The 72,089-nt window shown below is 38.3% G+C and overlaps 1 protein-coding gene across 1 annotated transcript; it reads left to right on the top strand.

The window, feature by feature from the left end:
* The first annotated feature begins 40,684 nt into the window (after positions 1-40,684).
* Positions 40,685-60,918, top strand: ZC3H15 (zinc finger CCCH-type containing 15). Its single transcript, XM_069577037.1, has 10 exons — positions 40,685-40,963; positions 49,192-49,293; positions 53,719-53,830; positions 54,478-54,630; positions 55,064-55,155; positions 56,233-56,415; positions 56,906-57,052; positions 57,367-57,468; positions 58,261-58,384; positions 60,101-60,918. The coding sequence occupies exons 1-10, from the start codon at positions 40,889-40,891 to the stop codon at positions 60,289-60,291; spliced, it is 1,281 nt and encodes a 426-aa protein (XP_069433138.1). The 5' UTR covers positions 40,685-40,888; the 3' UTR covers positions 60,292-60,918.
* The last annotated feature ends 11,171 nt before the right edge of the window (positions 60,919-72,089 follow it).

Below are 72,089 nucleotides of genomic sequence, written 5' to 3'. Positions count from 1 at the left end.
CATTGATAGGTGGGTTCTTTACCACCAGAACCACCTGGGAAGCCCCTAGTGGCTCAGATGGTAAAGAATCTGCCTGCAATGCAAGAGACCTGGGTTTGATCCCTGAGGTAGGAAAATCCCCTGGAAAATGGAATGGCTACTGACTACAGTATTCTTGCCTGGAGAATTCCATTGACAGAGGCGCCCGGCAGGCTACATACAGTCCATGTGGTCACAGAGTCAGACACAACTCAGCGATTAACACTTTAAGCATTAATGTCTAAAAATGGAGTGTTTCAGTTTAGTTTTAGTTTGCAAGATATCTTGATGAGATTGTGAGTAAGCTAGAAGAGAAGTTATCACCTATAAGAAATACTTAGTGTCTTCCCTTTTAGGGGAGATAGTGAGTATATTTTTATATACAAGGGATAGTTTCATTATGCTGCATGATGTAGTTGCTATTGTCTAAATGTGTATAGTTCAAATTTGAATTATGTGGACTGTGCTAGATAGTGTGTGGATATTCAATGGAATAATATATAAGCTCAAGTGTCACATGAATATAATGCATATTATATTTTGAACATAAATTCATAGCGTCATGAACATGTGATTAAAAGGTGTTCAACATCATACTTGCCTTCAATATTCTCCAGTACCACAAGGACTAAAAATCTAATAAAACATATTTCTCAGAAAACTTTGCAGGAATTTTCTGGTTTAAAGTCTTCAAAGAGAAGCACTTTCAGAGAATGTGGGGCCTCCCTGGTGGCACAGTGGATATGAATCTGCCTGCCAATGCAGGGGCATGGGTTTGACCCCTGGTGTAGGAAGAGCAGCTAAGCCTGTGGGCCATAACTACTGAGCCCTCGACCTAGATGCTGCCACCTGTAACTACTGAGCCTGAGTGCCAAAACTACTGAAGCCCACGCGCCCTAGAGCCTGTGCTCTGCAGCCAGAGGAGCCGCCGCAGTGAGAAGCCGGCACACTGCAACAGTAGGTAGCCCCACTTGCCACAACTAAAGAAAAGTCTGTGTAGCAACCAAGACACAACACAGCCAAAAATAAAAAATTAATTAATTTTGAAAAAAGAGAAAATGGGGAAGACTGAAGAGAAGAAAGGATTGTTCTCCTCTGGAAGCAGTGTAAAATATATGTCTTAGACCCTGAGAAAGACTTTCAAGGAAAATAGCCTGTTTTGGAGTTGCTCCAGAAGCAGAAAAGAGTGCAGAAGTAAAATAGGAAAGGGAAAAAAGGTGATTAAAGAACACTGACATGTGGATTACAGCTATGCAAACTAGGGCTCAGTCCTGCTGGAAAGTCTCTAACGGACTATGTAGAACATATTTCAAGGTTCTCCCACTTACAGCAAGGAAGCTGATGTCCCTTAGGGGCTGAGGGTTGCTCCTGAGGCATTCAATTCCCGGCACTTATGGCCTGTCCTTCATTCAGTATGCCCCCATAGCCACATAAACCCTCAGACAGAGAGACACAGCATCTAAATGCACAGAAATAGATCCCACAAAGTTTCAGGGGATGTTCAAGATGACCCAACGTCTGCAATGAGGGCAGAGCTCTCAGGAATTGCTTCAGCACTGCAGTCACACCTTCCCTGTGATTCCTGCGTTTTTGGATTTCCCAACTACCAGAAACACTTTCTTCTGATATTCCCCCTCTTAGCCTTTCAACAGTGTTGTGTCTAATTTTCTCTATCAAGTACCTTTAAGAGGTAGTTTGATAGATGTGTGAGTATACACTTAAGAAAAGGGGTTGGAACTGATGACATAGATTTAGTAATATGGGTTCCAGAAATATTTTAAGCTGGATGAGATTTTCCATGAAGACTATTTACACTAGAGTAGGAAAAACACAGAAGGTGTGAATGGAAAGAACCTGGAAAGAAAATTGAGGAGCAGCTAATAAAGTGTAGATGGAAAACTAGAAAGAAAAAAAAATGACATCAAAGAAGCCAAGGAAGAAGAAAAATTCAAGACTGACCAAAGTATTAGACTGAGCAGATTTGGCAAGAAAGATAATGTTCTAAAGTGTCCTGTGAAATGGACAATGATGAGATCATTGGTAATTAAAGCGAAAGCATTTTCAATGGTATAAATGGTACAAGGCATAACTGGAGCAGTTGAAATTTAGAAATTTAGCTGTGAAAGTGAGAAAAATTGTAAAGAAATGTAAATGTCTGTCTTATGAATTTCATAATAGATTCTTGTATTATTCATTTAACCAGGTGTAATCAGGTTCATAAAAGCGCTACAAATACAAATACTTTTAATATTTGTAAATATTTGTAAATCAGACATGACTAATAGTAAATATTTATTTACTGTTTCATCAGATTTTTTAAGATTTTGTTATTCATATTTTAAAAAGATAATTTTCTCTTCATTTATTACTTTATCTCTGGCTAGTCGTTTTAAATGTACAACCTTTCCTACATTTAAGCAATATTAAATAAAAATTTGAGCTCCCTTATATACTCCAATCATTTAGCTTTTATTGCTCTTTTCATGTTGAAAATGATAAAGTTTTAATACACTAGAGCTGCCTGCTAGAAACTCAGAAATGCTTGTATTAATTGAGAATTTGTCAGTATGTTACCCCTGGATGCACGTGGATAGGTCACACTGGTATTAGCAGAATCACAAAAATGCAGTGCAGTAAGGCTTTACAGCTTTTTATTTTGAACACAATTCATGGCTTGTGGCATGTGCTGTCTCCTAAAATGTGAATTTAGAAAATCCTATGCTGAGCACAGCAAAAGCAATATTTTTCCTACATTATTATAGAATTTACATAGCAGCACGATCTAAAATAATTCCGTGGGTTTACATTCAATCAATAGTGCCAGACCCCATGCTAAATACCAGAGATACAAGCATCAGGAAGACATGCCTTGGAATAATTGTTTTTCCAAACCACAGTTTGAGACCAATTAGAAACTTGTTAAATGAATGTATTGAGTTGTAGTAATGTTTTTAAAGAAATGGAAAGGAAAATATCAGAGTAGTTCCCATAGTAAATATATTATTTCATGAAATTTAATTTCAGTTTTATACATTACTCTCATAAAATGTATTTCTCACCACAGTCGAAAGCAAAAGGATTTGAAAGCTACTATTCTAGAATATCTCATAGTCCATGGTGGTGGTTAAGGTCAGAGGGGGATGTTTGGTGACAGACATGTAAAGAGAGCATTTCAATGCAATAATGTAAGTGCTATGATAAAATTATATTCTAGGTCGTATGGAATCTAAATGGCATTTATTTAAGCCAGCCTATAAAGAAACAGAATCTGTATAAAGGAAATAAATGCAAATATTTCCAGTTATACTATTCAACAATGTAAGCTCATTGGTTATGTAAAATTCTAATATATTATGTAAAAAATAAGTTGAAGTACTGTTCTTGGAAATAGCTTTACAATATGTATATTTTTATATACTTCTAAAATATTAAGACCACAAATTACACTAATGTCTTTTAATCAAATTAAGAAAATAAAGTTATATGATAACTGTTATCCACAAATTTTTTGTTTTGGAATTCATTTTTCAATATATAGTTTAAAAATATGTCTTAAAGCAATATTACTCATCTTTAGGTGGTCTTCCCGAATGGCTGAGTGGGTAAAGAATCCTCCTGCAATGCAGCAGACACAGGAGATATAAGCTCGATCCCTGTGTCAGGAAGATCTTCTAGAGAAGGAAATGGCAACACACTCCAATATTCTTGCCTGGGAAATCTCAGGGACAGAGGAACCTGATAGACTACAGTCCATGGGGTCGCAAAGAGCTGGACACAACCGAGCGACTAAGAACATACATATGTTTGGATATTTTTTTAAATTGACTTTCATACTACTTAACATAGGTAATTTCATATTAAAGAAAAAGAGACATATCCAAAATGCAATATACCTATTTTAAACATTTTAGACTTTAGAATATTATTACCAAACAAATGGACACACTCAGCTTGATTCTAGCTTGATTTTTATCCCATTCTACACCACCTCTATGGATTGATACGGTTATGATCTCCAAGACTATATTTGGCTCCAGACCTGCATTTTCCAGTATGAACAACTCCTTCTGAATTTTCCACAACTGCCTCACATTAAATATTTTTAAAATAAATTTCTTATTTTTTTCCAAAGATGGGATTCTCTTTTATGTACCCTACCTGCTTAGCATCACCATCTAACTAGTAACTTAATCCAAGAATCTAGTGGTTATATTAGACTCTTTCCTCTCCATCATATATAGTTTCCAGTTAGTTAATAAAACCAGTGGATTTTCCAAACTCTCTTTACCCCCTTCATCTTCACCTTACACTGTGTTAGTTTAACTCATCTTTATAAATATTCCATGGACTGTATAGCCCATGGGGTCGCAAAGAGTTGGGTACGACTGAGTGACTCCCACTTTCACTCCTACATTCCTTCTTCAGTTCAGTTCAGTCGCTCAGTCGTGTCCGACTCTTTGCGACCCCATGAATTGTAGCACCCCAGGCCTCCCTGTCCATCACCAACTCCCAGAGTTCACTCAGACTCAAGTCCATCGTGTCAGTGATGCCATCCAGCCATTTCATCCTCTGTCATCCCCTTCTCCTCCTGCCCCCAATCCCTCCCAGCATTAGAGTCTTCTCCAATGAGTCAACTCTTCGCATCAGGTGGCCAAAGTAGTGGAGTTTCAGTTTTAGGATCATTCCCTCCAAAGAAATCCTAGGGCTGATCTCCTTCAGAATGGACTGGTTGGATCTCCTTGCAGTCCAAGGGACTCTCAACAGTCTTCTCCAACACCATTCAAAAGCATCAATTCTTCGGCACTCAGTCTTCTTCACAGTCCAACTCTCACATCCATACATGACCACAGGAAAAACCATAGCCTTGACTAGACGGACGTTAGTTGGCAAAGTAATGTCTCTGCTTTTGAATATGCTATCTAGGTTGGTCATAACTTTTCTTCCAAGGAGTAAGCGTCTTTTAATTTCATGGCTGCAGTCACCATCTGCAGTGATTTTGGAGCCCAAAAAAATAAATTCTGACACTGTTTCCACTGTATCCCCATCTATTTCCCATGAAGTGATGGGACCAGATGCCATGATTCGTTTTCTGAATGTTGAGCTTTAGGCCAACTTTTTCACTCTCAACTTTCACTTTCATCAAAAGGCTTTTTAGTTCCTCTCCACTTTCTGCCATAAGGGTGGTGTCATCTGCATATCTGAGGTTACTGATATTTCTCTCAGCAATCTTGATTCCAGCTTGTGTTTCTTCCAGTCCAGCGTTTCTCATGATGTACTCTGTATGTAAGTTAAATAAGCAGGGTGACTATATACAGCCTTGATGTACTCCTTTTCCTATTTGGAACCAGTCTGTTGTTCCATGTCCAGTTCTAACTGCTGCTTCCTGACCTGCATACAGATTTCTCAAGAGGCAGGTCAGGTGGTCTGGTATTCCCATCTCTTTCAGAATCTTCCACAGTTTATTGTGATCCACATAGTCAAAGGCTTTGGCATAGTCAATAAAGCAGAAAGAGATGTTTTTCTGGAACTCTCTTGCTTTTTCCATGATCCAGCAGATGTTGGCAATTTGATCTCTGGTTCCTCTGCCTTTTCTAAAACCAGCTTGAACATCAGGAAGTTCACGGTTCACATATTGCTGAAGCCTGGCTTGGAGAATTTTGAGCATTACTTTACTAGCATGTGAGATGAGTGGAATTGTGCGGTAGTTTGAGCATTCTTTGGCATTGCCTTTCTTTGGGATTGGAATGAAAACTGACCTTTTCCAGTCCTGTGGCCACTGCTGAGTTTTCCAAATGTGCTGGCATATTGAGTGCAACACTTTCACAGCATCATCTTTCAGGATTTGAAACAGCTCCACTGGAATTTCATCACCTCCACTAGCTTTGTTCGTAGCGATGCTTTCCAAGGCCCACTTGATTTCACATTCCAAGATGTCTGGCTCTAGATGAGTGATCACACCATCATGATTATCTGGGTCGTGAAAATCTTTTTTGTACAGTTCTTCTGTGTATTCTTGCCACCTCTTCTTAATATCTTCTGCTTCTGTTAGGTCCAGACCATTTCTGTCCTTTATCGAGCCCATCTTTGCAGGAAACGTTCCCTTGGTATCTCTAATTTTCTTGAAGAGATCTCTAGTCTTTCCCATTCTGCTCTTTTCCTCTATTTCTTTGCATTGATCACTGAAGAAGGCTTTCTTATCTCTTCTTGCTATTCTTTGGAACTCTGCATTCAGATGCTTATATCTTTCCTTTTCTCCTTTGCTTTTCACCTCTCTTCATTTCACAGCTATTTGTAAGGCCTCCCCAGACAGCCATTTTGCTTTTCTGCATTTCTTTTCCATGGGGATGGTCTTGATCCCTGTCTCCTGTACAATGTCACAAACTTTATTCCATAGTTCATCAGGTACTCTATCTATCAGATCTAGGCCCTTAAATCTATTTCTCACTTCCACTGTATAATCATAAGGGATTTGATTTAGGTCATACCTGAATGGTCTAGCGGTTTTCCCTACTTTCTTCAATTTAAGTCTGAATTTGGTTCATGATCTAAGCCACAGTCAGCTCCTGGTCTTGTTTTTTTGTTGACTGTATAGAGCTTCTCCATCTTTGGCTGCAAAGAATATAATCAATCTGATTTCGGTGTTGACCATCTGGTGATGTCCATGTGTAGAGTCTTCTCTTGTGTTGTTGGAAGAGGGTGTTTGCTACGACCAGTGCATTTTCTTGGCAAAACTCTATTAGTCTTTGCCCTGCTTCATTCCGCATTCCAAGGCCAAATTTGCCTGTTACTCCAGGTATTTCTTGACTTCCTACTTTTGCATTCCAGTCCCTATAATGAAAAGGGCATCTTTTTTGGCAGTTAGTTCTGAAAGGTCTTGTAGGTCTTCATAGAACCGTTCAACTTCAGCTTCTTCAGCATTATTGGTTGGGGCATAGACTTGGATAATTGTGATATTGAATGGTTTGCCTTGGAGATGAACAGAGATCATTCTGTCATTTTTGAGACTGCATCCAAGTACTGCATTTTGGACTCTTTTGTTGACCACAATGGCTACTCCATTTCTTCTGAGGGATTCCTGCCCGCAGTAGTAGATATAATGGTCATCTGAGTTAAATTCACCCATTCCAGTCCGTTTTAGTTCGCTGATTCCTAGAATGTTGACATTCACTCTTGCCATCTCCTGTTTGACCACTTCCAATTTGCCTTGATTCATGGACCTGACATTCCAGGTTCCTATGCAATATTGCTCTTTACAGCATTGGACCTTGCTTCTATCACCAGTCACATCCACAGCTGGGTATTGTTTTTGCTTTGGCTTCATCCCTTCATTCTTTCTGGAGTTAGTTCTCCACTGATCTCCAGTAGCATATTGGGCACCTACTGACCTGGGGAGTCCCTCTATCAGTATCCTATCATTTTGCCTTTTCATACTGTTCATGGGATTCTCAAGGCAAGAATACTGAAGTGGCTTGCCATTCCCTTCTCCAGTGGACCATATTCTGTCAGACCTCTCCACCATGACCCGCCTGTCTTGTGTTGCCCCGCAGGCATGGCTTAGTTTCACTGAATTAGACAAGGGTGTGGTCCTAATGTGATTATATTGACTAGTTTTCTGTGAGTATGGTTTCCGTGTGTCTGCCCTCTGATGCCCTCTTGCAACACCTACCATCTTACTTGGGTTTCTCTTACCTTGGGCGTGGGGTATCTCTTCACGCCTGCTCCAGCAAAGCACAGCTTCTGCTCCTTACTTTGGACGAGGGGTATCTCCTTACCGCTGCCCTTCCTGACCTTTAACGTGGGATAGCTCCTCTAGGCCCTCCTGCACCCACGCAGCCACCACTCCCCCTCGCCACCGCCCCTGGCCTCGGGCACAGGGTGGCTCCTCAGGGCGACCGCCCCTGATCTCGGACGCGGGGTGTCTCCTCCCAGCTGCCACTGACCTCGGACTTGGGTAGCTCCTCTCAGACCTTCCTGCGCCGTCGCAGCCTGGCGCTCTCGGCCGCTGCCCCTGACCTCGGACGTGGGGTAACTCGGCCCGTCTGCGCTTAGTGCCCCAGGTCTCAGCCGCCCACGCTTAATGGGCTGGGTTGCAGCCGCCCGCGCCTCCTCTAATCCAACCTCTTCTCTGCAGTCAGAGTGATGTTTCTATAAAAGAAACCAAACAATGTGTTTTCTCTACTTAATATTCTTCAATATCTCCTTATTTCTTACAAAATAAGATCCTTAGTATGCAAGCGCTTTCTAGTAGCTTGCTTTCAAAAGCAGTAATCCTACCTTTCCATCATTACTTCTCCAGCCCAGCAACTTGTAAAAATGCTTAATGTCAGACATTCACTACTGGTTGGCACCAGCTTTCCTACCACAATTCCCATCACCTTTTCCTCTTCATAGTTCAGTTGTTCAGTCTCTTAGTTAGTTAGTTCAGTCCCTCAGTCATGTCCGACTCTTTGTGACCCCATGAATCGCAGCACCCCAGGCCTCCCTGTCCATCACCAACTCCGGGAGTTCGCTCAGACTCGCGTCCATTGAGTCAGTGATGCCATCCAGCCATCTCATCTTCTGTCGTCCCCTTCTTCTCCTGCCCCTAATCCCTCCCAGCATCGAAGTCTTTTCCAATGAGTCAACTCTTCGCATGAGGTGGCCAAAGTACTGGAGTTTCAGCTTTAGCATCATTCCTTCCAAAGAAATTTCAGGGTTGATCTCCTTCAGAATGGACTGGTTGGATCTCCTTGCAGTCCAAGGGACTCTCAAGAGTCTTTTCCAACACCACAGTTCAAAAGCATCAATTCTTCGGCACTCAGCCTTCTTCACAGTCCAACTCTCACATCCATACATGACTACTAGAAAAACCATAGCCCAACTCTGCTACCCCGTGGACTTCAGCACTTCACGCTTCTCTGTCTTTCACTATCTCCTGGGGTTTGCTCAAACTCATGTTCATTAAGTTGGTGATGACATCCAACCATCTCATCCTCTGTCACCCCCTTCTCCTCCTGCCCTCAGTCTTCACCAGAATCAGGGTCTCTTCCAATGAGTTGGCTCTTTGCATCAGGTGACCAAAGTATTGCCACTTCAGCCTCAACATCATTCCTTCCAATGAATATTCAGGTTTGATTTCCTTTAGGATTCACTGGTTTGATATTCTTGCTGTCCAAGGGACTCTCACGAGTCTTCTCCAGCACACAGTTCAAAAGCATCAATTCTTTGGTGCTCAGCCTTCTTAATGGTCCACCTCTCACGTCCATACATGACTACTGGAAAACCATAGCTTTAACAACACGGACCTTTGTCAGGAAAGTGATGTCTCTGTTTTTAATATTCTATTTAGGTTTTTCATAGCTTTTCTTCCAAATAGCAAGCATCTTTTAATTTCTTGACTGCAGTCACAGTCCACAGTGATTTTGGAGCCCGAGAAAATAAAACCTGTACTGTTTCCACTTTTTCCCCCATCTATCTGCCGTGAAGTGATGGGACCAGATGCCAAAATCTTAGTTCTTAGTTTTTTGAATGTTGAAACTTTTTTCTTTTTCTTATTGGAGAATAATTGTTTTACAATATTGTATTGGCCTCTGCCATACATCAACATAAATCAGCCACAGGTATACGTATGTCCTCTCTTTCCTCTCTTTCCCCACCCATTTCTCATCCCATCCCACCCCTCTATGTTTTTAGAGAGCACTAGGTTGAGCTCCCTGTGTTTGAGAGAATAGTATATGGAAACATATACATTACCATATGTAAAATAGATAGCAGGTGGGAAGTTGCTATGTGACAAAGATAATGTTGAGTTTTAAGTCAGCTTTTTCACTCCCCTCTTTCACTCTCATCAAAAGATTCCTTAGTTTCTCCTCACTTTCTGTCAGTAGAGTGACATCATCTGCATATCTGAGGTTGTTGATATTTTTCCCAGAAATCTTGATTGCAGCTTGTGATTCATCCAGCCCAGCATTTTGCTTTATGTACTCTGCATAGAAGTTAAATAAGCAGGGTGACAATACACAGTCTTGACGTACTCCTTTCCCAATTTGGAACCTGTCCATTGTTCCATGTCTGGTTCTAACTGTTGCTTCCTGACCTGCATACAGATTTCTCAGGAGACAGGTAAGGTGGTCTGGTATTCCCATCTCTTGAGGAATTTTCCACAGTTTGTTGTGATCCACACAGTCAAAGGCTTTATCATAGTCAATGAAGCAGAAGTAGATGATTTCCTGGAATTCCCTTACTTTTTCTATCATCCAACGAATGTTGGCAAGTTGATCCCTGGTTCCTCTGCCTTTTCTAAATCAGCTTGTACATCTGGAGTCTTCAGTTGAAGCCTAGCTTGAAGGGTTTTGAACATTGCCTTGATTTCCTTCCCCTTCACATGCACTTTGTAGGTGACTGATGACACAATTCTTTCTCAAGCTGTGGGTTTTCACAGCCTAGTCCTTTTTCTTACAATCATAATTTTCCTTTTGCAGTTCAAGACTCAATATAAATGTTCCTACTTGATTATATGGCTACATTTTATTATGAACTTTTTGAAATTTTCTTTTCTAAAATTGCCAGATTGTAATGCAAAATTAATTACTCCTTTTCTGTATTCTCATGGTCCCTTATAATGTTATTATACTTATTACATAAGTATTTGTTAACATAGTTTATTAATTATATTATTATACTTATTATAATATTTCCATAATTATGTTTTTATCCCCACCACTACTTATTGGACCATTGAGATTTATGGCTCCATTCATCTTTGTATTCTGAGCATGTAGCATAATCTGGCACCTAAGTGAATTTAATAAAGGTCTGTTGAGTAAATAAATCAACATAAGACAAAAACAGAAATATCATTAAAGTGATTGTTATTTTAAACACTTACTTCTGAAAAGACTCCATGGAAAGAATGTGTGATTGTAGGTTATATTCAAATTAAACTTGAAGATGATTATTGTTGTCATTTGTTTATGCACAATCAAAATCTTGCAGTTCTCATATTACCTCTGATTTTTCATTATTGGAGAGACTATATTCAATAATGTCAGGGTTCTCATTCTCCCACTCTTATCTCAAAATAAATTTTAATTCCATTAATTATTTTTAGCATATTTCAAAAGCTTCATGAACCTTTGTCATCCAATTTACCACCACTGTTGCTGGCCCATTCCATTCTTTCGGTACTTATTTTCTTCCCATCTTCTGTATGTTCACATTGGCTTCTTCCATTGTAGCTCTCTGCATATTATCAGTACAGTCCATGCTACATTCTGCATTTATTTTCAAACTTCCTCATCATCTAGAACCACACTTCCACTTTAATCTCCACCCACAGGTTCATGCCTATCTTTTTTTTTCTGAAGTTTTTTAATTTTTCTTTTCTTAAATCCACTGTGTATACTTGACTAAGTTCAGTGTCACACAGACTTTTCTCTCAAAATGCACATCAGTTCCACATCATCAATCAATACTTTGTTTGGAATTAATCAAAGACTAGCAATTCCCCTAGTCTCTTTGGTTCTTTTGAGAGATGAGATTGTAAGCAAAATGTGGCAAGATTTTGTCAGATCTGCTTTTACAGAATTTGATTTCTTATAGATGCAGAGATGGTTGTGATAAAGAATGATATATTCAAAATAACTCTGACGTTAGATTCAGGGGCTTTAGATAATGCTCTAACACTTATTACCTGTGTGACTTTAAGAAAGTTACTTATCATTTCTGATTCTGTCTCCTTATCTGTAAAATTAAGTTAAAAATATCTCTTACAGTTGTTATAAAGATCAAATGAAATTATTACATGAATTTGATTATTTTATGGCATGTAACATAATATAGATGATAAATACTTTTTAATTTTTTAACTAGATTATTAACAATATTACTTTCTAAAACCACTGATAAAGCACAATATGACACTTAAAAGTATAAAACTACTATTAAATGAGAAAAAAGGTGAAGGGAGGAGTGTTATGAGTTAAATCTTCTTTAAACTTTATTGACGTATAATTGATAAGCATAACAAAATTGCAATATACATTGTGAAAGAGGTCCCATCATTGAATTAATTAACAAATCTATCATTTCACTTTTTTGTTGTTGTTGAGAACACTTAAGTTCTATTTTCTTAGCAAATTTTTCAATTATGAAGTTTGTACATTTTCAGAAGCATCTCCATATTTTCCACTTCAGATCCAACCATCACTCACCTATTTCTATGAATCCAACTTTGGTTTTTTCGATTCCACAAACAAGTGATATCATGCAGTATTTGTCATGGTCCATTTGGCTTATTTCACTTAGCATAATGTCCTCTAGGTTCATCTATGTTGTTGCAATGGTAGTATTTCCTTCTTTAATAAAGCTGAATTTTATATGTAATATGTATTATATATATAAAATTATACCACATCTTTTTTCCATTCATCTATCAATGGGTAATTAGGTTGTTCCCATGTCTAAGCTGTTGAAAACAATGCTGCAATAAACGTTCAACATAGTAATTTTGTTTACTTTGGATATATACCCAGAAGTGGTGTTGCTGAATCATTTGGTGGTAGTGGTTTAGTCACTAAGTCGTGTTTGACTCTTGAGAACCCATGGACTGTAGCCCACTAGGCTCCTCTGTCCATGGGATTTGTTAGGCAAGAATACTAGAGTGGGTTGCCATTTCCTTCTTCAGGGGATCTCCTGACCCAAGGGTTGAACCCACTGCTTTACAGGCAGTCTTCTGCATTGTAGGTGAATTCTTTACAGCTGAGCCTCTAGGGAAGCCTGGATCATATGGTAGTTCTACTTTAAGTTTTTTAAGAAAACTCCACACTAAGTAAGAAAAACTCTACTCTAAGTTTTGTTTTCTTTTTAAGAAAACTAAGTTTTCCATAGTGGCTGTACCAGTTTACAGTTCCACTAGCAGTGTACATGCTGTGCTGTGCTAAATCGCTTCAGTCATGTGAGACTCTTTGCAACCCTATGGACTGTACAGCCCGCCAGTCTCCTCTGTCCATGGAATTTTCCATGGCAAGAATACTGGAGTGAGTTGCCATGCCTTTTCCAGGGGATCTTCCCAAACCGGGAATTGAACCTGCATCTCTTCATCTCCTGCATTGGCAGTTGGGTTCTTTACCACTAGTGCCACCTGGGAAGCCCCTCAGCAGTGTATAATTGTTACCTTTTCCCTACATCATTGTCAGGTTCTGTTATCCATTATTGTTTTGATGATAGTCACTCCAACAGGTGTGAGGTAATATCTCATTGTGGTTTGGATTTGCATTTGCCTGATAATTAGTGATGTTGAGCACATTTTCATACCAGCTGGCCATTTGGGAAAATGTTTATTTTGGTCCTCTGCCCATTTTTTAATTGGATTATTTGTTTTTTACTGTGGAGTTATATAAGTTCTTTATATATTTTGGATATTAATATCTTATCAGATGTATGGCATATTTTGTCTATTATATGAGAACAACTTAAATTCAAACACATACAAAAGCTCTACATTTTACACTCCTGCCCCATTTTATGTTTTTGATGTCACAATTTACATCATTTTATCCTGTGTATCCATTAACAAATTATGTAGATATAGTTATTTTTAATACTTTTGTCTTTTAAACTTTATAACTCATTCATAAGTGATTTACCCACTACTATTATATTACAGTATTCTGAATTTACCTTTACCAATGAGTTTTATACTTTCATGTTTTCATGTTACTAATTTGTATCCTTTCATTTCAGTTTGAAGAACTCTAATATTTCTGTAGGGCAAGTCCAGTGATAATGAAATTCTTCAGCTGTCTTTTGCCTAGAACCTCTTTATCCCTCCTTCAATTCTAAAGGACAGTTTTGCCCCTGGTAAAGAGTTCTTGGTTAGCAGCTTGCTATGAAACACAAAAGTGTGCCTGACACATGGTGAGACCAAACAGTACCAAAACACCAGAGTTTGGAGGACAGAAATGTTTCAGTTCAGTTCAGTCGCTCAGTTATATCCAACTCTTTGTGACCCCGTGGACTGCAGCATGCCAGGCCTCCCTGTGCATCACCAACTCCCAGAGTTTACCCAAACTCATGTCCATTGAGTTGGTGATGCCATCCAACCATCTCATCCTCTGTTGCCCCCAATCCCTCCCAGCATCAGAGTCTTTTCCAATGAGTCAACTCTTCACATGAGGTGGCCAAAGTATTGGAGTTTCAGCTTTAGCATCAGTCCTTCCAATGAACACCCAGGACTGATCTCCTTTAGGATGGACTGGTTGGATCTCCTTGCAGTCCGAGGGGCTCTCAAGAGTCTTCTCCAACACCACAGTTCAAAAGCATCAACTCTTCAGCACTCAGCTTCTTCACAGTCTAACTCTCACATCCATACATGACCACAGGAAAAACCATAGCCTTGACTAGATGGACCTTTGTTGGCAAAGTAATGTCTCTGCTTTTTAATATGCTGTCTAGGTTGGTCATAACTTTCCTTCCAAGGAGTAAGCATCTTTTAATTTCATGGCTGCAGTCACCATCTGCAGTGATTTTGGAGCCCAAAAAATAAAGTCTGACACGGTTTCCACTGTTTCCCCATCTATTTCCCATGAAGTGATGGGACCAGGTGCCATTATCTTAGTTTTCTGAATGTTGAGCTTTAAGCCAACATTTTCGCTCTCCTCTTTCACTTTCATCAAGAGGCTTTTTAGTTCCTCTTCACTTTCTGGCATAAGGGTGGTGTCATCTGCATATCTGAGGTTATTGATATTTCTCCCAGCAATCTTGATTCCAGCTTGTGCTTCTTCCAGCCCAGCATTTCTCAGGATGTACTCTGCATGTAAGTTAAATAAGCAGGGTGACAACATACAGCCTTGATGTACTCCTTTTCCTATTTGGAACCAGTCTGTTATTCCATGTCCAGTTCTAACTGTTGCTTCCTGTTCTGCATATAGGTTTCTCAAGAGGTAGATCAGGTGGTCTGGCATTCCCATCTCTTGAAGAATTTTCCACAGTTTATTGTGATCCACATAGCCAAAAGCTTTGGCATAGTCAATAAAGAAGAAATAGATTTTTTTTCTGGAACTCTCTTGCTTTTTCCATGATCCAGCATAGGTCTTCACAGAACCATTCAATTTCACCTTCTTCAGCATTACTGGTCGGTGCATAGATGTGGATTACTGTGATATTGAATTATTTGCCTTGGAAATAAATATAGATCTGTCATTTTTGACCAAGTACTTCATTTTGGACTCTTTTGTTAACTATGATGGCTACTCCATTTATTCTAAGGGATTTTTGCCCACAGTAGTAGATATAATGGTTCTGAGTTAAATTCACCCATCCCAGTCCATTTTAGTTCGCTGATTCCTAAAATGTCAACGTTCACTCTTTTCATCTCCTGTTTGACCACTTCCAATTTGCCTTGATTCATGGACCTAACATCCCAGGTTCCTATGCAATATTGCTCTTTACAGCATCAGACCTTGTTTTCATTACTAGTCATATCCACAACTGGATGTTCTTTTTTGCTTTGGCTCTCTTCATTTTTTTCTGGAGTTATTCCTCCACTGATTTCTAGCAGCATATTGGGCACCTACCAACCTAGGGATTTCATCTTTCAGTGTCCTATACTTTTGCCTTTTCATACTCTTTATGGGGTTCTCAAGGCAAGAATACTGAAGTGGTTTGCCATTCCCTTCTGTGGTGGACCACATTTTGTCAGAACTCTCCACCATGACCTGCCCATCTTGAGTGGCCCTACACGGCATGGCTTGTAGTTTCATTGAGTTAGACAAGGCTGTGGTCCATGTGATTAGGTTGGTTAGTTTTCTGTGATTGTGGCTTTCAGTCTGTCTGCCCTCTGATGGAGAAAGATAAGCGGCTTATGGAAGCCTCCTGATGGGAGAGACTGACTGAGGGGGAAACTGGGTCTGTCCTGATGGGCAGGGCTGTGCTCAGTAAATCTTTAATCCAATTTTCTGTTCATGGGTAGAGCTGTGTTCCCTCCCTGCTACTTACCTGGGGCGAAACTATGGTGGAAGTAATGAAAATAATGGTGACCTCTTACAAAATATCTCATGCACGTACTATTACACTCAGGGCCCCCAACCCTGCATCAGGCCACCACAAACCCACGCCTCTGCTGGAGACTCCTGGACACTCACAGCCAAATCTGGGTCAGTCTCTTACTGCAGAGCTATACAAGGGCTTCTCAGGTGGCACTAGTGGTAAAGAACCCGTCTGCCAATTTAAGAGACATAAGAGACAGTGGTTTGATCCCTGGGTTGGGAAAATCCCCTGGAGGAGGGCATGGCAACCCACTCTCCCCTGGAGAATCACATGGACAGAGGAATCTGGCAGGCGTTGGTCCATAGAGTCACAAAGAGTTGGACATGACTTAAGGGGCTTAGCACGCAGCATACATGTACAAGGAGACAGATGGTTTGTGCCTTAAAAACCCTAAATTGCCAGGAAGCTTTCAGCAAAGTGGAAAACTGAGGAAGGGGCATGATTAGCTGTTACAGACTTCTTGGGGTCAGAGCCTTTGGTCTTGAAGTCAGGCACAAAATAAATGTTATTTTTTGTTGTGAGAAGAAAGAACAAGATCTCAAAGCTCAACTTTTGCCCTCTGGGGTCGTCCAGGCCCTGGCTAAGAGGAGGGTGGTCCCTGCACAGGCTGTTTACCTTGTCCAGGAGCATTCATCCAGCACCTGATCCAGGTCCTCCCCCCAGGGTCCAGACCTATCTGAAGACACAGATCTTAGTGGGTAGTGTCCTCAGGGCAGGTCCCCAAACCCTGCCCAGTCATCAGAATTGAGGAACCAGGCATCCAGGACCCTGCCAGCCTTCAGGCTTTACATTTAACTGGAGAGAAACATTTATATAGGATCAATAAGAACATGTGTGTGCATTCATGCGAGCTAAGTAGCTTCAGTCGTGTTTGACTCTTTGGGACTCTATAGACTACAGCCCACAGAATTCTCCAGCTAGGAATACTGGAGTGGGTTGCCATGCCCTCCTCCACAGGACCTTCCCAATCCAGGGATTGGATCCACGTCTCTTACATATCCTGCTTTGGCAGATGGGTTCGTTACCACTAACACCACCTTGGAAGCCCCAGTAGGAATATATGTTGTAGCAAATACCAATCAGGTTAATTCCCAACTCACAACAACTGCCCTTATTTTTTTGTTTTCTTGAGAATAGCCCCAACCACAGAGGTGGGTCTGCAATAATGAAATGCAATGCCCTTGCCGCTTAACCCTGACCTCTGGCCACCTGATCTAGTCAACTGATCTAAGTATACCAATTTTTGAAACTTGAAAGGAGAGCGTGAAGTTGATTGAAACTGTTACGTTAATGGCAGTGTCAGTGCACTTCAGTTGCTAAGACCTCCAAGAACTGCACCCCATGGCAGAGGTGGGGATGAGGGACAGGTTCAGCGGTGCTTGAACGCCTGGGCCTGGCCAGTGGGCTGCCATCGCAAGTGCTCTGGAACCCTGCAGGATATAGCCCCCTAGCTCACCTACCATCCCCGTGGTCAGAGGGCCTGGAGGACCCTGAGGATAAGGCCACAGGTGGACTCTCACCATACTCGCTGTGCGATGACTTCTACAAGCGGACTGTTGGCTGAGCAGGACCTCTAACAGGATCCTGTTAGTACACAGGATCTCATGATAACAGTCGCAAGCTAACGGCTGCGTGCCCTGCTCCACCCCTATTACACTTTAACTACATTCCCTTCTGCCCTACTAGGTTTCTGCTAAGTAACCTGCTAACAGTCTTATGAGGGCTCCCTTGTGTATAACAAGCTGCTCTTCTCTTGCTGCTTTTAATTATACTGTGTCTCAGTGTGGGTCTTTTAGATTTATCTTTTTTGGAATTTTCCTGGCTTCCTGGATCAGTTCAGTTCAGTCGCTCAGTCGTGTCCGACTCTTTGTGACCCCATGAACCACAGCACGACAGGCCACCCTGTCCATCACCAACTCCCGGAGTCCACCCAAACTCATGTCCGTTGAGTCGGTGATGCCATCCAGCCATCTCATCCTCTGTCGTCCCCTTCTCCGCCTGCCCCCAATCCCTCCCAGCATCACGGTCCTTTACAATCAGTCAGCTCTTCGCATCAGGTGACCAAAGTACTGGAGTTTCAGCTTCAACATCAGTCCTTCCAATGAATACCCAGGACTGATCTCCTTTAAGATACACTGGTTGGATCTCCTTGCAGTCCAAGGGACTCTCAAGCATCTTCTCCAACACCACAGTTCAAAAGCATCAATTCTTTGGCACTCAGCTTTCTTCACAGTCCAGCTCTCACATCCATACATGACCACTGGAAAAACCATAGCCTTGACTAGACCTTTGTTGGCAAAATACTGTCTCTGCTTTTGAATATGCTGTCTAGGTTGGTCTTAACTTTCCTTCCAAGGAGTAAGCATCTTTTAATTTCATGGCTGCAATCACCATCTGCAGTGATTTTGGAGCCCCCCAAAATAAAGTCAGCTACTGTTTCCACTGTTTCCTCATCTATTTGCCATGAAGTGATGGGACTGGATGCCATAATCTTAGTTTTCTGAATGCTGAGCTTTAAGCCATCATTTTCGCTCTCCTCTTTCACTTTCATCAAGAGGCTCTTTAGTTCTTCTTCACTTTCTGCCATAAGGGTGGTGTCATCTGCATATCTGAGGTTATTGATATTTCTCCCAGCAATCGATTCCAGCTTGTACTTCCTCCAGCCCAGCGTTTCTCATGATGTACTCTGCATAGAAGTTAAATAAGCAGGGTGACAATATACAGCCTTGACGTACTCCTCTTCCTATTTGGAACCAGTCTGTTGTTCCATGTTCAGTTCTAACTGTTGCTTCCTGACCTGCATACAGATTTCTCAAGAGGCAGGTCAGGTGGTCTGGTATTCCAGTCTCCCTCCTGGATATGGATGTATATTTCTTTCCCCAAGTTAAGGAAATTTTCAGCCATTTTTTCTTTGAATAAGCTTTCTGCCCCTCTTTCTCTTTTCCTTCTTAGGCCCCATTAGGGTAGATATTGGCGCCCCTTAAGTCTCATAAGCTATCTTCACTCTTTTTTGTTTTTCTTTTTTGTTTGTCTGATAGAACGAATTCCACTTCTCTTATTCAAGTTTTCTGTTCCTTTCTTCTATTTTATCTATCCTTTTCTTGAACTCCTCTACTGGATTTTTCAGTTCAGTTATGAGTTCCTTCAACTTTATGATTTCAGGATAATACTTTTAATTTATTTACATATTTGTATTTTTATTTATCTACCTCCTTATTTTGTCTAGTACTTATATTTCTACTTATATATTCTACTTATATTTCTCTATATTGAAATTCTTGTTTTATTCATGCATTGTTGTCTTGACTTCAGTGAGGACATCTTTATGCCCATTATTTTGAACTACTAGGTAAATCATTCCTCTATTTTACTGATATTTGTTTCAGGATATTTATCTTGATCATTTGTTTGAGACATATTCCTTTGTTTCTTCATTTTCCATGACTCTCTGTGTTGGTTTCTGCATATTAGATAAAACAACCACCTCAAGTCTTGACTGACTTCTGTACTTCTATAGGGTTTGAATCTCATCAGTCAGCTTGATTGGAGCTCTGTTTTCCTCTCAGATCTTTGTAATTGTGCAAGTTGGCATCTTTGTTCTTAATAGTCCCTAATATTTAAGGATGTGCCGAGACTCAGCAGTGTCCTAAAGGGGAGAATGGCAGTCAGCACCTAGATGCAGGCTGCATAGAATCCAGACCCTCAAGCAACAGCTGGGGAAGTATGCAGTTAAACCCTTTCCAGGGAGAAACTGGGAGATGGGCATTTTGGCATGCTCCCCATAGGCCGAACCCAGGTATATAGCCAGGGTTGGAATAGAGTGCCTCTGCACCCACTTAAAAACTGTTTTTTTTGTTGCACTGTAGTCTTGTGGAACTTGTAAATACATACACTGTTGGCTATCAAAGCTATATGGTTTGGGGACTTATCCCTTAGGTAATGGCCATAAAATTTGGGATGCCGTATGTGTGGACAAGGGACAAAACTATGCCATTCCTTTTCCTATAGGCTCCCACAACAAAATAGCTTTAATATTATACAAGGTAATGTATTCAGAGATTAAAATAGCCCTTTAACACAAATGCAGCATCTTCACTGCGTTGGTCTTTTTTTCTAGCTTTGTGTATTATGAATTATGAATTTAACCAAAAACGTGTGGTATCCAAAAAACCTCAGTTATCAGTTCTGATATATTTCTTAAATAATATCATTAGTATTTTATGTGCTTAATTTTAACACTTCTGAAATATTCATTAATATTACAATTTATTCATTAATCCTACTGCTCTATAGGTAATTCTAGGTCAATATTCTGGCAGAAACCAATGCTCTGAAGGCAGGGAGAAAGAGGAGAGAGAAATGTATTGAGTTTGCTTTATAAAATACTCTGAAGAATCTCTTTAAAGCACACTTATACAATGAGATATCCATATTTAGAATTTCAACAGTTTTATGCTTTTAGTGATTGCTTCAATGCTGATGTTATTAAAATAGAGAAATCACATTAAAATTACCATAATAAAGCATCAACATAATTCATTTATTTCACAAAAGATGTTGGCTGCCATCTCCTGGACTATGTCAGTATTATACTTTCAAAAAGAGCAAACAAATTAGGTCTTCTGGCTTTTTTCATTGTTCAGTCACTCATTCAGGTCCAACTCTTTGTGACCCCCTGGACTGCAGCACACCAGGCTTTCCTGTCCTTCATCTCCTGGAGCTTGCTCTAACTTATATCCATTGAGTCAATGATACCATCCAACCATCTGTCATCCCCTTCTCCTGCTTTCAATCTTTCCCAGCATCAGGGTCTTTTCAGCTTCAGGCTTTACATGGCTAATATTTCTTCAAGAAGGAAATAAGAGGAATTCTCTGGTGGCACAGTGGATAAGAATCCACCTTGCAATACAGGGGACATGGGTTCGATCCCTGGTCCAGGAAGATTCCACATGCCTCAGAGCAACAAAGCCCATGCGCCACAACTATTAAGCCTGTACTCTAGAGCCCTGGAGCTGCAACTACTGAGCCCATGTTCTGCAGGTGCTAAAGCCAGCACACCTAAAGCCTGTGCGCCACAACAAGAGAAGCCACCAAATTGAGAAGCAGCACACCACAGCGAAGACTAGCCCCTGGTCACCACAACTAGAGAAAGCTGGTGCAAAGCAATGACGATCCAGTGCAGCTAAAAGCAAATTTTTAAAAAGAAGGAAATAACAAAAATTGTAAAGAGCTGAGCAGCAAAAAAATATTATTTGCATATACATATTTCATTAAAAATCTGGCTTCTAAAATATTTATATGTGGTTAAATTTTCCTAGTTGCATTCAAAGAGATTTATCCAAACAGAGGTGCACATGCGCACATGTGCACACACACAATACACACACACACACAAAGTATACATTATCCTAACTTTAAGCTTTATGGGGTTTTTTTTAAATAATACTAGTCACATATTTCCATTCAGTGATTCTTTTATATTCTCATATAGTTATAGCTACAACACTGGTCATTTCTCTCCTTAAAATATTGGTTATTAAGATGCCAAGGCTGATTAGTTTCCTCTGAAGCTAATTGACAATTGAATCCTCAAGAGATAATTATTGTTTCTCATTAGGATCAAGTTTATTTTTATGTACATCATATACCTGGAATTAATAGGACAAAGAGAAGGATTAATTATTGGTATAAAACTAGAGTACATCTAAATTATACTCACTTTATGGAAGTTGGTGATAAAAACACACACTTTAATCTTTTTGTTACTTAGTACTTCTGTATGATATCTGTATTTTTAATATTTTATAGATTAGTGATTTTCTAAAATTTAAGGAGAAAATATTTGAGATGCTTCAATCTCTAAATATGTATATTTAGTTATACTTAGGAAATACTTAAAAGTACAAGACTGAAAATTAAAACCATAGAATATTAAAACAAAAGGAATTTATCCTTAATTTTAAAAGAAATCCTAAAACAACCTGCAAATAAGTAAATGAACATTTTAAAATGATTCTGTCTTTCAAAGTAAAAATGTTAATGAGCTCAAATATAATCTATTTAGTCTTACTGTGTGTGAGAAAAGTAAAAATGATGGCAATAAGTAAATTGCAGTAATAGGTATGAAAATTAAAGAACATTTTGTCACTTAAAAAATTTGGTTTTCTATTTTTAATGTGTTCCACTAAACAATTTGAAAAGGTAAAAAGAACACCATTTAATTGTGCCTGAGGTAGTAAAAATTGCCCAAGTATTTAAAATTATCTAACATTAAAATAATTTTTATTATGTTGTTGAGTATTGCAAGTGCATGTAATTATGAATTATTCACCCTCTCACTAGGCAGATCATCTCAGGATTACAGAAAAAGTAAGGAATAATGTGTCTCACATGCACATCATTTTGAATTCTGACTCATTTGTTTAGATAGTAAAATCTACTTTGCTTGATTTCTTAATTAGGCAACAAATTAAAGGGAAATTCTGAATACATGGAAGGTCAAAAACACATCAATAGAAATAGAATCCTAACAACTTATATCAAGAGAAGTTGTTGATGTCACTGTCTTAAAGTAATAAGCTCATTGTGACACCTGGTGGATGTTGTTGAAAAGGCAATTAACAGCAGTTTGGTTCCAACACTTGAAATGTTGCTAGCCCAACTTGAAATGTTGCAGCCCTTGAATGTAGCAGCACTTGAAATGTTGCTAGCCCAAACTGAGATGTGGTGTTGAAAGACAATGTTTTTAAAAGGCATGATATCTCCCCCATAATGTTCCATATTGATTACATGCTGAAATGATAATATTCTGGGCATAGTGATTAAATAAAACATATCATTAAAATTTATTTTGAAAGTTAAAATGTTAGTCACTCAGTCGTATCCAACTCTGCAACCCCATGGAGTGTAGCCCACCAGGCTCCTCTGTTCGTGGAATTCTCCAGGCAAGAATACGGGAGTGAGTAGTCATTCCCTTCTCCAGGGGATTTTCCTCACCCAGAGATCAAACCCAGGTCTCTTGCATTTCAGGTAGATTCTTCACCATCTGCTGCTGCTGCTAAGTCGCTTCAGTCGTGTCCAACTCTGTGTGACCCCACAGATGGCAGCCCACCAGGCTCCCCGTCCCTGGGATTCTCCAGGCAAGAACACGGGAGTGGGTTGCCATTTCCTTCTCCAATGCATGAAAGTGAAAAGTGAAAGTGAAGTCGTTCAGTCGTGTCCGACTTTTAGTGACCCCATGCACTGCAGCCCACCAGGCTCCTCTGTCCATGGGATTTTCCAGGCAAGAGTACTGGAGTGGGGTGCCATTACCTTCTCCGTTACCATCTGAGTCGAAATTAATTTTATTTGTTTCTATTTACTTTTTCTTATGTGGCTACTAAAAATAAGTCTCATGTGGTTCACATTTGTGGCTTACATTATATTTCCACTAAACAGTGCTGTGATAGCATCTAAGCCTTAGATATTGTATAGGCATTACAGAATTTCTCAACTTCTTTGTGAAAATAGGAAATATATTTGTAATTTAAGATCGATATATGTGGAAGGCAGAATTTTAGGATGACTCCCAGTAATCCACACCCTTGTATAATCCCGACCCGTTGAGTAGAAGCAGGGCCTGAAAACATGGTGGGATAGCATCCCTTTGGTTGGTTACACTACACAGCAAAGCTGAAGGCATTTTTCAGATGTAATGACGGTGACTAATTAGTTGACTGTCAGTTCATCAAAACTGTGCTGGGTGGTGGTCTGCCCTAATTAGATGAGCCCTTAAAAGAGGCTCAAAGCAACAGCAGACACCATCGCATTGGTTTAGAAGCAAACTGCTGCCATGTTATGGAGCCAGGGGAAGGATGGCAGGCAGTCCCCAGGAGCAAAGGGCCTTAATGCTTCCACTCTAAGAAACTGAATTCTCAGCAACTTTGGCAAATTTGAAAGAAAAGCCAAGCCTCAGATGAGTTGCAGCTCCATCTGACAGCTTTACTGCAGCCTTGCAAGACCCTGAGATAGAGGACCTAGCTAAGCTGTGTCTGGACTCCTGACTCATGGAAAGTGTAAGATATAACTGTGTGTCACTTTAAACTACAAAGCTTATGATAATTTGTTATGTAGCAAAGGAAAACTAATACATTATGCCTTTGAGTTATTTTTAGTTTATTTGTGTTACATTATTATAGTTCATATTTTTTGTTCTTTTTTCACCTGACATATTCATCACAAGAAGTCAAAATCAGCAGTGAAAACCGTAACTGTATTATAACATACACTTTACTGTAACTTCATGCTAGCAGGTACTTTATCATAGTAAGCACAATGGAAAGAGAAATAAATACAAGGAAATAATAGAAAGGCTAATATAAATTTCTCATTAGAGATGTGCTGCTATATAAATCATGGTAACTCCAACCCAGAGTTCTTTTAAATTTAAGCAGTGATGCATTTTTTTCTTCATCATTTACTGCTGTTTTGACATTTAAGGTCCCTTGACTTCTAATGCTGAACAGACAAAGGGGTGCTAGCACAGGAAAATTTGGATATGTAGAGAGGTGAAACTAATCCCCTAACCTAAGCTGGGACATTTAAACAGAACTCCTACCTATATAAACGTTCATCCATTATCAGAGACCTTTCACTCTGCTGCTTTGAATTCCTGAAATTTATAGCATACTCTTGACCCAAGTTCCTCAAGTTGAAGATTAGCTCAAAGAACAGTGGCACTCAAAGACTTGTGCCCTGTGACCTCACCAATGATTCTAAAGGTGACAGCTGTCACTAGCTCCTCCAATCAATTTCCTATTCATCAAACTCACCATAATTTTTCTATGCTCTTGAGCCTTTGCACATATATTTTGCTTTTCCTGGAATGAATTTTCCATTGCTTCCATGCCTGGGAAAGAGCAGTTTTCTTGAGAACTTTTCCCACTATCCTCTGTTGACTTCCTGGCTTTTGCTTTTGCTTTTTTTCCCCAGTCAGAAGTTTCTTCTATTCAGTGAGTCCACCGGGGAGGACAAGAGTGGTAAGATTATGTGATCATTTTGTGATGTATCATCTACACTGATTTCATCAGAGTCAGTGAGGGAGGCTACTTTAGGTTTGTATAGTACTCAAAAAGCCCCCAGGCATACAAGCTTGAATATATATATTTATACCAAAAAAAAACTCCTCCTCTTCCCTTTGTTTCCTCTCTTGACCACTCACTCACCCAGGGATTTCATTAGACCCCTGCCTCCTCCTATTTGCATACTATAATAATACAGGGAGCTGACCTGTCCCCTTGGTATTTCTCCCTAAGGCCTGCTGGTATTAAGCCAATGGGATCTGTTTCCTTACTATCCTTGTATTTTCACTTCCAATTTTTGAAAGAGGCTTTTTTTCCTTCATTTTTACTATGTCAACACATTTCCAAAATATTATAAAACCTACCCTTACATCACATTACATTTCTTGTCACCCCAAGATACAGCTCATTGTTCTTGGCACTTTGGTTTCAGAACACATTGCAGACTTCTGTTACAAAATTTGCAACGTTGTATCATAACTACTTCATGTCTATATCCACCATTACTAACAATAGGGGCCATACCTTATTTAACCTGGCATCTTTAATCTCCAAAAGGCAACAAATAAAATAAAATCTTTATTTATCTTTTTTTTTATTATAAGCCAAATTAAAATAAAAACACTAACTTCTCACCTGGAGAATCCCAGGGACCGGGGAGCCTGGTGGGCTGCCATCTCTGGGGTCACACAGAGTCGGACACGACTGAAGTGACTTAGCAGCAGCAGCAGCAGCTTAAATGAAACATTTAAGACAAACTTGTGTTATCACTGATAGTAATTTTCGTATCCCTCTGCTAAAGCAATAGGCTGATGTTTCAGCTAGCTGAACCAGTGGGGAAGGGGGAGGAAGATGGAGGAACAACCATGAGATTGCAACTGCCTCCTTCCCCTCCAGCTCCCACAGTGACTAGATAATTGTCATTATCTAAGATTTCAGAGCCAGAACTTCTTTGACAAGTGCCTTTTAACTTGCTTAAAATGTGACTTCCCTACAGGTGAAGTTGATGTTGTAGCTTACAAAAGAAGAAAATAAGAAAAGATGGAGAGCAGGACATAGTTCCTAGGGGGAGAAAAGAAAATTAAAACTCTGCTCCACTTTTCCACACTGAAGGTCATGAGTACCCCTCAGGTGTTTTGGTTAGCTTCACTTCTCATTACTGGTGATATTTATTTTGATAATTATAGTGTAGAAAGATTTTTGTAAATGAACATTTTGTGACTATATTTATCTCAGTTATTATCTCTGTATGAACTGAGCTATTGTTTGAGCCTATCTCAGCCAAGTTCATTGGCAATTGCAGTGTATTTGCCAACATCTTAGAAGCACTTATTTTAAACTAAAGTACAGCCCAATCTTTAAATGCAATCTTGCCTCAGGTTCATAAAGCCAAATCAATAGGATCATTCAAATCCAAGGTTAACTCTTATCTTGGAACCAAGCTCATTTCTATTGATTAAACTTTTATTTTTGTCTTATTATGACAACCAAAAGGACCTTGGGATGGCTGTAGAAAGAAAGCACCAAAAACACTCTATTTATGTCCCTTTGTAATTCTAACTAATTCATACAATTTTTATTTCCAACTTCATTCTAAATATATATATTTTCTCATATATGATTTATTTGTTTGATGGAAGACTTATTTCCTCAAAATATCAGGGAAACAGAGGGATGTGAATGAGTCAGATGTATAGCACATGAAACAGTCACACAGATTTCTATAAAACCAGAAACATGAAAGTATGTTTGCGGATGCTTATTTCCCATAATTAACGTTTTTACGTATTTTAATTTACACTAGAACTGTAATTGACACTAGAAACATATTTGATATTTTTATTCTCTCTACTTTTTCCTTATGGACATTCTGATATCCTTTTTATTTTGTCTATGATGACAAAAGCAAATATACAGGTAATTGTAAAGATAAAAGATGTATGAAATAAAACTAAAGTTTCCTAGAAAAGAAGGAATCCCACCTCAAGATAGTAACAAGATTGCAACACGGACACTTGCCTGAGTTTCCAGCTGCCAGCTTACCCTACAAATTTTAGACGTGCTAGCTCCCAAAATCATATGAGCTAACCCCTCATAATAAACAAATACACTAGTAGGGCCACTATGGAGAACAGTGTGGAGATTCCTTAAAAAACTGGAAATAGAACTGCCTTATGACCCGGCAATCCCACTGCTGGGCATACACAGTGAGGAAACCAGAATTAAAAGAGACACATGTACCCCAATGTTCATCACAGCACTGTTTATAATAGCCAGGACATGGAAGCAATCTAGATGTCCATCAGCAGATGAATGGATAAGAAAGCTGTGGTACATATACACAATGGAGTATTACTCAGCCCATTAAAAAGAATGCATTTGAATCAGTTCTAAGGAGGTGGATGAAACTGGAGCCTATTATACAGAGTGAAGTAAGCCAGAAAGAAAAACACAAATACACTATACTAACGCATATATATGGAATTTAGAAAGACGGCAATGATAAGCCTGTATGTGAGAGAGCAAAAGAGACACAGATGTATAGAACAGTCTTTTGGACTCTGTGGGAGAGGGAGAGGGTGGGATGATATGGGAGAATGGCATTGAAACATGTATAATATCATATAAGAAACGAATCGCCAGTCCAGGTCTGATGCATGATACTGGATGCTTAGGGCTGGTGCACTGGGATGACCCAGAGGGATGGTACAGGGAGGGAGGAGGGAGGGGGGTTCAGGATGGGGAACACATGTACACCCATGGCAGATTCATGTTGATGTATGGCAAAACCAATGCAATATTTAAAGTAATTAGCTTCCAATTAAAATAAATAAATTTAAATTTTAAAAAATAAACATGTATGTGTATGTGAACACACACAGACATACACAAGTTCATTGCAGAATTCTGATATAGTGAGTATATGAGGTGCTTCCCAGGCGACTCAAAAGTAAAGAATCCACCTGCCAGTGCAAGAGATGCAGGAGATGTGGGTTCGATCCCTGGGTTGGGACGATCCCCTGGAGGAGGAAATGAAAACCCACTCCAGTATCCTTGCCAGGATAACCCCATGGACAGAGGGGCCTGGTGGGCTACAGTCTATAGGGTTGAAGAGTTGTACTGAGTGTGCACACATACATAGTGAGTAGATACTGTATCGTCGACTACAAACAGGTGTGCAAGAAATGTCAAACTCCATTATTTCTTTAAAATCAAATTAATTCCAAGTTTCCATTCCACACACCAGGAAGAAATTCAACCTAGGTCCTTTAGAGTTCACAAACATCCTCTCAGCTTTATCGTAATCCCCTTTGATATCTTATTTTTCAAGGCTACTTGACTCCTGAAGACAGATGGCTCTGCCCATTCCATGTCAAACCTGAGCACTGGAATCTCTGTCAAAGCTTGGAGTCCCATTTCCCTGCCCAGTCTCTCTAGGAGCTCCACACAGTAAACCCACTCGACGTCTTGCCAGGTCCTAAAGGTATTGCCAGGGCATGGAGTGTGGATTACCATTAGTTTTGGAGCTCATAAACCTTCCAATCAGTCTTGGGGAAGTCCTCTTTCCTTGTTCACTTCCCTCAAAGGAATTCAACTCTCTTCGTTGCCCTAAATATTCTTCAGAAATTGGGGTCTTTCTATAAAACAAAAATGAAAAAAAAAAACAGCTCTCTGTAAGCAATATCTGCTTTCTAGCAAGTAATACAAATTCTTTATGAGATGAGGAATCTGTAGCTACATCAATAAATTATCATACCCTGTTACATTAAAATGACCCATCCTGTATTTTGAATGGATCTTCTACACATCTCATTCTGTTCATTCATGCTTTGATCTTTTGAAAACTATCAGTTCAATGAGTTATATAGATCTACCAAATGTTTATTATAAAATGATTATTTTTAAAAATCACATCTGTTGATATCACCACCCTCATCATCACAAAAGTTTTTAGATATTATGAAGCTGTCAAGTCCATAATGACCAAGTTTTTTAAAATTCTGAATTTTGCTTGAAGATTAAATTTTATCATTGGCAACAAATGATATCAAAGGTTTTTCTTGAAGTGACAGTCTCACCCATTCGTTTTTCAAGAAACCATTTGCCAAATACCCAAGTCTAAATAGTCATAGTTCATTCATTACTCTGTCAAGTAAAAATGCTGTTCCACAGAAAAGCAACTAATTCAGCTTCCAACTCAATTTCACAAATGCTTTTCTTTGAGATTGCCATTATATTTACATGTGCATCAAAAATAATTACTATAAATAATTCTGATTTTTGTCACACAGAATGCTACAAAGATGTATTTAAGGGCCAAATTTTAATAAAATTAATAGTTTACACTACTTTATCAGGGACATTCTTAAGTGAAGCTTGCCTTGTTCTGTATGTTGTAGTGAAGAATACAATGACTGCAAGTACTCTTGGGTGCCATTGCTTTGAACAAATAGAGTGAAAAAGTGCTTACCTATAGCATTTGACATAATTCCTCTTAAAAACTTTCCTCTCATGGCTGTTTCAACACTCCTCTTTCTGCTTGTTTCCTTTCTATCTCTCTGATAACTTCTTTTTTCCTTCAATGTCTTTGTATTAGTTATATATTACTATGTAAAAAAGTACCCTAAAACTTAGTGCATCTAAACAGTAAGCATTGCTTCTCAAAATATCTGATGGTCAAGGAATTCAGGTACAGCTTGGGGTGGGGGAACTGGGACATTCTGGATCAGGGTCTCTGATGAGGTTGCAGTGAAGGCATTGACTGGGGCTGCAATTATTTAAAGACAAATAGGGCAGGAGGATCCACTTCCAGGAAGATTCACTCACATGACTGTTGGCAAAGGGCTTCAGTCCCTAACCTGTTACATGTGTCTCGGTTCCTCACTATATGGGTCTCTCCATGGGCTGCGTGAGTGTCTTCATGGCATGAAAGCTGGCACCCCCACCCACCCAATCAAGCAACGACAGACAGACAGAAGAGCTGCAGTACCTTTTATGCCCTCATCTATGAAACTGTCAGAGAAGGAAATGCAACCCGCTCCAGTATTCTTGCCTAGAGAATCCTGTGGACAGAGGAGCCTGGTGGGCTGCCGTCTATGGGGTTGCACAGAGGCAGACATGACTGAAGCGACTTAGCATGCACCCATGCATTGGAGAAGGAAACAGCAAACCACTCCAGTGTTCTTGCCTGGAGAATCCCAAGGACAGGGGAGCCTGGTGGGCTTCCGTCTATGGGGTCGCACAGAGTCAGACACGACTGAAACGACTTAGCAGCAGCAGGAGCTATGAAACTATACACTGTTGAGAGTAAGCACTAAATTCATCCCAGCACTGGAGAAGAGAAGAATCAGGCTCTGCCTCTTAAAGAGAATCAGTTAAACTGTGGACATATTTCCTTACTACCACAGAATACTACATTTCATTCCTTGAGTGTTACTACTACTTAGAGATCTTACCAGTAACTTTTACCATCTCACTTTATTCACTTACCCTGGGTGATCTCAACTACCCCTGGTTCCAAGTGCCATCTATATTGATGAATATATTCATCTATATAGAATCTCAAACCATTATTTCAGGTTCATTATTTTAGTCCTCATCTTTCTTCCAAAACCCATATTTATGTTTTCAACTGCCAAAACCAAATATTTGTCTTCCTCTTTGTTCCCATTCAGCTCTTTTTTATCTTCAACCCAGTTACCCAAAATAGAAAAAATACAATTATCCTCAATACCTACCTCATATCTTTGATGTAGATTTATCCTCATTGTTTATGCCCCCCTAGATAACTCTCAATTTATTTCCTCTCTCCATCAGCACTATCTCTGTACAGGTTGTCACCATTTCTAAGACTACTACACTAGCCTGATAATTGATCTTTATGTCTAGTCTCTCCTTTTTCTAATTTATCTTTTGTCAGATTTATCATGGCTAAAATATATATCTGACATCATATTTCTCTATAAAAACCTTGAATGACTCACTAATAACTTCAATTTAAAGCCCAAGTCATTTAAAATGATATATAAGACCCTTTAAAATCTGATCCTAATATATTTTTAGCTTCATCTTTTGTCACTGTCTCAACACGTCTTCCCAAATCATTGTCACTCCCCCAAAATATCATATACTTTCATATATTCATATATTTGCACATGCTGTCTTCTCTGCTTGGCATACCAACTAGCTCCACTTTGCTTGGTAAATTCCTATATTCCCAATGCAAACAGCATCTCCTCCAAGCTTCTCTCTCTGACTTCTCTAGGCGAGAAGTCATTTTCATCTACTGGGGTTTCACATCATCCTGCATATACTGATGGCATATCTTTGTCACCTATATGTTGTGGACGTTTTTAGAGCTGTTTCGTTTTCAAATGTTCTGTCTTTATGTCCATATAAGAACATGAGTAAATTTATCTGAGTATGCTTCCCAGTTTTAATGCAGAAAATACAATTACTAGTGACATTACTTGTCCCCTCTAGGAACTCCAGAATAACCGATTACAGGAAGAGGCTTTGTTGTCTCTTAAAGAATTTTTGAAATCTTTTCTGATTTTATGTTGCAAACCTGTGTCATCGAATGAGGTAGAATGTCATTTAAAGCCCAGAGCACAAGTAAATATTTTACCAATGTTTATATCCTTCTCCACGTTGCCCATTCCCCGTTCACCACAATTCCCAGAACACCATTACAAACCCACTCCCACAATAAGCTGCAGAGTCAGGAGAACTGAAAGAAAGGAAGCCTGCAAGTGTGTCTGTACATCTAATTAAAGATGTTTATCCTCAGAAGTCTCATCTATACTTTTTTCCTGTTCTTGTAGAATCTTGGCATTCAGTGACACACATCCTCATTATTGCTAGAATTAATTCCCCAGCTGGATCTGGATTCTCATATCTAGGCACAGAGCTTTTTATTAAACTCATCCTCAGTAGATAAGATAAATACCAAAGGTAAATACAATCTTGCAGAGAAAATGGTAAAGAACCCTCAGCTCTCACCTTCGTTCTTGGCCATCACTCACTTTTTAACACATTGATTGAGATCCTTCTAAGAGGCAGGTTATGTTAGGCACTATCAAATGGAGCCGCAAACAAGAGATCCAGGGTCCCTATTCCCACGAAGCTTACATGCTGGGGTAAGAGACAGTCAATTAAGAAATAAAGAAACAAAATCACAAAGTAGTTATAGATTGTGATAAATGATATTAAGAAGTAAAGAGAGTGATGAAGTAAACAGGGACTGAGGGAGGGAGGCCCCTTAGATATAATGGTAAGGGTGGGTCATTAGAGGAAATGGCACTTGAGCTCAGACCTCTGGGATGAAAGCAAGCCAGATATGTGGAGTTTTGGGAGATTAATATATCCTATAGAGGGAATAAGGGTAACCATACCCTAAATATAGTATCCTAATCAACAAACAAAAAACTAACAAAATTTCAGGTTATTAGCAGATGGCAATACCCATAAATACAAGAAATACAAGCCAAGACAGCTTGAAATATCTAATTTCAGATGTCTATGTCTTAAATTGGATGTCCAGTATGATTCACCTTAATTCTGATTGAGTAGTCACATTTTTAAGCCAACTCCAGAGTCAAAACTACTCTGCTGACAACCTCCAATTTGAAAGGCTTTTCTCCTTAAGCATCCCTATCATAGTTGCCTCTTCTCACTTTGCTTCCTGAGCTGCTTTTACTATATTTGCTTTTTAAATTTTATCCCTTACATTCTTACTCTTTTGTTGTTGTTGTTCTGTGCAATTCTCCTCAAAGTTCTCCATTCCCATTGGCACCTATACGTTCCAAAGTCTCTCCTGAGTTTCCAAGTCAAATATCCACATTCCACTGGATTTCTACACACGAATGTCCCACTAGCTTCCCTAATTCAATAGAGCCAAAACTGGATACATTACCCCCTGCCCTGCCCAGACACTCCATTCACTCCACATGTAACCTTCTAGTAGCATCAGTGATCTTTGCCCATGCTATCAAGCATGAAAATCTTCTGTTTTCTGACTTCTACCCCCTCAGCTCCCACCCATAGTCACCTAATCTCCCAATTTCACAAACTTAACATTTCTTTTGTGTGAGTCCCCTCAGAAATTAACAGGTCAACAATAAATTCTTTACTTCTTTACACTACGACCTGGAGTTATAGTAATATAAACGAATGATGTGCTTACTATGTGTCAGGCACTCTGGATGAGTCACACGCACTATGTCATTTCATCCTTCAAATAGCCCTGTGAGCTATGCACAGTATGATTATTTCTCTTGTATATGTAAAGAAACCAAAGCTTAGAAGTGTTCAGCAATTTGCCTTAAGTCCCCTATGGAAGTGGAAGGGATAAGATTTAACCTACACATTTCTGACTCTAAAGTCTGATCTTTTAAACATGTTATAAAAGTAAAAATTTAGCTTTCATAACAGGAAAATTAAGCAATTAACTTCACAGTTTTTCTAGGAACAAAGTTATCACTTCAAAGACTTTTAAAATTCTGGGATAACAGGCACTAAATCTAGCTATGAAGGTGACATGGTGTTCGATTAATTAAATGTTATTCTGAAATGTGTTCAGTAGCAGACATCTGAAAATTGTGGTGTTATTTGGGTAATATGCAAAAAAAAAATTATATGTTGAATTTCACCAAAAGCTTACACGTTTCTAATGAAAAATAAGATGATATTTTACATAAATAGCTCCACATTATGTGGAATGTATATGAAACACTTTCAGTTACATGAAATATTTTATCCATTCATTACTACTTGTTTCTTCCTTGTACATGTGTTTTAGGACCCAACAACTAAGAATGCTAGCAGCCTACTAATTTTTAAGAACAAATGTGAAGGGGAAATTTTGAAATAGAGAAAAAAAGAGTTTCTTCAATAGCACAAGCAAGAGATGTGGCCCTGAAGTAAAGAAGTGAGACAGGAAGATCATAATTTAAAAGATTAAGATATACAATCAATAGGATTTGACTGGTTTGGAGGTTGAAGAAGGAATCAAAGATGACTCATCAAAGTTTCTATGTATGATAGATGGAAGGTAGATAGTCTTTTTTGAAGTTGTATACATAAAACCAGCGTAATTCCCATTTATCCAATTTTTCTTTCCATGGTTCTAGTCAATTTGGTCCAAAAATATTAAATGGAAAATGCCAGAAATGAACCACAGTTAAGTCCCCTCCATACAAATAAATTTTGTTTCAAGAATGTGTCTATGAGTCCAATTTGTTTGTAAGTCCAACAAAGTTAGCCTAGTCACCCAACCAACACTTGGCTATATAGTACTGTACTGAAATAGGCTTATAATACTTTTCACACAAATAATATATAGGAAACACACACAAAAAATAAAAACATTTTTAATCTTACAATATAGTATCTTGAAAAGTACAGTAGTACAAGACAAGAGGGCTTCCCCGGTGGCTCAGTGGTGAAGAATCCACCTGCAAATGCAGGAGATGCAGGAGACTCTGATTTGACCCATGGGTGGGCAAGACCCCCTGGAGCTGGAAATGGCAACCCACTCCAGTATACTTGCCTGGAAAATCCTATGGACAGAGGAGCCTTGTTGTCTACAATCCATGGGGTCGTGAAGAATTGGACATGACTGAGCACACAGAACACAGTACAAGAGATGGCATATAGGGGTTGGCAGCAGGGGAACAGGCAAGAAGAGTAACTGACTGGAGGAGGGAGAGAAGGTGGGAGCTGGTAGAGCTGAAGGATCGTCAGCAATAGGAGACGGAGGGCAAGCTGCAATTCCACTCATGCCTGACGGTGATGGCACAGGTTCTGGTTCCTTGCTGGATTCAATTCTATCCACCCTCTTTAAAAAACAATCCAGCGATGTTTGGGTAGTAGCTCTTTTTTTCATAGATGACATGGCAGCACTGCACTGCATTCTGAACCTCTGTGTACCATTCTATGTTTGGGTCCTGTGCCTCAAAAGCTGTGTCTCCTCAAACAAAGAAAACCTCCCTACCATCTGCCATCTGCTGCGTCACGAACCTCTGTTCTTCATTTACTTCTTCTTCTTGTCTCTCTTCGTCCTTTCTCTGGGACTCCAGTTCCTGGCGATTCTTAGCAGTACCAGCTACATCACCGCTGCTTTTATGCTTGCTTCTCTACATCCTGGGCTTATAAAAAAGATACAATACTACTGTACAGTACAGTAAAGGGCGCAAAAGCAAAACCACTTGTAGAGGATGCATGCCCGTGACAATGTACACCAGACACTTGAACTAACTTACGTGATTGCACACGATAGCACGTGTGCATCTTTCAAATGTCACAACTCGAAGCTTCGTATGTAAGGGAAAGTTTCTATGCAGGGGACTTACTGTATTTGTAAGTATTAAACTGCATGACATTCTGAGTAGCTGTTCTGAGTAGCATGATGAAATCTTGCACTATCTCCCTACATTTCCCCCAGGACTTGAATCATCCATTTGTCCAGAGTATTGGTACTATATATAATACTTGCCCATTAGCAACACATAGGAAAAAAATTAAAAAAACACAGTCTATACAGGGTTTGGTACCACCTGCAGTTTTAGGCATACACTGGGGATATTAGAATATTCATATTCCCCATGGATAAGGGGAGACTATAGTATTAATGAAAAGCTCTAAGGCAGTGGAGAGTAATAGGGGTGCGGAGGTGAGAGATAGGAAAAGCTGACCTAAAATGGGGAGCATAAACTAGTAGAAGATAAAAAGCAGACATTACTGGGCTGAGGAAAGCACGGAATCCCTTGTATTACCTTCAAAAAGGCACGGGAAATCACCAGAAAGCTCTTAGTAGGGAAATGACATGATTGATGAGAATCATGTGAAATGGTTTTAGCTTCAATGAAGCAAAAAAAATATTTGGAAATTGTACATCTTGATTTCTTGACAAATGCCATAATAACTATTATCATAATGGCACCAAGAAATATTTCAAACAGAAACAGATAAGTCACCCATGTAAGTCACTCATTTAAGAAAATTTTATGTCAGTGTAGCTGAAGTGAAGGTTTATGAATTGAAACTTACACTGACAAGTTACAAGAGATTTTACATGCATTACTGAAATAATGGCAAATCTTTTGTAATAGTTTATTATTTTGGAGAAGGAAAAAATGTTTTAAAGGAAACTGCCAACATGTCAGAAGCATTCTGAAGCATCCAATATTTCAATCAAAATACTTTCTAATATATACTGCCTCAAGCCACAAAGTAGATCAGCAACTTACAGGAGCAGTCAAAATAATCCTGTCTTAATGAAAAGAATTTAGATAAACTAGTAGTCTGGCCTCTACTCACCATAATAGCAACACCCACAGCATACTTTGGTCCTTTATCAGTTAGGGTCTGTATTGGCATGCTGTGATAACACACTATCACAGTCTTGGTGGCTTAAACAACAGAAATCTATATTCATATAGTTTTGAAGGCTAGAAGTCCAAGATCAAAGTATTATCAGGTTTGGTTTTTTCTGAGGCCTCCCATCTTGGCTTGCAGATGGCTAGTTTCTTGCTGTGTCTTCATGTGGTATTTCCTTTTTGCACATGCATACCTAATGTCCAAATTTCCTTTTCTCAAAAGGACACCCATGAGATTATATTAGAGCTCAAACTGAGAGCCTCATTTTAACTTAATCACCTATTTAAAGGCCTTACCTGCACATACAGTCACATTCTGAGGTTCTAAAGATCAGTGTTTCAACATATAAATTTGGAAAGGCAGGTATAATTCATCCTATGAAAGAGTCTTTAGGTGCAAACAACTAAAATCAAGCCAAATTTAAGTTTAAAAAAAATTATTGGAAATGTTGCCCACAGAATCTAAGGAATCTGGCAATCTTAGGATATCCAGAATTTTGGGAAACCTAGAGAATTCAGGTAAGGAAAACTAAAAGAGCAAGAGATCATAGCAAAGGATGTAATTAAAGTATAGAGCAGGTGCTGCCACCAGCCTATCGCCACTGGATTTGCAAGAAAATGTATTCTAATGCTCTGAAGGACTCCAGAACTATTTCTGAGTCTTGTCTCATTTCTTTGAGATTAAAAGGTTAGGCATGGTGGGGAGGTGGCAGGAAGAATCTGTTGGTCAAATCCTAAATTATGTAATTGGTAGAATCTGGTTCTGTGGGATAAGAGAAAAGGAGAAACTTGCCCCTTTAGTTTCTAAAGTGGGAATTTTAACATAATGGGTAATCTCTCTCTCTCTCTCTCTCTCTCTCTCTCTCTCTCTCACACACACACACACACACACACACACACACACAGCACCAAGGACCTTTGGTTTTGTTTGTTTGGGATCTTGAGTCTTTATTCTTTTCTCTTTCCCTCCCTGGTGAGCAGGAAGAGGTTATATCATCAGGCAAGGGCATGTCTAAGGATCAAGGCAATAACTCTCTTCAGTCCTCCTTCTGCAGTTTCAAAAGAGTGGAGTTGCTGAGATTAGGGTGTGTGCAGCATCTTAGGTGGTCCTGTCTCCTTAATCTTGATGAGTCTCTGGTCCCTTTTATCTTACCTCAGGTAGTTCTGTTGCTGCTTCTCCTTTGATTAGCAATTTTTCTACCCTTCAGGCTTCTCTAGGGCTTCCCTGGTGGCTCAGAGGTCAAAGCGTCTGCCTGCAATGAGGGAGACCTAGGTTTGATCCCTGGGTCGGGAAGATCCCCCGGAGAAGGAAATGGCAACCCACTCCAGTATTCTTGCCTGGAGAATCCCATGGACGGAGGAGCCTAGTGGGCTAGTCTACAGAGTCGCAAAAGAGCCAGACACGACTGAACAAGCAACTTAACTTTAGGCTTCTCTGGTGGCTCAGATGGTAAAGAATCTGCCTGCAATGCAGAAGACCTAGATTTCATCCCTGGGTCTGGAAGATTCCTTGCAGAAGAGTATGGCAACTCACTCCAGCATTCTTGCCTGGGCAATCACATGGACACAGGAGCCTGGCAGACTACAGTCCACAGGGTCACAAAGAGTCAGACGTGATTGAGTGACTTTCACTTCTTCCACCCTTTGGAACTTGAAGACGGTCATAGAGGCTGGAGTCATGCCTACAAGGATTGACAGACAAAAAGGCCTCTATGCCCAGGAGTCCCATAGGGCCCTGCTCAGCATCACCAGGTCAAGAAGATCCCCTGGAGAAGGAAATGGCAACCCATTCCAGTATTCTTGCCTGGGGAAATCCCATGGACAGAGGAGCCTGGTAGGCTACAGTCCATGGGGTCGCAGAGTCGGACATGACTGAGCAACTTCAATTCACTTCACTTCACTTTGTATTATCAGTGATATGTATTTAGACTTTGAAGTGGAAGCTGTGTGACTGAGATTGGGACTTGAACCCATGGTCTTTTAGTTTAAATCACTCATCTGGTTTCAGAACATAATGAAGCTCAGTCTTATTTCAGAAAGAGTTCAGTGAGAGACAAAGAGGTAGGTAAAAAGCGGATTTACCTAGAGAGAAGTACATTCGACAGGTGTGCACCAGTGGGCCACATCAGAAAGAGTGGCTCCAAAACACAGCATGGTTAGTTAGTTATGGGCTGGGTAATTTCACAGGGAAATGAGCGGGAGGATTATTCCACTATCTGGGGGAAAAGCATTTACGGCTCAGCCCCGTGGGACTCTTTGCAGCCCCATGGACTGTAACCTGCTAGGCTCCTCAGTCTATGGATTTTCCCAGGCAATACTGGAGTGGGTTGCCATTTCCTTCTCCAGGGGATCTTCCAGACCCAGGGATTGAACCCAGGTCTTCTGCATTGCTGGCAGACTAATCTTTACCATTTGAGCCACCAAGGAAGCCCATTTGTGGGAAGGAGCAGGGATTTCCCAGAATTGGGCCAATACCCACTTTTGGTCTTTGATTGATTTAGCAAGCTGATTTGTTACCATTGAGTTAGCCACCATCTTGGACCTATTGGGTTCTAATCAGTTTCTGGCACAAGTCCTCCAGCTATGGCATTCTTTAAAAGTTTGTGGCCTGCCTCCTCCTGCCCCCATTTGAAGTTTAACTGCTAAAGTTGGAATTTCTAGCTCCACCTTTATTAGAATCCCAAATATGTTTCTTCTTTTCTGTGCTTCACTTTAAAATGCTAACAGTAGCAACTTCTATCTCAAAGTCACTGTGATAACCAAATGAAATAGTGTGTATGCTCTGCCAACTAGTTTCTGGATTCAGTTCAGTTCAGTCACTCAGTCGTATCCAACTCTTTGCGACCCCCATGGACTGAGCACACCAGGCTTCCCTGTCTTTCACCAACTCCTAGAGCTTACTCAAATTCATGTCCATCAACTCTGTCACTGTTTCTGGATTACCAAGCATTTAAATGGTATCTGGTCCCATCACTCTGTGGCAAATAGATGGGGAAACAGTGGCAGACTTTATTTTGGGGGGCTCCAAAATCACTACAGATGGTGACTGCAGCCATGAAATTAAAAGACACTTGCTCCTTGGAAGAAAAGCTATGACAAATCTAGACAGCATATTAAAAAGCAGAGACATTACTTTACCAACAAAGGTCCATCTAGTCAAAGATATGGTTTTTTCCAGTAGTCATATATGGATGTGAGAGTTGGACTATAAAGAAAGCTGAGTACCCAGGCATTGATGATTCTGAACTGCGGTATTGGAGAAGACTCTTGAGAGTCCCTTGGACTGCAAGGAGATCCAACCAGTCCATCCTAAAGGAAATTAGTCCGAATATTCATTGGAAGGGCTGATGTTGAAGCTGAAACTCCAACACTTTCGCCACCTGACACGAAGAACTGACCCATCTGAAAAGACCCTGATGCTGAGAAAGATTGAAGGCGACAACAGAGGATGAGATGGTTGGATGGTATCACTGACTCAATGGACATGAGTTTGAGTAAACTATGGGAGTTGGTGATGGACAGGGAGGCCTGGCATGCTGCAGTCCATGGGGTCCCAAAGAGTCAGACATGGCTGAGCGACTGAACTGAACTGAAGCATTTAAAGAAAGTTGTTGACATGTGCCCTCCACCCTCAAACTAGGTTTGGTAACCTCTCATTACAAAGATTTTAGGAATCATCTAGGCACTCTCCTAAAGCCTGAAATTAACTTGATAAACCTAATACACCAAAGGAGTTCACGGTTAGGCACTCCTCAAATAAAAGGAAACTTCCTCCATTTCTTCATAAACCTCCACAATAATCTGAGCGCACGCCGCACTCGCCAGTAAGCTGGCCCTGCTCCACCTGGGAACGAGAAGAAGGTTAACTCCGTACCCTGGCCCTCCAACCAGCCTTGAGTTGCTTTTGATGCTCGGCCGTCATCCAGAATGGAGATAATACAGATGACTGCTAATCCAGCCGGCAAGAGCCTCCACCCGAGACGAAGATGGGCAAAAGTCGCACATGGTCAGCGAAACAGACTGTGTAGGGACAACACAAACGCAGTGGGTCCCAATCTGTCCCCCCCAACTATGACCAAGCCTGCGGCAATCTAGCAAAGGCCAGGCGGCTGAGCGACATCACGTATAACGCGCATTTTCCCACGTCTCGTCTCCGCCCCCTCCTGGCCCGCCGCTGCCTAAACGCAGGCGCAGATTCGCTTCCGGGTTCCGCTCCTCACTACCCACAATGCTCCGCAGCACCAACCTGTCGCAAAGGCCGCATTCCGGCGGCGCGTGAGCGAGTAGCTTTACGTGCGGTGCGGCGGCAACGGCGGCGCGCGTCTTCCTCCTCTTCCTACCGTGGGGCCAGAGTCCCTGAGGGAGTCCAGCTGCACTTAAGTCTGGCCGGCGCGACCTGTCTCCGCAATGCCCCCCAAGAAACAGGCTCAGGCCGGGGGCAGCAAAAAGGCGGAGCAGAAAAAGAAGGAGAAGATTATCGAAGTGAGTACCTAGTCCCCTCCCCCACTCACGCCGCGAGTTCTCAGGAAAGCAGTCTCCCGGTTCCCCGCTCCCAGACTACTCCTGTTCGCATCTTCCGGGCCCACGTGCCCCTTGCTTTGGCTCTGTGTGCCCACAGCCCCTTCTCCAGCCTCCTGCTGACGCTCGCTGCCTCTCATCGCTATAGTGACGCCGCGGGCGCCCCCGCTCTCAGCCTTTGCTTCTCCGCCCCACACAGCCGCCTTCACGGACTCCCGTGCGAAACGACCCCCACCCCCACCCCAGTGCCCTCACAGGGTTGTGTCCTCTAGTCACCGAAAGTGAAGACGTTTCTAGGCTTGTGTTAAAAAAGAAAAATACGCTCAACTGTCTGGGACCACACTCTTTCTGGAAGGTCGACTTATTACGAGCCTTTGTGTTTCGTGTTTCTTTACCCATCACCTAGGAGTAGTGGTTACTTCTTTCAAGCCAACAGATTACTTCTTCGTGACATTTTTCGATCCACCTCTAAACTGTTTCAGGTCACGTGAAGAGAGGAGATTTCTTTCATATCGTATCACACCGTCTTGTACATGACGCTTGTCACATAGGTTCTGGATTAAATTAAATCGAAAGACATTTTAAGGGAGATGAGGTTTCTTGTCACTAGTTGTGTTGTGTTGTATTTGAATTTGTTATATATTTATGTAAATTCATTTAGTTCACTGATTCTATTGCCTTTTAATAGCAGAGCGACGCTACTGACGTTCTTAAATGTTTTATATTTGTAGTCCAACGACTGTATCAGTGAATTTCCTTAAGAGAGTGAACCGTGTTTGAGATAACATAAACGTATCATATGGACTTCTCTGGTGACTCAGTGGTAAAGAACCCGCCTGCCAATGCAGAAGACGCGGATTCAGTCCCTGCCTCGGGAGGATTCCCTGGAGAAGGAAATGGCAACCCACTCCAGTATTCTTGCCTGGGAAATCCCATGGGCAAAGGGCTGGAGGGCTACAGTCCACGGGGTCGCAAGAGTCCGACGTGACTCAGCTACTAAACAAGGTATTCCTTCCCCGAATTCCTGCTAGTAATCACTCTCATAATAAACAGTTCCTCGTGTGCGTTAGAAATAGTTGGAAAAGCCATGACCATTTTCCTACATGAGATATATCTGAATAATTAATGGAGAGCCGTTTCTGGAATAACTAACTTTTCATTAGGAACACGAAAAACATGTTGGGTGTTTTGAAATGAGATATTTATTTGTAAATGATTATTTTAATATTCAGTGTTTATAGCCTTGAAAAATAATAGCAGTGAAAGTCCTCAGGGTTTCATTGTATAAACCTAATCAGAACTTGTGTTTGTCAAAATTTCACAAAATTTTTAGTGTGTTGGTTGGATTTAACTAACATGCTTTTTTAGAATTCTAGTAGCTTTGGCCAGTTCCAGCTCTGAAGCAGAACATATATTCTTACCACCAATTTGTGCTATTTAAGAACTGTCTTGAAGTAGCATAGCTAGCGATTTGAAAACAATCATTGTCACCTTCACATCTGTGTCTGCTGTACCTTTTTGAACAATCTGGACTCTGGACACTTGGTAAATCTCTGGGGATGGTTACCTGATGGCATTTGGTGCTATGTAAACCAAGGGCATTTTAGGGATGGCATTTCACTTGTTGGCTTCCTTTGCTGAGGTTGAATTAAGACATTCAACCATAATGCAAAGTAAAACTCACATATAGACATGGAATTAAATATTACATGACAGTTTAAATATACTTTATGCATTATTGAGTTTTATCTGTGTACAGTCTTTATTTTTAAATAAATATTTAATTTTGTTTTAAGCAATTGTATTTGAAAATTATAGTATTCCGGTAACCAAAAATAATAGCTATGGATTTATTCATCTTGTAACAAGGTTATTTTTAAGGTAAAGAGAAGAGGACTTTAGTTTCATTAATGAAGACTTCACCAAAGAAAAATGGAAAATAGACAGCTGTATTCTTTAGCCAAAAATATTAGAATAGTGGAATTAAGCCTTTCTGCCCACATTTAATATATGATGAGTGATTTTTTTTTTTAATAGTAAATTTTTTTTAAGTGGTAGGGTGCTGCTTATATTTTTACTACCGCCAGAGAGGAACCACAGTATTGTAAATTGTAGGTTTAAGTTTTATCATTTTTTTTGCGAAACTAGATTTGTAGAGAATACTATGTTATTCAGCCTGGTTAGGGAACAGTATATTCCATTTCATCCAGAAAAGCACTTTTTCATTTTTTTATACAATTTGCATAATTTGAATACTGTTAATAGAAAGGCTTTTTATTACCAAAGCCTTTAGAAGTTAAGAGGAAGTTATATATATATTTTTTTTTAATTCTACACATTTTAAATTTAATTTTTATATACAACTTCTAAAGGTTACTTTCCATTGACAGTTATTACAAAATATTGACTATATTCCCCATGTTGTACTTGAGCTTATCTCACACAATATTTTGTACGTCACACTCCTCCACCCCTATATTGTCCCCCCGTAGCTGCTAGTCTGCTTTTTTTATAATCTTTTTTTGTTTTGTACTTTTAGAGTCCACATATAAGTGATTTGTCTTTCTCTGTCTTATTTCACTTAGTATAATATTCTTCAGGTCCACCCATGTTGCTACAAATGGCAGCAGTTTATTCTTTTTTATGGCTGAGGTGTGTTCCACAGTATATATACCACATCTTCCTTATCTATTCGTCTGCGATGGACATGTAGGTTGCTTCCACATTTTGACAGTTGTAAACAATGCTGCTATGAACACTGGTTTGCATGTATCTTTTCAAATTAGTGATTTGGTTTGGTTTTTTTCTAGGTGTATACCCAGGAGAGGAATTGCTGAGTCATATAATGTTTTTAGTGACAGTAAAGTATACTTTGCAACAAACTTACAGTGAACATGTGGCAGTTGAAATCTGGTTCATACTGACAATTGATTTTTATTACCATAATTTTTGTGGAAAAGGTATTGTCTATATTTGACATGTGAAAGGTTAATAACATTTCAGAGTCTGGTTAATTTTGGAAAGTTTATAGGCATATGACCAGAAATTTCTAAATTCACCAAAATTGATAGTTAAGTAGAACATATACTTTTAAGCAGCGCTTTTGAAGAGATTTTAAAATAAATGGTTGCGCTACCCACCTGTCCCCTCTTCTAAACCTCTGTTGCTTCCACTGCTGCTGTCTTAGACACGCACTGTAGAACAGCAGCATACATAGGTTTTGAGAACTTTAAGAAGTAAAAAGAGGCATGAGAGGCAGCATAATTTAATGAAAGAAGCACCATCTCGAGGCCAAATAGATCTGGGTTTGAGTCCCATATTTTGCATTAAAATTTCAAACTAGTTTAGACAAGTTACCTGACCTATCTAAACCACAATTTCTCATTAGCAAAGTAGAGCTAATTCCTATCATTCCAGAACCGTGGGTTAAATGAGATGACATGTAAAGTACCTGACATATGTTCAATTAATAACAGCTGTTGTTAATTTATTACTATTAAGAACTAGTTAGGGAAATTAATCAGACTGACCTGCACTGTTTATACAGTGCTTACTTTCTGTCACTTAAAATAATTTATAGTGCCTGCATTTTTTTTCTTTCCCTGTTTAAACTCCCCAAAATTTCATGAATTCATTTGCATTTATAAGTATTTGCTTCCCTGGTGGCTCAGACAGTAAAGAATTGGCTTGCAGTGCAGGAGACCTGGGTTTGATCCCTGGGTTGGGAAGATCCCCTGAAGAAGGGAGTGGCTACCCACTCCAGTATTCTGGCCTGAAGAATTCCATGGACAGAGGACCCTGGTTGGCTAACAGTCCCTGGGATCACAAAGAGTCAGATAGGACTGAGTGACTTTCGCTTTCTTTATGCAATGAGTATATCAGAAAGGGTTATGGTTCTGTTAAGCATTCATACAGTTGTTTAAAATGGTATATACTATTTGCTTCCTTTGGCTAAAATTTAATAAATCAGCTTTGGGAAATGGAAGGTTTGTTAATGGAAAGGGGGAGATAATCTGGGTTAGGGCAGGCAAATAAAGGATGTCCAGCTAAGGCCTTGTAGCAGCAAAGAAGTAGTAATTGAGACTTAGAGGGACAGGATCCAGGTGTGTAAAGGATGGAGAAAGAAGTGTTTCTTGTTGCCAGTGAAAAACTTCAGCTAATGACAACTGTTTATTACTTGAAGCTGGATTAACCAGAAACAAAATATCCATTGCATAGATGGACAAAAAAAATATACTAAGAGTGCATGTGGGGATGAAACTGAGGTAGAACAGTGCTGGCCTTTGTTCACACTGGTGAACAAAAGGAGGACTCCAGTTATCTTTGAGCACTCTTTAGTATTGACCTGCCCTCACATCCTCTTCCTTTTTTCAAATATCTGAATTTAAGATGTAGAGGCTGGTCTCTAAAAGAAGTAGGATTACTTAAGGGTAAGAAGAAGAGGGAGAAAGTGTCAGTTTTAAGTCAGGTTTGGAGTTCACTAAATGTTAAGGCTTTTGAAGCCTCTGGGAGCCATCCTTTTAGAATTACTGCCTGATCTCTAAACGCCTTTGTATTTTATTTCCCATGCCTGAAACACACACTGTTCCTTCCTTATCACCTTACCTTTGGAACCTTATTAATCTAATGAGAACCGCTATTTCCCTAGAGTTGAGTGTAACCTCTAGTCTTCCCATCTACTAGCCCTCAACCCTTAAATCCAGGTTAATCTTGAGATAAGGGTCTCTCCTGTATTCAAGAAGGGAGAGGGAGGCTTTTAAGTATTCAGATTGCAAAGTGTCCTGTTTTCAAGAGGTACTGTTGGTGTATCAGGTCCACAGTGTAGTATTCAGAAAACTTTGTGTACCAACCGACCCTGTAACTTAACTGGTTTCTCTGGGAAGTAGTTTTTCATGGAAAGAACAAGAACTTTGCTTAGACTCAAGTAACACCTGAACCAGACACAGATCTCAGTGTTTGGTGGAAAGAAAGGAAGAGGAGCAAGGCATCTACAAGTGAGAAATTTTACACAGCTCCTTTAATTTCCGCACTGAAGTAAGTAAGATTAACCTTTTTGCATTCGAAGAAAGAGAAACAGGTTAAATAACTTGCCGAAGGTTATTATTAAGGCAGCAAGTGGCACAGTTAGAATTTTGGTTCCCGAGTCCTTCCTGTTAACCACTGTGCTCCACCTCCTTGTAATAAGTTTTGACTTGCACTGCAGTCCTGAGATGCTAGTAAGTTGTGACCCACTCTACAAATAAGACAACTGGCAAAGAAGGTAATTTGTCCAGTTCTGTTTGGTACTGGAGCTTAGGCACTCTAACTCCAGAGCTTATACTCTTATAATCATTACACTGTACAGCCTGCCCCTTATTAGCAGTGTTACTTCAAAAGAATTAAGTTTCAATGTTCACATTTACAGAATGAGATAATATGATCTTTAAGAGGATTCAATCAAGTTATATATTTGGAAGTTTATATTTAGTGAATGCTAGATGTAAATAAGTGTCCTTTATCTCTGGAAAAAACAATAATTTCCAAGTTCTAATTAGAGACTTTCAAAATACAACTCATTCATTATCTCTTTCGACTGGTTAATTATGTGCTAATGCAGTGTAATTAAACCTGGAAAACTGTTTTTCTTCTGGGATCTGGAGCCTATACCCCTCTACAAGAAATACAAGAAAATACAGAAAGCATGAACTGAACCCCAGACAGGCTCTTCTCTGGCGAGGCATGTGTAGATGGTGTTGTACTTTCCTGCTAGTAATACTTTAATCTGAGGTTTTCCCTCCCTTCATGAGACCTCATTTTTTTGTAACAGGAAAGTACTTTATGGCATTTCACACCTGGTTGCTGTATGCAGTCGTCATCTCCGTCACTTTACTGTTAACCATTTTTTTCTTCTAACTGGATTGTGTGTTAAACTCTATAAAAACAAAGGAAGCCAACCATATTTTTAAAAAAATACAGAGAATATCAGTTTGTATATGCCACCTACTAGCTTTTTTTATATGCATAGGCTGTAGGAAATTCATGTTGAATTTTGTAACATAATGCAGTATTAAAGCATAGGCATTTAAGTAGGGAAACTGAAGTTTTGCTATATGGATGGATATAGATGAGATGAACAAAGAGCTGTTTCCCAATGAGAAATAATCTTTTAGAACTAAAATCCTTTTGAACTCTGTGATCTTGAGAGCATTGAAAGATATGTTTTATTAATTTTTTCCACTTCCAGTTTGTTCGCATATGTATGTAAGTATTCTTTACCTGTAATAACTTTCTTCTCACTACCCTGTCGCTTCCCTTAGAAATAATATCTAGGATAAAGGCTTTAAAATAGCCACTTAATTTATTTCAGATTGAATGCCTCTCCAAAGATGTCAGGTGAATTTAAGACCTTTTTGCCTCTTTCTTCCTTTTGGAAACTCACTTATAAACAAGAGTATAAAAGAAATCCAAACTCTGACTTGAAATTAGGAGACATCTATAATTTTGAACCTCAGCATACGAAAACTGATAGTGGATGGATGATAAATTGGTTAACTGATCTTGTAGAACAGAGCAGTTGGGCCTGAGTGCCCACCTAGGAGTGTGCCATTGAGAAGTAAGTGGATTTGCTCTGCAAAATTTTGCAGAAACTCAACCATGGCACGTACTAGGTAATGCAGAAGGCAAGTGATTGAAAATTGAGGGATTAAAGTACAGAAATAGCTGATAGTTTTTATTTATTACCCCTGCAAGAAAGAGGGTGGAGGTTATAAATCAGGAGGCCTCTCTGTTTCTGTAACTAGGCACAAATAATGTGGGAGGCATGGTTAAAATGTGAGCCTGGAAAAAGCCACTAAGGTGTCTATGTAGTAAACTAAGAGACACCTTCTCCTACCTGCTCTCTTTTCCAGTCCTCTAGCCAGGCTTGTTGCTGTCCTGGCTGAAAGATTCTTCTCAAGAGAAAGAGAAAAGACAGGAAAAAAGACGTTCAGATACCAGTGTTTGGTGGTTTCACAGAAATTTATTCTCTCACAGATACAGAGGCTAGAAATCTGAAATCTGGTACAGGCAGGACAGTGCTCCCTCTGAAGACTCCAGGGAAGAATCTCCCCTTGCCTTTTCCTAGTTTCTGGTGGCTTCCAGCTCTTTGGCATTCCTTGGCCCGGAAGCTGTATTACTGTAATCTCTCTGCCTCTTTCTGCACATTGCCTTCTCTAAACCTGTTTACCTTTTTCTTCTCTTAAAAAGATACTAGTCATTGGATATGTAATCCAGTGTGTCTTAATTTATTATAGCTACAAAGACCTTTTTCCAAATAAAGTCACATTCTGAGGTCTGGTTAGACATGAATCTAGGGGGACACTCTTCATCCTACCATAGCGTAAGTAGTGCAAGACTATCATTTAGTGCACATAATGCTCATTCCGCAAGTGATAGCTGCTATTGTAATAATAGCTTTCCCAAAGTACTATTTGATAATATTCCAAATTTAAAGTGTTGCTTTTTAGTTAGGAATACTTCAATTTTAATATTTCCATTTTTAGCAACAGCTAGTAATGCATGCATTTTAAATTTGAGTTCTTTAATTGTTTAGAGAGGATAGTTCTATTACCCAAGAAACCAATTCAGAACTTAATGTATCTGCTTATGCAGTATTCCCCAAAATGTGTTAGTAGTAAGTTCATAATCCCTCATTTTTTGCTGAGAAAAATGCTTTCTGAGGTAAAGTAAGATTTAGAAGATTTAGGATGCCTGCCTACCCTCTGGGTAAAGGTTTTCAGATATCCTACGCTTAAGAATCAGAAACCCTGTTGAGTAAGCATTCCCCTACTTATTTGAAAGTGAAGTCACTCAGTCATGTCTGACTCTTTGTGACCCCATGAACTGTAGCCTACCAAGCTCCTCTGTCCATGGGATTCTCCAGGCAAGAATACTGGAGTGAGTTGCCGTTTCCTTCTCCAGGGGATCTTCCTGACCCAGGGATTGAACCCGGGTTTCCTGCATTGGAGACAGACACTTTAACCTCTGAGCCACCAGTTGAACTAATTATCCTGCTGTAACAACTCTGCATATCCTGTAATACTGATATTCTAAAACAATTCAGAAAAAGCATCATAGACTAACAAGTTTAATGATGATAGTTTTACGTATGTATTGAATCCTAATGTATCGTTAATATAAATTGCTAACATATTTCAATACTGTTTCTCATTTAGGACAAAACTTTTGGTCTGAAGAATAAGAAAGGAGCAAAGCAACAGAAGTTTATCAAGGCTGTCACTCATCAAGTTAAATTTGGTCAACAGAATCCACGTCAGGTAAGTAACTTAAATTTCTGCATTTTCTTCATATGGATGTAATACAACATTGTTGCAGATAAAAATGTTTGGTGCCATAATTGTGTTTCAAAACAGAATCCTACTCTGTAAACTTACCTGCATCTTGTCTTGGTTACTCAGCAATCAATATCTTCTAGATATTCTTTGAAACCATTTTTATATAGTTCTAATTTATTCTAATGGCTGCATACTGTTCTATGATGTGGATGTACTATATCCATCTTTTTACTCTTTATAAGTAATCACTTTGTTTCCAGCTTTCTGACTTTAAGAACAGTTCTACAAGAAATTCTGTTGTACTGGTGTTTTTACGTGCATTTGTGCTTTTTATTTATGTAGCATAAATTATCTGGTGACGCATTTCTAAATAAAGGGAAATGAGCTTCTAATTTTAAGAAGTTTGGCTGATCATTCTTCATAGAGATCGTAATACTTCACATTTTCATTTGTAGTACATGAGTTATATGTACTAAAGCTCTTTTTAATGTTTTCCAATCTGATTAAGTGATACTTCATTTTTCTTTTCCTTATTCCTAGTGAGTTTGAAAATTTTCTTAAGCTTGACTGTTGGAGTCTGTACTTCTTTGACTTTTCTATTCAAATCCTTTGCTTTTTTGGTTTTTTGTCTTTTCATTGGCAACTTGTTAGAGAGATATAGATAATTTGTGATGTTTCTGTTACATTTTGCTGTACAACAGTCCACATTATAGATAGTTTGTGATGTTCCTGTTACATTTGGCTGTACAACAGTCCACATTATAGATAGTTTGTGATGTTCCTGTTACATTTTGCTGTGCAACAGTCCACATTATAGATAATTTGTGATGTTCCTGTTACATTTTGCTGTGCAACAGTTTCTAGTTTTTGTGCTGTCAGATGTGTCTAGCTTTTCTCTTAGATGGTTGAAGAGGTCTCCCCTGCCACTAGATTGTGTGTTTATCCCAGATTTTTTTTCTGACTATTTACAGTCTATAATTTATCATATAAATTCATTTTGCATGATATTTCCTTTCAAATAAATAGCTAGCATCATTTATCTCACTGAACTGAAACATCCCTATTGACATATATTAAAGTCTCATATATATTCAGATCTATTTCTAGATTCTCTTTTCTTTCCCTAAACGAGTACCACATCGATTTTTATTATAGTAGCCTAGTCACATATTCTGTTAGCTGATAAGGCAAGTCCTTTCCTTTAAGATGTTACTCCTTTTCTGTTTTTCTTGGCTGTTCTTAGGCATTTATTTTTCTAGATGAATTTTGGAATTATTTTTATCAATTGGCAACTCATTCAGAAAACTTTAGACACATTTTCTTCAAATCTCTGTATTCTCATTTCTTTTTTTTTTAATGTAGATCTTTCGCTTTGAGTTTAGGATTTTATAGACAGACATTTATTTTTAAAAGTATTTTTTTCACCACCATATCTCCTTTTCCTTAATTTGGAAACACTTTTTTTTTCCATCTGAAAATACCAGAATATGTATTCATAAGATGGTTAACTTCTCTCACTGATTCTGTCTTCAGATTAGTACTTCCAGCACTTCTCTTTCTCTTATACACGGTTTGACTCAAGAGCCAAAAGCTTGATCTTCTACATTGCTGACTTAGTAGCCTGGTCTCATAAAAATGTATGCTCAGGCTTTGGAGTATGCATCCCTCTATCTTATTTTTTTTTAATGATCTTAAATTTGTCTGACTCTTTGCGACCCCATGGACTGTAGCCCACCAGGCTCCTCTGTCCATGGGATTCTCCAGGCAAGAATACTGGAGTGGGTTGCCATTTCCTTTTCCAGGTATTTAATGACACTGGTCTTCAATTTGTAGTACAGTGAAAGGTCAATTACCCTTGTAGGGTTTCTGTGATAGTTAAATGAGAAGATAATGTAAATCTTCTGGCATAATGTAAGGATTCATTTCAAACATGTTTCCTCTTCCTGTTTTTTTCTTCCAGTGGGAAGTATATTGACTGGTAATTTAAAGTGTCATCAACCTAAGAAAGCCATAAAATGTCTTGTGGACTTGAGAGTACTTTCAGTAATACATTTTTGATAATCTCTTGGGTAACTGGCCTTTTATCTGTGAACCTGACGTATCTTAACCACCACACTTAACACTGGAAATGAGCAGCAGTCTTACTGTTAGAGCCAGGCAAAGATCCTTCCCCCCACCTCCACCCCTACCAAGCCCTGTGCTGCAGAGGAGGACCCTACTTTATGTCTCTTCTAGACATGTTTCTCCCCACACCAGCTCAGGGCCTCAAAGTCCCTTACCCCAAGTCCATCTTAGGATATACTTTACTGCCTGTGTGGCTGACGTAGTCACAGAGAGGGTATGTGCTGGGAGTATGGGCAGAGTCTGGATCTAAACCACGTCCTCCTCTGCTTCTTCTGTCTCCCCGCACACATGTGGTGGGATGAAACTCAGGGTAGAAAGAGGAGCAGCCAGGGATTGATTCTTGCTTTACTGCCGTGCTCCATGTGGAACTCCATGAAACCTGAGTGTTTTAAATTTGAACCTTCTCTTCCATGTCACAAGGTGTGTTTGTCAAGTAGGGGTACACAAACCATACTTTATTTAACAATAGTTTGATTTCTAACATAAATACTTGCAAAAATGGTTCTGGTCCCCACAAACGTCTGATACAAAGAATACTTTTATTAAAAATAAAGTGACTTAAATTTTTATTTTTAGAAAACTTTTTCTCATTGTTCTGTTTTAACACATCTGACCACATCATCAAAGCCAGGATTTAGAATGTCTTTAACCCTATTATAATACTCGGCCAGTTCTTTCCTAAAATTTCCTTTCCCTTTAATACTTTTTTGTCCTGAATTTCTACTTATTTCTTTGATGTTTCTTTATTCGTTTAACAGACTTTTTAGGTTCTTTTGGCTTGTTTAATATTGATATTATTCAGGGTACTGTTCTCTGCTCTTATACTTTTTTATGGTGCCCGGGCATAGTCTCATACACACCCAAAGTTTATTATCCGTAAGCAGCTATTTCTAAAATCTTTATCTCAAAGCACACTTCTGTCCAGGAATCAAGATCTATGTCCAGTGCCATCCTAAATAATTCCACCTCTCTGCCCTGTCAGCATCTCATACCAAGTATGTCTAAAACTGAGCTCATCTCCACCTCCTGCCATGAAACCTGTTCCTCCTGTATTCCCAGTCTTGTTAAGCATCACTAACCATACAAATGATAATCCTAGACTCCTCCCTTTTCCTGATACTTCATGTCCAGTCAGTCACTTAGTCCTAACAGTTTTACCTCCTTAACAGCTTTCTTCCACCTTTTCTCCATCCTTGATACTAGTGCCTGTTTTAAGCGCCTCTGCTTTCTTGGCTACAGCAATTGCATTAGCCTCCTAATTTTCCTTGCCTTCATTCATGGACTCCTTTCAGTCCACTCTTCAAAAAGTTGTTATTATGATCTATATGAAATGCAGTCTGATTGTGTCACTGGCTTACTTTAAACTCTTGAATCTCACCCCGTCCACCTGTTGATACAGTCAACATTTTTCATTGATGTCTATCATACCTGATTCATCTTTGCCTTGGTTGGAGCTTCTGTTTCTGCATTTCTTGCTTATTGAAAGAATTTATCCATAAGGTATTAGCTCAGTCTAATTTTCTTAGACGTATAAGCACTCTTTGTTTCCAGAGCACCATGTATTATATTATAGTTGCTGACATGTCTGTCTTCCCACTAGATTCTGAGCTTCTTTAAATAAGCATCTTTGTCTTTTCATCTTTGTATTCCCTGTCATCTAACATAGGACCTGACATATAAATGTTTGGATGAAACCTCTAGTCATATTAGGTATGTAAATTGTGTGCCTGGAGCTACGTTTTATGTCATGTTTGTTTTGTTTTGTTTGGTCTCCCACGTTGACCTAGCCCAGTGTTTTTCCCAAGGGTACTTACAGGTATTTGGGTTGGTGCAATTCTTTATTTGTGTGGGACTGTGCATTTTAGGATGTTTATATCTCTGATCTTCAAAATGCACCTACTTATTTCTGGGGAGTAGGTTGTTGTCACAAGAAGAAATTCCCAGGTGAGAACCATTTGCTAAAAATGCTGGCATGTAGCATATGCTTAATAAATGCTATTGCTGTAAGCTTTTAAATACGCTCTTAACTCGGCATGGTACCATGTATAGGTTTTTTTATAAGAGTCAATTGCTCTACAGGATTTAGCAATTTCATTTACTAGTTTGACACACCATTTAATGTATGCTGGAAGGCCATTATAACATTGATATTAAGAAGTAAGAACTATATACATGTAAAATGTGATTGTCTTTGTTATGTCAGTGATACAGATATTACTGTGTAGTGAAAACAGTTTTATTATATTACATCAAATTTATATATCATACCTGGTAATATTATAGGTAGCACAAAGTGAAGCTGAAAAGAAGTTGAAGAAAGATGACAAGAAGAAAGAATTGCAAGAGCTAAATGAGTTGTTCAAACCTGTAGTTGCTGCTCAAAAAATAAGTAAAGGTAAACTTTACATTTCAAAAGTGTTTTTACCAATGTAATTCATATTTGAAAACTCTTAGATGTTTTCGGCAGTTGTATATGCTGTGAAAGTAATACTCTGTCAAAATTATCTATGCTGATTCTTATTATTCCTTTTACATATGTGTATGGCTGTGTCATACAACTGTTAAATCCAGCCGTTAGCCCCCCACCCCGCATAAGGGCAAACTTTTAAGGATTTTGGCATTCTACTAGTTGATTTATAATCTCTGATCTTTGGTAGTATACAAAACAAACCTGTGGTTATAAAAACTGCAAATCCCAAACTCTTGGCACTGCAAGTACATTTATATTTATATTTCTCTTTTGCCTCTTACCTCATTGACTCCCAACTAGACAAGTAACTATAGAATAACATATGTGCTTACTTAGTTTCCTACCCCCTTGCTCTCTTTTTTGGGAAGAATAAAGGAATCAAATACAGATATAATATGCTATAGAAAGAACCTCAAAGAAATGTCTTAATATTCACCTATGTGTGTGGTAGTTCCTTTCACACCAGTGAACAGAAAATAACAAATTAACCAAAAGTAATTATATCTTAGAAAGAAGCTGTACTTTGTTATCTGGCAGTTTTTAATGTAAATACCATGTGCTGTTTGACTTAGGTGCAGATCCCAAATCCGTAGTGTGTGCATTTTTCAAGCAAGGACAGTGTACTAAAGGAGATAAGTGTAAGTTCTCTCATGACTTGACTCTAGAGAGAAAATGTGAAAAGCGAAGCGTTTACATTGATGCAAGAGATGAAGAACTTGAAAAAGGTATTTTTTTTTAAGATATATTCTTAAAGTAAATTTATTTTGATTTGTTGTTACTAACATATTTAGTAGCTTGAAGACCATTTCAGTCTTAGTAGGACTATTTGTCCTGAAGAATAGTTTGTTGCTTTTGTAAAATCTGAATTTATCATATTATGGCCTTTGATTAAGTAAATGAAGACACTTAAAAACCAGCGGCTTGTTTTGTGTTTGTCTTTCACACTTTGTTCTAGTACTACCTTCTCATTTGCCTGAATTACTTAGATTCGGTGAAAATCTCACAACAGTGTTTATTCTTACCTTTGGTATTTTAAAGGAAATGTGTTAGGTCATTAGTTTTATAATACGGCTTTCTTGTGTAAGGATATATGCAATGTATTTTGGGGACAGTAAACAAAATTAACAGTATTTAGTCTCCACATCTCTCTCTATTTAGATACTATGGATAATTGGGATGAGAAAAAGCTGGAAGAAGTTGTGAACAAGAAGCACGGTGAGGCGGAAAAGAAAAAACCAAAAACTCAAATAGTATGTCCTTTTCTTGAATTGAGTTGCTTTGGTATTTATCATTAGGGAGAGTTATGTGGCAAGATATTTCTGCTATTTTCTACTAGGTTATTATTTAAGTAACTGAATCTTTTCATAAAGATAAGGTGATCAGGCTTTGTGTTTGGAATATACAAGTGTCAGTTATACATAATTCTTGGTCAAAAGTTACTTGAAAATCATGTGACTAAAGTTCTTCAAATGCTATTTTCTGAAATGGTTTTACTTGCTTAAACATGGATGAGTACACGTTTTCATATAAGAATTCTTAACTTTTCATACAAAACAAATCGAGGGAGAACTGTTAAACTACCCTAATTCATAACTTACTCTGTTTTAATGGTAGAGAGACATTTACTTATAAAGGTAAAAATATTATTACATATGAATTGCAGAATGAGTTTTTGGTACATAATGGTTTTAGTATTATTCCAGGAAATATACTTTTACAAATCAGAGCCTTATTTCTCAGATGCTGCATTCATGTCCACGTACTCATTCTGTAGTATATTTACAAGTGAAAAACCTTGCTGTGTTAGAAAAATTCAGAATATTGTTTTTACTTATCTCTTGTAGCCTTTTAGGAAAAGAATATTGCTTATTAGTTAATTTTTCCTTCTTATTTGTGACTGTAATTTCAGATAATTGAAATATGTATCTTTACTGCATGTGGTTAGTTTTTAGAAAAGATCAAACCAAAACAAAGTTACTGGTTTTATTTTCTTGTAACCATTTTTAATTTCTCATATTTAAAAACCAGTCTTTGGATCCCATTTACAAAGACTAAATGGCAGTAAATCCTTTTGTATAATTCAGTTTAGAGCATTGTCAAAAATAAGTATTTTATACAAATCCTCTCTAAAGGAAAGTTACCATTGTATTAAGTATTTTAAGATTAATGTATATTTACATTTCTGTATACAAGGTATTCTGTACCTGAGTGGTTAGCTTAAAAAAGATGTGAATTGAATGTGCCTGTTCCATATATACCTAAGCATTTACCTTGGAAACGGACCACCCTGAGCCACTACTTGTGTATTAATAATACTGTCTCTCTAGGTGTGCAAGCATTTCCTTGAAGCTATTGAAAACAACAAATACGGCTGGTTTTGGGTATGTCCTGGAGGGGGTGATATTTGCATGTATCGTCATGCACTTCCTCCTGGATTTGTCTTGAAAAAAGATAAAAAGAAAGAAGAGAAAGAAGATGAAATTTCATTAGAAGATCTAATTGAAAGAGAGGTAACTGGTATCTTTTTCCTACCATAAAACTCTATAGCAATACTGTGAAATTCTAATATTTACCACTTGGGGGCAACAATAGCATGTTGTTATGAAAGGGAAAAAATAATACAAATTTTTCTCAAAGCTTCCTTACTTTTTATTTGATTATTCTCACATGTCAAAAATGTAAACCTAGCCATAATCATGATATTTTAGGATTGTGCAACAGTTTTTTTAAGTGCTAGCCACTGGCTTATCAAATAAATTGTTTTCATAAGAGTCATATACTGGTACATCAATTCATGAAAATGCTTAGTGTTCAGATTGAAGTTTTAGATGTTTTCCTTGATGTCTTTATTTTTTCACCATTTTACCTAGTTATTTATTGGTTATTTTAACATGTGAAAGGAGACAACTCCACTACAGCTTTTCAAGTATGTTTCACCACTCTTGGACTCAAGGACTCGATAACTTTAGGGGGAGAAAATTAACTTTTTTATCTTTGCAGCGTTCTGCCCTAGGTCCAAATGTTACCAAAATCACTCTAGAATCTTTTCTTGCATGGAAGAAAAGAAAAAGACAAGAAAAGATTGATAAACTTGAGCAAGATATAGAAAGAAGGAAAGCAGACTTCAAAGCTGGGAAAGCATTAGTGGTATGTCCCAAAATCCTAAATAGGTTTTCTATTCTCTCTTTCATTTTATAATTTCTGTATTATGGAAGATTTTATCTCTATTTAATTATGTGTATGTCTAAAGTCAATGACCAGCAGAGATTTCCCTGGCAGTCCAGCAGTGAAGACTCCACACTTCTACTGCCGGGGGCATGGGTTCAATCCCTGATGGAGGAACTAAAATCCCACGTGCTTTGTGGGACCACCAAAAAAATAAAGGCTTTTTAAAAATAAAACCAGTGACTAAGAAGTGTTTGAAGTTTGTCCTGAGTTGATATATGTGTGTAATTGAATAGATCAGTGGTCGTGAGGTGTTTGAATTTCGTCCTGAACTGGTTGATGATGATGATGAGGAAGCAGATGATACCCGTTACACCCAGGGAACAGGTGGTGATGAGGTAAGAACGATGCTTTGGCACTTCATCTTCTCATGTTGATTGAGAGAAGCAATAGAGAGTGACAACAGAGCAGTATAGTTAAGAGTACTAACTTGGAGGCCTTGGTTCGAATCCCTACTCTGCCCTGGGAAATTAGCTACACCCTAGGCCTCCATTCTCATCCATAATACTGCCATAATGATAATCCCTTCGGTCACAAAGTGCTTCTGAGAATTAAGTGAGTTAGTGAGTTCATATTTGTTTATACTTTATACAGCTTGGGACAGTGCCCAATATAGTGTTAAATGCTTGAGTGTATTAGCTGTGAAATGTTTTACTCTCCCTCTCAAAAAAAGGTTTTTGTTTAATACTTTATAGTAAAAAAAATCATGAGACAGAGACACTAAAAAGTACAGAGAAGGGAGCAGAAGACAGCAGCAGAATTATTGGTGATAGATAAACTTAATATTATTAATATTAATATTTTAACTATTAACTATATTGTTTAATAAAATAGCAAATAGCTTTTGATTTTTCATATGATTATCATAAAATTCTGACTTCTGCCTTTGAGTTAAAAGATTAAAATATATTGTGTATGTAAAACTATGATGTCAGGAAGAAGCATCAAGTATGATATTTCTATCCCTTTCTCAAAAAGTGTATAAAAGAAGTAAATTTTGGCAGTAGTCATTTGTTTTCATTAGGCACTATTTAATTTTCTGTCATTAAGATAAATGTCAGAGGTAAAGGGCAAGTAATTTATGAAAACTATTTTTATTAGTAACACTCCTTTTCTATGTGTTTTTAAAGGTTGATGATTCAGTGAGTGTAAATGACATAGATTTAAGCCTGTACATCCCAAGAGATGTAGATGAGACAGGTATTACTGTAGCCAGTCTTGAAAGATTCAGCACATATACTTCAGAAAAGGATGGTAAGTATGCTAATTTTCGTGTAATTCTACAAACTAAGAAACTGTCTAAAGGAGGTTAGACCAGTCTTGGCAAACTTAGATGGCTCAGGTACCAGACCAGTAACATAAATATATGATTTGGCTGAATATAAAGCTAGTAAATAGTGGAGGCTGTGGAAATGGGTGGCTGGTTGGATATTGAAGCCGTTAACTGAAACTTGAAGGGAATGAAAATGAGTTTGGACATTTAGCTAATGAGTTCAGTTTGGGAGCACACGAATATGAGATATTTGGGTTATCAAAAGTGGCGTTGTCTAGGATACTGTATAGACATTCCCAGGAGGAAAAGGTTTGAAAGTCATCTGCATTCATAGCTAACAGTGAATGACTTCACCCAGACACAATACATAGGATGAGAATGTTCTAGACCAGACTGCTGAAAACATTAATGTTTTAGAGTAGTAGAAAGGAAAAAGCTTGGGAAAGTTACTGAGAAGAACAGAATTTCAGGAAGATTAAGTCGGATGAGAATTAGAAATAATTATGACTAGGGAAAGAATTGTAAGAATAGAGTACACAGTTTTCATTGGGACTACAGTGGTGTGAGGAATGAGGAGAAAAAGTGAATATAAATCACTCACTTTTAAGAACTTTTAGAGGGAGACATGGTCATGAGGGAAGGGTCTTTTAGAATATAGGAAATCTAAATATTATCTGTTGGCCAGAGAAAAAGGATCTGAAAAAGACAGAAAAATTGAAGATGAAACAATAGATATAGAATCAAAATCTGGAACTATAAGTAGTTAACTTCAATTAAGAACAAGAGTGGAAGGGAGGCTGACTTACGTATATTTGGAAATAAAAGATTGCTAATACAATTTATATCTAATTGTGTCTTGAGTGAGAATTAAAAGTTTGGCACAGTTGCTGTGAAAGAAAAGGGTAGACAAAAGTTGAGAGGGGGAAAAAAAAGCTAAACCTTATTTTTACACTGAAGGAATAAGTAATAACTGGAAAAACTGGCCTGCCCTCCTGAGATTTGAGAATGCTGTCAGACTGTTATCTTAATGCCAATTGCAAACTAATTTGCTCCTTTTAGAAGTAGGGCTTTGGTGGTGATAGGCACAATTGCAAGTACCTCAGAGGTTTTAATTCCTAAGAATTTGTCATCAGAGATGTATGAAATAACTTTAAGCTATTGAAAATTCTCTTCTGTTCATTATTGGTGTCCTTGAACAAGAAAGGGAAGCATTTTTGTTTTGTCAGTCATAAGAAGTAGCTGCACAGCCCCAGGGTTTTTTTTCCCACAATTTGATGACAAATGTTCCTGTATTTATACCACTACAACTCGTGTGACTTTACTATTTGTAAAACCAAAAACTCAGTAGCTGCTTGGATCATGAACATTTTCTAGATCACATGATCATTTATCAAAATACATGGAAGTTGACTTCGAAAACCTAATTGTTGGGTCATGCAGAGTTGTATAAGATAACTCTTGCCCTCAGGTATATGAACCATTGAACAATCAGCTGTCTTCAGTGAAAGACATATTTTATAGTAGGTTTAGAAAAATGATACAGATAAGCTCAGAAAAATAAAAATCAGTTCTTATTAGAGTAATCTTAAGGAAAGCTTTCATGGAAAAAGGAAAAGAAGTATATCAGTCTGTAACTATTCCTGATGGACTAGTGTTTTCTTTTTCTAGGCCTTATTGATTTTAATTTTTATTTTTAGAAAACAAATTAAGTGAAGCTTCCGGAGGTAGGGCTGAAAATGGTGAGAGAAGTGATTTAGAAGAGGACAATGAAGGGGAAGGACAGGAAAATGGAGCCATCGATGCTGTTCCTGTTGATGAAAATCTGTTTACTGGGGAAGATTTGGATGAACTAGAAGAAGAATTAAACACACTTGATTTAGCAGAATGACACCAAACAAGTCAATGGAAAAATTGAGCCAACTCAGCAAGAGTTGAAATTGACTGTATTAATTTTTTCCACCTAAAACTCTTCAACAGGATGTTTGTTTCCCATGCTGATTCTGGAGAGCTTAGTTCCTCCAAAAAAGGAATATTCTCCCTACGTCTTGTTTTCTGACTTTGGCTACATCTCATAGTAAGTTCAGAGTAGTTCATGATAAATTAAAGATAAATGGTCATTGCAGGAAATGATTGATTGTAATTGTCCACTCAAATAGGAAGTGTAAACTACTTTTCCAGCTTTTGATTTTCATTGGGCATGTGTTGTTACAAGAACAACATAAATTTAAATTACCCTTCATTTAATGCAGTTTTTAATGAGTGATTCTATTTCCTTTGTATTTATATGTTTAAAAGACTGCCTAAGATATGAGCCTGTACTTCATCAAGGAAACTGCATATGCAGATTCAGTATTGTATATCTTTGGACAATTAGATGGACATTTAAAATGAAGCTTCATTAATCTGACAGATCAACTGCAATGCCCTGTGTTAAACTGTTTGAAACTACTCCCTTTTCTTTTTTGCCAATAAAGTTGTAAATAAAAACAGTGATACAATAAATTCCAAATACAGACCTTTTTTTTTAATGTTTTTCTGTGAAAGTCTTCTGACTATTTCTAGCTTGAGAATTTTTACTAAATATCTATTAGAATTAACTATCACAAAAGACACACTTAAAGGATTCTCTTAATACTGATTACAGGACTGAGTGCTGATAGCACTACTGTGAGTTTAGTGACACAAATACTTAGCCTCAAAAAGAGACTATGGATGGTGTTATATGAAAGGGTAATTACTGAACTGATAGATCATCAACCTGATTAAGTATCACCTGCATGCATGTGTGCTAGCAGTGCAGGTAAAGCAGTTAGTTGTACCAAATACCGCGTAAGCACCATTGTGGAGATCCATTGTGTTATGATCGTGTATGATGAAGTTTGATAACCTTGTTTAAAAGAGTATTAAAAAATCCACGAAAAAAGTGGGCTGGGGGCCTTTGACACTGATAAATTTTCAAATGCGAATACAGTGCTGCTTTTGTCATTTGCTAACCTAATGTATTTTAAGGCAGTTAAGATAATGTAAAAGGTCAGGTCACCTAGGCCCTAATTATATGATTTTTAAATCTCTGAACCTTAGTTTCTTTGTCTGCATAAAGAAGTTAAAGTGTTTCTGAATTGTGAAAGCTAAGGAAACATGATTGTAAATCTTAATCAGCGATAACATCACAGTTGATAGAGAAATTGAGTTCTTGACAGTTCAGTATTATTAAGGTTTAGACTATCAGGAGCCAAGTCTCCCATCTGCAGTGGGAGTATACTTTCATACTTTCTATGAAAGATTTATTTCATTCTTTTTATTAAAAAGCTCTAAATACTTTAATAATGAAATGTTTCAATTTGAGGTATTATTTATTTACGGCAAGCATTTGATTTTGAAAACCAGTTTTAATCAGTAAGTTAAAAGGAAAATGCTATAGTGTGAAAGTAATTTTCATTACCCACGATTCTTTATGTATAGGACAGCCTTCATCTAATTTGTCTGTGTCTTCCATTAGGAAAAAAAATATGCTCAGAGAATGCAAAAAAAAAAATTACTATGAAAAAAATCAAAATGCAAAATTAAATCATATACAGGCATACCTCAGATATTTTGAGTGTTCAGTTCAGACAACTGCAGTACAGCAAAATATTCCACTAAAGCAAGTCACACAATTTTTTTTCCTGTTGCATAAAAAAGTTTTATTTACACTATATTTGAAGTCTTAAGTGTACAGTACCATTATGTCTATAGAACAGTGTACATTCCTTCCTTAAAGATATTGCTAAAAAAAAAAAGGCTAACCATCATTTCAGTCTTCAGGAAGTCACTATTAATATAAAAAAATCACAGATCATTAAAACATATAATAATGCAAAAGTTGGCAATGTTACAAGAATTATCAAAGCATGACACAGAGACACAAAGCAAGCAAATGCTATTGGAAAAATGGCTCCGATAGACTTGTTCAGCAAAGTACAGTTTAAAAATGCAGACACTGGATGTTTATCAAATTGAAGGCCTGTGGCTTCCCTGCATCAAGCAGGTCTATCAACGTTATTTTTCCGCATGTTACTCTTAATGTTTGTTTTTGTTTTTTAAGATGTAATACTGTTATACACTTAATAAATTAATAAGCTGCAGTGTAAACTTTTATTTGTACTGAAAGTGAAAAGTGTTAGTTGCTCAGTCGTGTCCAACTCTTTGCAGTCCCATAGACTAGCCCACCAGGCTCCATTGTCCATGGAATTCTCCAGACAAGGATACTGGAGTGGGTTGCCATTTCCTTCTCCCACGGATCTTCCCAACCCCCAGGGATTGAGTCCGGGTCTCCCCGCATTGCAGGCAGATTATGGTCTCAGCCACCAGCAAAGCCCTATTATGTACTGAGAAACCAATAAATTTGTGTGACTCAGTTTATTGTAATAAGCACTTTTATGGCATATTAATGTCATATTGCACATATATAATATGTGGTGATCTGGAACTGAACCTGCAGTCTCTCCAAGGTGTTCTGTATTGTTAACAGTGCAGTTACCCTGTCTTGGTACAACAAATCTGACATTGGCACTTGTTTTTCAAGACCACTTACACATAACTTTAGTTGGTTTTTTTTTCCCCCCACACATTGCTCTTGTATAATTTCCATTGTTAACATAGTATGTCTCTGTAATCTAATTTTAATTATTTGATGATTTAGTTTCATTTTTAAAGATTTGTGATTTAGGAACTTATAATGTAAGCCCTTCACAGAGGAACTGTGGCTTTAGCCTTATTTCCCTTTAGTTTGTTAGTGAGATCATTTTCCCAAACCTAAGACCATTTTATTTTCTTTAACATCTAGGGGGTTTCGTCAGTCAACACTTTTTATCCTGTACTCAATAATTGTTACTATCATGATCCCATGTTTGCCAAAATCTTTCCAATGCAAACTAATTGAATTATAATATTAACTTCTTTTTGCACAGATAATTTATATAATACTATAGACCTAGGTTAAAGCATCTGCTTGCAATGTGGGAGACCTGGGCTTGATCCCTGGGTTGGGAAGATCCCCTGGAGAAGAAAATGGCAACCCACTCCAGTATTCTTGCCTGGAGAATCCCATGGATGGAGGAGCTGCTTGGGCTACAGTCCTCAGGTCGCGAAGAATTGGACACGACTGAGCGACTTCACTTTATAGACCTACCATGGATGGACTGATGCAAAATTGTGTAATTGTTATATTTTTTTAATATTTGAATTAGCCATTCTGACCATTAAGTGGTTTAGAATGTGATAAAAAGGAATCTACAGCATCACATTTTCATGTAGCAGATCATAAAGCATTGCATCCGTCCTCAGATTTTAGCACAAAAGAAGTTTGTGACAGAAGTAGTTATAGATAATTAATAGTATGGAATGAGTTCTATTCATATTCTGTGTAATGAACTTTGTATAAAGAGCTTTCAGGATCACAGGCTAAAAACTGGTCTTTATATATTAAAGTGGAGATCTGGGATTCTGATACACATACAGATATATATCTGATACCTATACAGATACATATACTGTTAATGTTAAAGCTTCCAGGTATGTACACATTGTTCATACTGTATGAACTTAGGTACATGTAGCAATGAATTTATTACTACAAGGAATACCATGTGAGAGGTAGTAGGTGGACTACCAAAATCTTGTGTTTGGGGTTTTTGTCTTTTTTTCAGATGCATATCCCATTGGTAATAGCAGTATTTTCTGAATGAGGATAATACCTTGTTTCTCAATAAAAACTACAAAGATAACTTTAAACTAGAATTTAGTACCATCCACAATATTTCATGGCCTCCCTGGTGGCTCAGATGGTAAAGCATCTGCCTGCAATGTGGAAGACCTGACTTCAGTCCCTGGGTTGGGAAGATCCCCTGGAGAAGGAAATGGCAACCCACTCCAGTATTCTTGCCTGGAAAATTCCATGGACAGAGGAGCCTGGTAGGCTACAGTCCATGGGGTCACAGAGAGTTGGACATGACTGAGCCACTTTACTTTACAAAATTTCATAGTATCTTTAGAAATAAATCTGAATACAGCTGAGCATGCATGCACACACACAAACCTGAATGGCATTAGTACAAGATGCATTTCCAAATACCTCCCCCCATTTTAATGTATGTTTACCCTTTCACTGTTAGTTGCTTTCTGTTAATAGGCAATTTATTCATTCAGTTAATAGGTTTTTGTGCCTTTTCACAAATAAGATACTTCTCATAGGCACTGTAACATGACTTAGCTTAAGACTTTGTGCCTGATTTGACTATACATTTTAGAAGAGGAAAGTCACAGCCATGCAAGGCTATGAAATAGGAAACTGAAATAGCAAGTACATAACTGTTAATAGAAATGGCTTTTCTATCAGACTATAGGCAAACTTCTCAGTCATTTTGCATGTACATTTCATTGAGTATTTAGATTTTTTTAAGTAAAAATGTCTTTTGTGAAAGGATTGTGGTGGACATTTTTCAGGCAAAGGTGGTTATTTTATACTTGGTCCCCAGAGACATATATTGGTTTTGAAACAAATTATGTAAAATTAAGTGGTACTTAGGGACTTAAGCACTAGGGCTTAATTTTGTTAGCCCTGTCTAGTTAACTTTGTGCTATAATTCAGAGGACAGTTAATACCTGACCACTTTTTTCAGCAGTTAATCTTGAGAAAAGGGTATGCAAATGTTTTCAAAGGAGCATATATATACCAGTTTCAATTTTACATGTGCAGTTGTGTCTCTTTTTACCTATGAATCCTTAAAACTGCACTTAATCTTACCTAATTTTTAGGGAACTGTATTTCAGTGACAAAGATTAGTACTACTTTTACATATTTTAAGAATTTTGTGATGCTGTTACTGTGTTTATTTGGTATTTATTTTGAGTAATCTGTTTATAACTTCACAGCATGTATAGAAGTGTATCAAAGAATGTGTAATTGAAAGGTGTATAATACACTAGTTGTGTGGATCACCTCATGATTGTGCATTATTGCATGTATTGTATGTGTGTGTGCGTGCATGCATGCAGACTCAATCATGTCCAACTCTTTGCAACCCCACAGACTTAGCCCGCCAGTCTCCTCTACCCATGGAATTTTCCCGGCAATAATACTGAAGGGGTTACCATTTCCTTCTCTATAGGATAGGCCCAACCCGGGGATCGAACCTGCGTCTCCTGCATCTCCTGCATTGGTAGGCGGGTTCTTCACCAACTGAGCCACCAGGGAAGCTCATATTGTATACATTTCAGTTATTCATCCTTGAATTTTTACTCGTTATTGAACAGATATTGAAAGTTAAGACTTTAGTAACTAAATCCTTTTGATAACTTTTCAAGTTAACGTGATTGAGAAGCCAGTTAATTTCTGTAGATAATCATAAGTAAACCAACTCTCACTGATTCAACTGTATATCAGCTGATTGACCACATTGTTTGTTCACTCTGTGGACCTTTTTTGTCTGATAATGCTATTCCTACACCTCTTGCACTGGTCACCCATCATAAGAAAGAAAAGTGAAGTTGTTCAGTCATGTCCAACTCTTTGCGACTCCATGGACTGTAGCCTATGAGGTTCCTCCGTCCATGGGATTTTCCAAGTAAGAATACTGGAGCGGGTTGCTGTTTCCTTCTCCAGGAGATCTTCCCGACCCAGGGATTCAACCCAGGTCTCCCGCATTGTAGGCAGATGCTTTACCATCTGAGCCACCAGGGAAGTCTAAAGAGAACACCAATCATAAAGGAAAAGTAAATATTAGCTTCTTTTCTACTCCAAACTTATCTTTCAGCTCTGTGGTGGGTGGGGTGGGGGCGGTCATTAATAGCTCCAACTTGTTTATCTTCAATTTAAAACTAGGACTAAAAAGAATTATATCTACTTTGAACTATTAATTACAATTTTTAAATTATTTGGTTGGTCTTTTTAACTTTTTCTCCAGAGCAGTCTTCTAGTGGGAAGGGTAAATTCTCGACTATCTAATATATAGCCTTCAAGAACCATTCCATGTATGGAATGGCTCATATACAGGAGACCCCATTCATCCCTTGATACCCACCTCCTTTTCTTCCCAGGAAGATTTCTGGCAGCAAAGAATTATTTTAAATTATTAATCATTCAACATTGGCAGTAACTAAAAAGGTTACTTAATTTGTAGGTTTACTATAGAAGTAGTTTCTGATTGGTTATATTTATAAAAAAACTCTGAAGGATGAAAGTTGATACCTTATTTATTTAAAAAAAAATATTAGAAGTGACAGAAGTATGAACACAGATGAGTTGTCTTATCAGAAGAAAAGTGGACCAATTGGATGTCAGAGGTTTTTGTCAACAAACAGGCTACTAACAAGTTTATTCGCACACTTGTATTTTTATATTTGATTTAAATGCATACATAAATAAGATTCATCGTAAGTGCCTGTAGAACTGAGAATAAGCCCTTCTGTGAGAACTAGAACTGTATTTTGGACACTGATGCAATTAATTTGTTGTGCAATGGCTTTCTTGTGGGAGAATTTTGCCAGCATTTTAAATGAACTATTTAAATGAGCTTATTTAGTGAGTTAAGTTAAATTTAAAGATGTAAAATCAGTCAGATTTCAAAGAGATAAATTGATAGAATCATCTCTATTAATTCCTCCATTCAGATAAATGGTTTTTCACAAATTTTTACTGAATTATTTAAACAGCTTCATTGAGAAGGCATAGTTAATACAATTAATTTATACATGATTAAAGTGTAAAATTTTATATTTGACAGATGTATATACCTGTGAAGCCATAATCACAAGATACAATATGCATGTTCATCTCCACTGAAAGATTCCTCGTGCCCTTTTGTAATTTTTCCCTCCCCAAGCAAATACTCATAACTAAGTTAATTTACATTTTTTAAGTTTTTATATGAATGGAATCATACAATATGCAATAAAGTGAAGGTGAAGTCACTCAGGCGTGTTTGACTCTTTGCGACCCCATAGACCGTAGTCTAGCACACTCCCCTGTCTATGGGATTTTCCAGGCAAGGGTACTGGAGTGGGTTGCCATTTCCTTCTCCAGCAATAGTACTCTATTTTTTTCTCTTTGCTTTCATGCAGCATAATTATTTGGAGATTTATCCATGTCTCAGATACTAGTAGTGCATTCTTTTCTGTTAGTCAGTGGTACTCTTTTGTATGTCTATAACACTACTTATCCATTCACCTGTTGATGAAATTTGAGGTTGTTCCCAGTTTGGAACTATCATTTTTAAAAGTTACTATGAACTTTCACATACAAATCTTTGTATGAACATATAATTCATTTCTTTTAGGTAAATGCATGTGGAATGTTTGGTTCATATGTTTAATTTCTTAAGGAATTTCCACAATGTTTTCAAAGTGATTGCATCATTTTACATTCTCATGGCAGTTTGAGTTCTGCTTGTTCCATATCCTTACTAACACTTGATGTGATCAGTTTTAATTTAGATCTCATTCATTTTGGGTTAATGTTTTTATGTAGTCCAAAGTATGAATAAAAGTTTTTTTTGTTTGTTTTGTTTTTATTTGCATTTGGTGAACAATGTAATCATTCTAGCACCACTTATTGGAAGGGTTATTATCTCTCTCTCTTGCTATCAGTACCATGCTTTCTTCATGACTATAGCTTTAGACCAGTAAAGCCTGAAATTAGGTAGAATAAGTTCTCCAACTTTATTCATCTTTCACAAAGTTCTTTGTATTTTCATGTGCATTTTAGAATGAGACTATTGATTTTTGCCCAAAATATACTGGAATTTTGATTGGGCTTGCATTAAATCCATAGATCAGGGAGTTCCCTGGTGGCCTAGTGGTTAGGATTCCAGGCTTTCACTACCATGGCCTACATGTAATCTCTGGTTGGAGAACTGAGGTCCCACAAGCAGTGCAGCACAGACAAAAAAAACCATAGATGATATTTGAAAAGAATGTGCATCTCAGTATTGAGTCTTCTGATTCATGAATATGGTGTATCTCTCAATTTATTTAGGTCTTTTTGAATTTCAGCAGGTTTGTAGTTTTTAGTATAAAAGTTTCAGATATCTTTCATGGTATTTAAGTATTTGCCATACTAAAATATTTCATATTTTTTAATGCTGTTGTAAATGATACTTTTTAAAATTTCAATTTACAATTGCTCATCCCTACTATATAGAAATATAATTTTTGCATTTTGATTGTATTCAAAGCAAGGCTTTGCTGAACTCATTCTACTTTTTTTTTAATAGATTTTAACAGTCTTCTACATAGATGATGATTTGATAACCATCTGTGAATAAAGATAGTTTTCTTCCATTTTAACCTGGATACATTTTCTTTTTTTGTTTGTATTTTCCATTATTTCATGAGTCAGCAAACCTGTTCTTATAAATAAGGTTTTATTCAAACAAATTTATATATGCATTATCTCTCCTGCTTTCATGCTACAGTAGCAGGTTGGGTAGTTGTAAAGACCAAATGGCCTCCCAAAGCCTGACTTACCATCTGTTTCTGTTTTTTAAAAATTGAAGTTGAAGAAATGCTTCCTTATTGTCCTGGATAGGACCTTTAATTAAGGTATTAAAATGGTAAGAGCAAACATTCTTGGCTTTTCATAATATTAGATAAAAACATTCAGTCTTTCATCACTAAGTAATGATGTTCAGTCAATTCAGTTCAGTCGCTCAGTCGTGTCCCACTCTTTGTGACCCCATGAATTACAGCACGCCAGGCCTCCCTGTCCATCACCAACTCCCGGAGTTCACCCAAACTCATGTCTATCAAGTCAGTGATGCCATCCAGCCCTCTCATCCTCTGTTGTCCCCTTTCCCTTCTGCCCCCAATCCCTCCCAGCATCAGTCTTTTCCAATGAGTCAACTCTTCACATGAAGTGACCAAAGTATTGGGGTTTCAGCTTCAGCATCATTCCTTCCAATGAACACCCAGGACTGATCCTTTAGGATGGACTGGTTGGATCTCCTTGCAGTCCAAGGGACTCTCAAGAGTCTTCTCCAACACCACAGTTCAAAAGCGTCAATTCTTCGGCACTCAGCTTTCTTCACAGTCCAACTCTCACATCCATACATGACCACTGGAAAAACCATACCTTTGACTAGACCCACCTTTGTTGGCAAAGTAATGTCTCTGCTTTTCAATATGCTGTCTAGGTTGGTCATAACTTTTCTTCCAAGGAGTAAGCGTCTTTTAATTTCATGGCTGCAATCACCATCTGCAGTGATTTTGGAGCCCCAAAAAATAAAGTCAGCCGCCATTTCCACTGTTTCCCCATCTATTTGCCATGAAGTGATGGGACCAGATGCCATGATCTTCATTTTCTGAATGGTGAGCTTTAAGCCAACTTTTTCACTCTCCATTTTCACTTTCATCAAGAGGCTTTTTAGTTCCTCTTCACTTCTGCCATAAGTGTGGTGTCATCTGCATATCTGAGGTTACTGATATTTCTCCTGGCAATCTTGATTCCAGCTTGTGTTTCTTCCAGCCCAGCATTTCTCATGATGTACTCTGCATATAAGTTAAATAAGCAGGGTGACAATATACAGCCTTGACGTACTCCTTTTCCTATTTGGAACCAGTCTGTTGTTCCATGTCCAGTTCTGGAACTCTCTTGCTTTTTTGATGATCCAGCAGATGTTGGCAATTTGATCTCTGGTTCCTCTGTCTTTTCTAAAACCAGCTTGAACATCTGGAAGTTCACGGTTCATGTACTGTTCAAGCCTGGCTTGGAGAATTTTGAGCATTACTAGCATGTGAGATGAGTACGATTGTGCAGTAGTTTGAGCATTCTTTGTCATTGCCTTTCTTTGGGATTGGGATGAAAACTGACCTTTTCCAGTCCTGTGGCCACTGATGAGTTTTCCAAATTTGCTGACATATTGAGTGCAGCGCTTTCACAGCATCGTCTTTCAGGATTTGAAATCTATTCAACAGTAATAGCTTTGCTAATACTGCTGCTTCTGCTAAGTCGCTTCAGTCATGTCCGACTCTGTGCGACCCCATAGACGGCAGCCCACCAGGCTCTGCCATCCCTGGGATTCTCCAGGCCAGAACACTAGAGTGGGTTGCCATTTCCTTCTCCAGTGCAGGAAAGTGAAAAGTGAAAGGGAAGTCGCTCAGTGGTGTCTGACTCTTCACGACCCCATGGGCTGCAGCGGACCAGGCTCCTCTGTCCATGGGATTTTCCAGGCAAGAGTACTGGAGTGGGGTGCCATTGCCTTCTCCGTTGCTAATACTAAGAATATTCATATTCAGAAAATTGTTATTTTTCCTTAAAAAATTTTTTTAATGATTAAGCATTGCAGTATATATTCTCTGTATGAGAATATAGTATAAAGTATTAAAATCTCATAAAAATTATTTTTTGTATGTGAAAATAACTCAGGTGTAATATAAATGGGTGTCACGAACTTCAAGGGAAAGAACTTCAAGAGTCTACTGAGTGGCTGAGAAAATGCTCTTTTACATAGTTCTTGAGGTCACTGTTGAGATATATCTGTATTTAAAGTGATTTTATGAAACAAGGAAGATCTCTTGAAATTGCTGCTTTCTCTTTCCCAGATATTTTTATGTAAAACCCATAATAACTATGGAACTTTATAGAAGTGGATGACCTCTCAGAGAAAATACAAATATATCTTTATGTCTTCTTTTCATTTCCTTATGTGTAAAAACTGTTGCCTTAAATTGGATCTTTTGGTATACAAAAGAATTCTTTGGACACATTTGACTGCTTTGGTTTTCTTGGTTTGTTTACTTGCCCATATGTTGATGAGGCAAACTGAAGTTAATAGCACCCTAAAATTGAGGGAAACACTTGAAGTGATAATAACCTGTTCAAGATCTCAACTTTAAAACGTGAGCTTAGAAATTCAGGAAACATAGAAAATAACAGTTTATTTTGCCTTATCCTCTGAATATATCATTGACATAATTATTTAGCTGTATGATCACCCTAGGATGTTCAGCATCTGCATAGATTGTTTACTAAACATATTACTTGCCAAAAATGGCTTGCAGAATTTTTCTAATGACATGAATTTTGCAGTTCATTTTCAAAAAAGCAAAGATAAAACCATTAATAATGTCAAACAGGTTACTGTCTAGAAATTCTAGCCAGTCATTTAGTTACTGTTTACAACTTATTACTGAATGTGCTTTACCATCAGGAACAAGCTTCCCATGGTGGTTGTATTGAAAATTAGCAGTTTTACACTGAGAGGCCCAGTGCCAACCTGGAAAAATTGGTTGCATTGATGAGTAACAAACTGCATGTTGCAGATTCCCATATTGCTTGAATTCATTCACAGTATTGGCAAAGAATCTGAATTTTTAACTGGAAGCACATGATTCTCTTCCAAGCAGGTATTAAAAACACATTGTCTACTTTTCAGAGAATCACAGAGTTGCTGCACTTTGTCATTTTGACAGTAGTTTAAGGTTTGAAATATATTGAAATTGCTTGAAAATATTCATTATCTTGCTCTATTTTCTTCTTCATAAAGTTAATATGATTCCAGTGCAATGTACCATTTGTTTTTATATATATGAAGAAATACATGGCCTACTTTAAAACTTTTTCCTCAAAAAAATGAATTTTTAAAATGAAGGAAAAAATAGTTAAATAATTGCAATGCCACTGTTTTCAATTAGACTTGTAGATTATGTATA

The sequence above is a fragment of the Ovis canadensis genome, chromosome 2 (assembly GCF_042477335.2).
Source record: "Ovis canadensis isolate MfBH-ARS-UI-01 breed Bighorn chromosome 2, ARS-UI_OviCan_v2, whole genome shotgun sequence".
Classification (NCBI taxonomy): domain Eukaryota; kingdom Metazoa; phylum Chordata; class Mammalia; order Artiodactyla; family Bovidae; genus Ovis; species Ovis canadensis.
The sequence above is the reverse complement of the archived record's forward strand: the minus strand, read 5'-3'. Positions and strand labels throughout refer to the sequence as shown.

Excerpts from the sequence above, each read along its gene's own strand:
- ZC3H15 (XM_069577037.1), top strand. The coding sequence starts at position 40,889 with ATGCCCCCCAAGAAACAGGCTCAGGCCGGGGGCAGCAAAAAGGCGGAG. Across the intron at positions 49,294-53,718 it reads GTCAACAGAATCCACGTCAG|GTAGCACAAAGTGAAGCTGA; the intron begins GTAAGTAACTTA and ends GTAATATTATAG. Across the intron at positions 55,156-56,232 it reads AAAAACCAAAAACTCAAATA|GTGTGCAAGCATTTCCTTGA; the intron begins GTATGTCCTTTT and ends CTGTCTCTCTAG.